The sequence below is a fragment of the Pagrus major genome, chromosome 2 (genome assembly GCF_040436345.1).
Source record: "Pagrus major chromosome 2, Pma_NU_1.0".
Classification (NCBI taxonomy): Eukaryota; Metazoa; Chordata; class Actinopteri; order Spariformes; family Sparidae; genus Pagrus; species Pagrus major.
Window position 1 is genome coordinate 10,235,610 of NC_133216.1, and position 60,001 is coordinate 10,295,610.

Genomic DNA, 60,001 nt, shown 5'->3' on the forward strand with positions numbered 1-60,001 from the left:
GTGCAGAAGCAGTCACATCAGCTGATCAGTGTCTTCAATCAAGATAATTTTCCTTTGAGGCTCCTTCGTACTGTTGCTACCTCACTAATCAACCTGGTGCTCAAGCAACAACTGAACCACAGAAAAATAACTGTAATCACTAACTTCTTAACTGAAGCATCTGCACTTTATTCAACAACGTGCTTATGTACGGTGCCTTCGTCTACGTTTAACTCTTCAACGCTTGGGGTAAGAATAGCAAACGCAAACTACTCCCTCACACTGCAGTGTAGTCTCACCATGACATCCATTTAGTGGCTGTTCTGCAGCTTTATCAAGAGATGGAGACTTTTCACACGGCTACTGACCCTGTGAAGACTTAGCCTTTTTCTTTCACACACACATTGTTAACCCATTAGCCACAGCCCAGAGCCACACAATTCACATTGCACATCTGCTAGGCCTGGGTTAAAGAACAGTCAACGCTCTCCAAGTCCATTGTTTACTTCAGCCCCGTGTTTAGTCGATTTTTAGGGGATAACGCCGCAAGCCCTTGGCTAAAGTTGGGGTAAGCCTGCTTTGCAATGTGCCAGGATTGTGGCAGTGAGAAAGCTCCTAAGCATGGGGCCAAGAAGGTTCGAAGAATGCTTTTAACCCTGGGCCAGGTGTGGTGTGAAAAGCCCTCAAGACGTCCTTAACAGAAATCCTTAAAGTGAACAGGAAAACATTGAAATTCAAACATTTACATTTACATTCTATTACAACTGGGCAAATTTAATTTTGTTGATGAAGATCGTGTAATTGGATACTTGAGTGTCACAATTAGCAGAGTTGTGAGGCCCGAAATGCAGAAGCAGAGGCAGTTTGGTGGAACAACAAAAAGTAAGCTTGCAGTCCAAATACAAAATCATAAAAAAAATCAAGAATCCAAACATCAAACGCAGGCAGAGAAAAGTCCAAAAAGCAAAGGCAGTCAAAACCCAGGCAACAAACAAAACGATTAAAACTAAACAAACCAGGGAAACACAAGAAACACAGGAGACAACATAGGTAGACACAAGTAGAACACAGGACCAGGGGCACAAAACAGATGAACCAACCAAGAGTGAGGGGAAAACACTGGCTTGAATACACTAATTAGACACAGGTGTATACAGAAAAAGGGCGAGGAAACAGACAAAGGGAGGAAGTGAAAAGTGAAACATGGCACATGAGGATATGAGCTAATAAAACAGGATATAACCGAACCGTGAATAACCAAACCATGAGACTGGGTTACGCTTAACTGACTCAATTTTATTTATATAGCCCAAAATCACAATCACATTGCCTCAATGGGCTTTACAATCTGTACAGTGAACGACATCCTCTCCTCTCCGGACAGACGTGCAGTAGATGTCACATGTGCAGAGAAGAACAACAAAATCACAGTTTACAAGTTGCATCGACAGAATATCCGATGCAAATTATAATACATGTAAAGTGTGTGGATCCAGGAGACGACTGAGCAGGCCGAGGCATCGCCAAGTGGTGCCCGAGCCACACGACCTCCTCTACACGGTGGTGACCTGGAAGAGCGCAGGCCACACAAGATAATTAGCAGTAAAACAGAGAAGATCAGTGAAGAGGCATCAAATGTTACAGAAATACAGATATAAGGAGATAGTGAAACAGAGGAGAGCAACGATCCAGTGGAGCCCAGGGTATGACGATCCATATGCATCAATATGTGATGCAGCAGGAGCCAGGAGAGGTAGATGGTCACCAGGGGGCCTGTGGTCCATCAGAAGGGAGCCTGAATGAAAAGAGAGGAGGAGGAGGAGGAGGAGGGTGAGGAGGAAGCTATAGAGAGTGAGAGAGCGACACAGCTTGCAGCTTGTGGGGACAGAAAAAAAAACAAAAGTTAGAGAAATGTTAATCAGAATAAACAGATCGCCTGTAGGATGGAAGTGCAGGCAGAGAGTGGATGAAGTATAATTCAGGGTGAATGGCAACACAAGAAACAGGCAAACGCAGACAGAACGCCAGGAACATGACAAAAACAACAGCAGGATCAGGGAAACTCAACAGATGACTTGACAAAGACTGAACTAAAGTCTGGACTTAAATACAAACTAAACCAATGAGGTGCAGGAGGAGGGAAGCGGAGAAACACAGGTGAGGCTTGTGAGTGGAGAAACACTAGGAACAGAGAAGGAGCTGATGGGCTGGAAAACACTGGGAACAGGGCTGGTTTAATTAGACAGATGCAAGACAGGTGTGCAGGGGAAATCAGGCTGTGAGGAGCACAAGAACATAGGAGGGAAACGGCGTATTGCTGCAGCTAAGTATTACTAGTTGATATTTTTAGAATCACTGATACCACTTTTATTATAAGATACGCTGCATTAGATCTATTTCCTGTAACTTAACGCTTAATACTTGTCTAGCAGCACAGTGCGATGCTTGCGTAAGAAAGACACCGTCATCCAGAAGGTCATGCATTTTTTCCCTCTGCAATACAAAACAAGTCAGTTACCTAGCAGCAATTTAACACTTCACATGACCTCCAGCTCTGCTCCAGGCAGCAGCTCCACTGAATCAACCTGATTGTTATTCCAAAACAGCAGACTGGGGTTTAATTTGTCCTGTGATCTGGCAGGTGATTTCTGGATGCCAGGCCAGCGATGAGGAATGCATTAAAATCTGAATAGATCAACAGTCCAGAGCAGCCCAGAGATAGAGAGAGTGGTATTTCATGCCTGATCTCCACACAAGAGGAATATAACCTCAGATAGTGTAAATAACACAACACACATTCTTAACCAGAGCACATTCCTGGGGCCGGCAAGGAGAGACAGAGATAAACTTTTGTACCTCTGGCAACACTTCTCCTACTAGCCTGGTTTAATATTACACATTGAAATTGGCCTCATTAAACATTCTGTGCTGTTGTTCGAATTCATTTTGATTTGAAATAATAATAATAATAATAAAAAGTGGCTGCAGCTTTATGTCAGTTATGAGACGTAATGTAGTTTATGTTTTGACCTTAGTTATCTGCAGCCGTGGTGACGCTGGAATAAACGATTTAGCTGTTTGCTGAAAGTCGAGGAAACTACCAAGGGGGTGCTCTGCGGGAAGATTAAAAATAGTCCTCGAAATTATTCTGGAGGGCACAGCGTTGGCTGGAAGCTCGGTCGCTCGGATGCGTACGAAAATCCTGCTGTATGAGCCGGCGACACACCCTCTGAATTCACATCTGGGTCACAAGAAATGATGAAGAATTTGGAAACCTGCTGAATACTTTTAGGGGGAAAAAAACAAACTGTAGATTGCATTTGAGAAGGCAATTACCTAAAATGCCCCCATGAAGACAGGGTCAGATGCTGAGGTCACATATCAGTGGTCGCAGCAGCATCAGATGTGACAGGCTCTGTCTCTTCATAGCAGAGCTCACATCTTTTACCGCCATCATTAACCAAAGTCATAAATATTTAACTGAGCTTAAGGATGGTTCAGAGGCTTTTCCACTCTCTGTGTTCAAGACGTTTAATATTATAATTAAAACAGAAGCTACACGAGGAGCATAATTTGTTTTGTTTGTTTTGTACCTGCAAGCAAGATGTCTAAAAAACAAGATTCCACTGCATATCCAGGTTAATTTTACAATTATGTCATTTAATTTCTTTGTAATCTAGGATAGTAAATACAGGAATCTTGTATAAAAGCTATCTAGCAAGAGTGTTGTCAGCTTAGTAGCTCATTAACACAAGATGTGTTCTTCTTGCAGCATTGTGAAAGACAAAATGAGAGTGAATAATTAAAGGAGAACCAAACGAATAAACAGTACGAGCCTTTAAGGTTTAGGTTTAATTCAGTCAAACACAAATCATCAGTGGGATAAATTGTCAAAGTAAGATTTGGCTCTTGATCCTTTGATCCACCTGGAAAGCACAGGCGGTGTAGCTGTGCAGAGTGTTTTGAATTAAACAGGAGGCGGGATTAAAAATGGGATGTTGAACCTCCGATAATGTTCAGCCAAGATAAGCCCACTATCCTGGAAGATTAATTTTTAACTTTGACGCGAGTCGGTGGAGTTGAGAAAGCATCTTTTGCTTTGGACTGTATAACTTTGCTCAGTGATAAGGAGCTGGAGGTTCCCATGCTAGAAAATAATTAAAATGTTCTCCTGCATACCCACTCCTCTGTGTCTCATAGTACTCAACGACTTTGCTCTCTCTGAAGGTGGCTCGGATGACTTTTTTACTGTGTGTCCTTCATGGTCCTCAAAGACTGTGGATATCTTCTCTGTCTTCAGGGTTGGTGTCTGACAGCACAGTGTCACTCAGCACAGTCACAGACTTTAGAGGGAACTTGACAGGCAGCTGATGTGCTGACATATGGGGCCGAATAATAAGACCAACCCTGCTATTATGCATCAATGAAACCCGATATTTCAAATAAATGTTTTGATGAATCTTTTTCAAATTCCAGTAGACGTAGATACTGAAAATATGATAAAATTGAGTGATAATCTAGGCCTACTTCTTCTATACCGCTACTGAAAGCTGCTACAGTGAGAGAACCAATAAAATGAGAGCCTCGACCTCCTTAAAGGTGCCCTGTAAAGTTATAGTTACATTCAGCGTCCCTCACCAAACACATTAAGACTGTCCTTGAGGTCTAAGAAGCAGGATGAATTCATGCCTTCCCTAATAATACATTACATTCAAGTTCACATGCTTGCTCTTCTGAGCACATCGCAGAGTTTCTTGGTGCATTACAGCCACCTGAGGATCAGTAGAATGGTGTAAAGCCAATGTCAGGACTGACGCCGTGTCCCATTTCCATATTACACTTTGACTTTAAGCAGGTTGTATTATGTAGTGCTTTATAAAATCACAAAAGAAAGTGTACTCACACTCAAAGCAGACAATACGCATACTAAATACATTTTTAGAGGAGGTACCCACAGCTGGAAAAAAGTTAAATAAATTGTGTGTGGTGGTGAAACATCTCCAGATATAACTAAAATGTTGTATTATGTTGGAGAGATGACTACTGAAGTTAGCATGCTAACCAGCTAGCCTCAGCCTGTCCTGGTCCGAAGCTCCTCTGCTAGCGGTATAAACATCAACACTTCCCCAGTTAGTTAAGACAGCTGCTAGCATGGCTGTAAACTCTTGTGTGCCATTATTTTGACTAACCCCACAGATGCATGTATTTTTCTTTTTACAGAATAAGCATATCAAATGTTATTTTTCCTAATTCATTATGTCTTTATCAAACAAATGAAAGTATTGTTGTGTGTGAAGGTTTTAACTTCCTATTGTTCCTCAGTCTTTCTCTTCTCTTCGCCTGTCACATCGCACAACATTCAGACAGCTGGAGAGAAAGCCAAGACTAGCCCTGCCATGCTAGATCTTCATAGCACATACTTACATAATCACCTATTAAAAGTTTTGTTATACTTGGCATTGCTTTTGTAGTCTCACCGAGGCTTACACACTCTCTGACACACAAATCCCAGTCTGTCATATCAGGATAAAAAAATTAACGTGCCTTATTCAACAAGCAGAGAAAAGACATACTTGATGGGCAGAGACAGTGAAAAGAGAGGACAAGAGAGACACAAGGCAGGGAAGACGACCCAAAGCAGAAGCGGGGACACGGAGAGACCGAGGGGAAGCTGAGATATGAGGTGCCATCCGATGGACTCAGCAAACACAAAGGCAAGAGCAGTGTTAGAGAAAATAACAAGTGACAGATACAAATCACTGGCGCTGCAGCACATGCTATCCGTGATTCCAACAGCCTGATTGATTTACCCAACATAAAGCCTAAAGGGCTTCGGGTTGTCACACTAGGGGATCTCAGTCTCTCAAACTAAGACTGAAAGCCGCATGCAGAATGAACACAAATGCCACATTCTGCTCGTCCCTCCCTGTTAACAGAGATGCATTTGAAGCTACAATTCACTCACCTTTTCTGATAATACGGTGAGATCAGTAAATCAGATATTAATAATCATATTCTCATTCCTTTAATCGGTAAAAGCTTGTTTGAGTCTAGTGTTGGCAGTGCACCCCCCCAGCTGGTTATTGCCCCCTGCCACACCCTGAAAAGGAGTCAGCTCAGTTACCTCTTTTCTACCAAAGGAGAATGTCATGATTTGAGTTTTTGGTTTTGTTATTTCCTGTTTTATTTTGAAGGACTATCCTCATGTGTCTTGTTTCATGTTCCGTTTCCTTCCTTTGTCTGTGTTTCCCTTTTCCCTTTTCACTTTTTGGATGCCAATGTAGGCATGCAAAGCCAGGAGCAACACTTGTGAAGAGTTGATGTAGTCCACCATCATTGTGATTAGAGATGCTCGGTGACATGGTAATGACTCTACGTTGGCTCTCATGCCCGTGGAAAAGCAGTCCCATTCTTAGAAGGTTCGCATGTTGAACCAACTCCAAACTAACACTAGCACCAGCCAAGAACAAGCACTTGGTTCGCTTTGGTTGAAAGGAGGTAAGTAATGGCCAGATGAACATGACAAAGAGCTCAAGAAGTCAACCTGGACTCCAAATTCCCTAGGACCCAATCCAATCGAGCATCCAGACATGCCGGAACAAGTCCGATCCATGGAGGGTACACCTCGCAAACCAACAGGACTCAAATGATCTGCTGCCAAAGGACTGGTGCCAGACACCACAGGACACTCCCAGAGGTCTTTTGTCCATGCTTTGATGGGTCAGAGACAATCAGTCTGGATTATGTTCAGTGACAACATTTTTTGAGTGGATAAACGTACTGTGCTCAACTCTTATTCAGGTGGTTGGGGTGCAGTGCAGGAAATTGCAAGACTCGCATTAAGACCAGTCTGAGGTAAAGTTCAGGCTATAAAAGCTAAATCAAGTAACAACATTTCCCCATTATTTTAATAGAAAATGTTGTTTGGTCAGCATTGCGTTTTTCCTTAAAACATATTTACTGCTATATAAACAGTACTTCTCAGAGGCAGGGCTGTTTTATACAGACATGCTTGACTACCTGCGTCATCCTCTCCAGGGTATCAGGTTTGGTTGAGCCTACTCTGAGCATGTTGAGACTGCAGTGCTGGCAGAAACTCTGTACATTTTGCTCTCTATTGTTCGGCTTGAACCCCCATTCAGACTGACGGATTACCTGAGGAGAGAGAATCCAAATACTTGTCTTTCTCGCTGTGATCTCACTGCTTGCCATGGATTTCACCATACTCTGTTGTTTTTCTGTGAAACCTATTTTGCCAAAAACACATACTGTTTGGAAAAAAAATGGGCTGCTCAGAGTCTCATACTCACTTCAACAATTTTGCTTTTACAGGGTTGAATAGAGGGATTCAGAGGAAATAGAGGGTTGGAACAACTTTCCGAGTGGGCAATGACACAAGCAAATTGTCTGAGTGAGTGTGTGTCTGTGTAACACTGTGCACCAAATGGATATATCTCCTGAGGGCTTTGTTTCTTTCATCAGATTTTCAATGAGAAGCAATCAGAGTGACACACTCGACTTTGTGGAAAAACTTTGTGTGTCCATCGAAGGGGCAAAAATGGGTGAACCAAACAATTTTCTGTCGTTATGAGGAAAGAGGAATTCACCAAATGCATTCTCACTGGAAGCTTAGTGCTGAAATCTTTGAGGGGAAAGACTGACAAAAATCTTTAAATCAACAAATCAACCAAAATGTAAATGCTATTTTAGTTATCTCCAGCTTTCAAGGCCCCACAAATCTTATGTGCAAGTATTTTTTCTATATCCGCAAAACAGGAAGCATACTTGCACTGATATATGCCATCACTCTGCTACAGATAGCTAGCTGAATGGGTTTTCTGCCTGACAGCTACTGAGGTCTGCATTTCATTTCAGATGGTTGCCAGAGCACTGACTGGTTAACCTTTACTGCTTCTGTGACATGTTAATGTTTTATATTCCCAAACACTATAATGCACATGTCTGGCTGAAGTGATGGAGACTGATTGGACTGATTTCACTTCTTCAAAGGAAACCTGCGCAGGCATTAAAATGCAAAAGGTGTTCATGAATAATCATAACTTCATACCTTCTGTCTGTTTACATATTATATCTGACAACACCGAGTTAGGCTGAAGGCAGGTTATGCTTATTTAGTATGCTTCCTGAAGTGGGAACTATTGGCACATATAATTATTCACTCAGTGAATCCAATGGAACGCAAAATTACATTTTAACTGAATGTGTAATTAAATTGTAAATGTCATCTATGTGAACCTCTTGTATCCACCTAGAGAACATTGCATTAAATAGTAACTCATAAAATGAACTCTGTACCATGTTACACCTTTACATAATATTGTGTTTTTTCCCACAGTCTCAACCTGAGATGCAATTTGTTAAACAGACCTCAACTAAATTAATTAGTAACCATTTGAGATGTTGAAATACTGAAGACAAGAGTGGTGACTTCTGTCCCCCAAGAGCATCAAAGATACTGTAAACAGAAAGGAGCGACGCTTCAGTGGAACAACCTTCATTAGCATCTGATCCTGCAGACATGAGGGACTACAGTGACAGGCTTTTCTGCTGCAGGTGGGTGCGCCACAGGGTTCCCCTGGCCCACAGAGAGGAGCTGTACCACATCCTGAGGATGACAGGGCCTCTGGTAAGGACTGGCTCTGTTTCATACCCTTGCTTCATCTGGTCTTTCTTTGTTGATGAAGACTGATAAAAGTGTTTTGTTTCAAATGTCAGGAAAGTTGACCCTGTGTCTGAGCTATAGAAGCAGAAACCAGTCAACCTGAAGCTGCCAGGTTTCAAACAGTGGCTGCAACCTGCCAAATTGATGAGCTTGTTTGCAAAAAGAGCCACGCTAATCAATTCCAAATTGTGTTTACTGCGATTTACCAACCCAACCGCCAGAAGTAACGTTTCTGCTAAACCACCTTTATGTTGCAACTTTCCGTCTGTTTAGGTAAAATTTTCTATTTCTCTCTTGCCACAATGCTGTGTTTATACTCTGCTTAGATTTAGGCACAATAACCACTTGGTTACGGTTCGTAAAACATCATGGTTTAGGTTAAAAATACTTGTTTTGGTCGTCACGATCACAGGTGGAGATGGTTCAATTTGCCATAAAAAATAGCTGGTTTTGTCGTAAACAAAAATAGCTAGAAAAGTCCCTAGGTGTCCCTACAAATCTGCACTGGTGTGACTCGAACAGCCTTGTTTGCTGTAATAATGCCACCTCCATCCTCTGCACCTCTTGACGTGTAGGTCAGCTAATAAGCATATAATGTGAACGTGATATGCCACATTAGGTACAAGTGTCAACCTTGGACGTATCTGTGGTTTGCAGAAACGTTAACTGCTAACATTTAATCCTGACGACCGGTAGCTGTATCAACTCTTTATGTTTGTCTTTCTAGCTTCTCTCTCGAATCCTCACTTACCTGCTTCCATTTGTGGTTACGATGTTCTGTGGGCGTCTGGGAAATGATGTGATGGCTGGGTATGGACTAGCTTCTGCTGTAAGTGGTCACCTGTATGCTCTACAGACTTGTGGATGCTCGAAAAATGATGGCTGGAGATGTAATTTCAAGGGAGAAAATACGATGTTTCGACTATAAACTCTGCATAGCTTTTATGGTTCTCTCTAAAACCCTGATGATTTAATCAATATATAGGACATTTACTGGTATGAGTCATAGAAATAGTGGTTACATCAGAATCCTTGAGAATATCACACTCATTCAAGTATGTTTCATATGCTTTTCAGACTATAAATGTCACCACTGCAGCAACAGGATGTGGTCTGGGACTGGCATGTGATACTTTGGTGTCTCAGGTATATAATATAATATCCCAGACTCCAGGTAAAAACTGTTTATTGCTCTCTGTTCTGTAATGATTAAGATCGTCTGTGCTGTCGTGCAGACATTTGGTGGTAAGAACCTGCTGCGGGTGGGAGTGATCCTTCAGCGGGGCATCATCATCCTGCTGTTGTTCTGCCTGCCCTGCTGGGGTCTCCTCATTAATGCTGAGGCTATCCTGTTGTGCATGGGACAGGACCCTAACGTGGCCAGGTAACTAACAGCACCAACTATGCAGTAATACTACTGCTATTACCACCAGTGATGTGTCCCTACATTAACAAACACGGCAACAAATGCCACTCTTGTCCCCACAGATTCACTGAACAGATTCAGCATAAACAGAGAATCTGGATTTCAAATATTGATGAAATGACTTTTATGAATTCTGTGTTAAGTCTATATTTCTATGGTAGTAGTAGTCACACACACTGTATTATTTAAAGGAGACATATTATGTTCATTTTCAGGTTCATAATTTTATTTTGGTTACTACTAAAATAGTTTTTAATGCTCAAGAAACCCATCCGTTTTCTCATACTGTCCAGTGCTGCAGTGTCTGAGATGCTCTGTTTTGGCTCCTGTCTCTTTAAGGACCCCTTTCCCAACTATCCAGCCTCCTCTGATTGGCCAGCTCACACACGCCTGAGCCAGAACCGCTCACCGCGTCTCCGGTCGGCTCTGTCATGTTTTCGACTTCAAGTTAGCTTCGCCTCTACCGTGAATATAGGCATAGGTTAAACAAACGTGTGACACGGTGACGCAGTGTGATGTAGCAGGACTACTGATGAGGCGTTTTAGGAGCAGCATATTTCTTCAAGGTTGCTCAGACTACACAATAACTTCTTCTCCTGAAAGGCAAACTTTTCTTGCCATGAATACATTTTCTAGTGGCATTGAAGTAAATGAGGTTGAACTTACTGACACTGAACAGCATATATTACCTTAAATTATCATTTTCTTGGCGCTGAATACAGCTTCTTGATTTCAGAATAGCCCAGCTGTATATTACAGCCTTCCTACCAGCTGTACCAGTGAGTTGTTCTCCCACCTTCATGTGCAAATTCAATTCATTGTCAGTGATGTCTAGAGAAACTGCTCCCTCGAACCTTAACATGAAGAGTTTTTTATCTATTTTTCTCTCATAGGCAATGTTTTTACACGGGCTTCAGGTGTCTTATCTGCAGAACCAGGTGCCCTTGTGTCCTGTACACAGCTCTTTTATATCCGGAAATCAAAACATGTCGTCTTCATTAACATAATTACATTTCTGATGGGAAAGGTATAAGTGGCACTCACTCACATCATCTGTTGTTTGTGTACTCAGGGTATAATACTGCCTCAGATGTACACTGCTGCCTTGGCAAACATTGCAAACGTGCTGACGAACTACATCTTTCTTTACTGGCTGGATCTGGGTGTTAGGTAGGTGTACTCACACTTCTCATTTTAATTCTGAATAAAACATTTCCACACTGATATCTGTGTGCTCGTCTTACAGTGGATCTGCTGCGGCCAATACTCTGTCACAGATTTACATCTGTGGTTTTATGTTTGCTTGGATTTGGTGGAAGAAGCTCCATGTAACAACATGGGGAGGTGAGGGATTTAATATTCATGGTTTCCTTATGTTTTCATGCATCACTCTGTCCACCCTCCATCTTTGTCACACTACATAAATGAGTTTCTCTCTCCCCCTGCAGGCTGGTCTGTAGAATCGCTGCAGGAGTGGGGCTCCTACATGAAACTGGCCATTCCCAGTGTGTTAATGACATGTTTCGAGTGGTGGGTTTATGAGTTTGGGGGATTTTTTGCAGGTAATCCAATTATGTTCATAATCATATTGAGCCTGTTCTGACACTGTAATAAAAGTCAAATTAACATTTTTTTCTCATTTAGTTAATGAAAATGTACATGTTTTATTTGTTTTAGGATAATACAGCTAACTAAGCTAACTGAAATATTTAAGGCAGCAGTTGAACTTACATTTTTAAATTGAACCAGCCCCAATGAACAGGGCAGAACTGTCTTAGTTGAGCCCATTGATTTTATCAAACCAGCATGTGTTACTGACTCTGAGTCGTGACTTCTTTCTTCTCTGTCTGTGATGATCAGGAATGCTGAGTGAAGATGAGCTGGCAGCCCAACATGCTGTGATAATGGTGGCTTTCATCACCTACATGGTACTTACTGAACTCTGCACACATCTCAGATTAGTTAAACATACTAAAATGAACTTTTGCTTATGAAAAAGTATATCCTGAATGTATTCTCAGTGTATTTTTATTTGTTAAATGATAAATCCATAGTTCCCTCTCGGTATCCAAGCTGCAGCGTGTGCCCGTGTTGGAAACGCCCTCGGTGCAGGAGACACCGCCAGGGCGATCCTCACCAGCAAGATGTCGCTCACTCTTGCAGGTCAGCTAGAAACATGTTGTGGTGGCCTATATTGAGAACATCATTACATGTTTGATTTTCTACTGTTTGACAGAGTTCACAGCTCCTCTCTTCTAGGTAGCTTTGCAATTGTTGAAGGTCTTGTGCTTGGCTCTACTAAGACAGTGATTGGCTACATGTTCACCTCTGATGAGTGAGTCTCTCCAGCTGCATTAACGTTTCGGTAACTTTATGCTGTAGACATTAAAAAGCACAACTGCTACATGCAAAGACACAATCTTAATGATCATTTCAGGAAGATCGTGGGTCTGGTTTCTCATCTGATGAATGCTTACTGTTTCCTTCAGTTCTTTGATGGTCTTGTGGTGAGTTTACAAGCAAAATCTATTTGCAGTATGATGCCAGAAGCAAGTCATTTATGTCAGTTATGAAATTTGTTTTTCCCCATGATAGTGTGTGTGCACAGGCATCTTCTTGGGCACAGGCAAACAGAAGATTCCAGCTGTGGCCAATTTCATTGGATACTACTGCATAGGACTTTCACTGAGTGTTACTCTAATGTTTGTCGCAAAACTGAGAGTTTTAGGTAATTGCATGAAATGGCCCTGTTTTTTTTACTTTCAGAGACATTATAAATGACACGCAGGAAGAGCAGGTTATTATAAATGAAGCCTGCTGTGCCCTCGACAGACTCATTTGTCTTCCTCTCCGCAGGTTTTTGGCTGGGACTGCTCATTTGTGTCGTCGTACAATCCACCTTCTACATCATTGTCATCTTCAAGCTGAACTGGAAGAGAATGACAGAGGAGGTGAGCTACTGGCTAATCTAACATTCAGGATCGTGCATGGAACCAGCTGTTCACGTACACTGACAGAACTGGTTTGTTTGAAGCGCTGAGACGAATCTGGCACATCTCAATAACTATCTGTTAAGTATACGAATACGGAGGAATTGGCAGTAACACTTTTGTTTGTTTGCAGGCTGTGAAACGAGCTCAGAAAAAGACGCACATGGCATTATTAAGCACAGCGGTTGACCAGACAGTAAGTAATGGAAATGTAAGTGGCCTGTTACTCTCATAACTAAATGACCTTTCATAGCGTGCTTCACACTGTTAGCAATGGATCATTCTATTTTGTTTTCTATGTAATTTGATGACTCTCCATATGACTAAAAGGAACAATTTACCCAAAAATGAATATTCAGTCATTACCTAATCCCCTCTATGAAGTCTACAAAACATTTCTGGATCTTCACAGCAAAATAGCGTTGCAGCATTCTCCTCCAAACAGTTAAAAGTAGATGGCGACTTGTTTTGAACTGTAAAAAAACAACAACCAATAAATGGCTCCATTCAGTTTGTACACATTCCAAGTCTAGAGAGGCCCTGAGATCCCAAACTGATTCGAAAAGACATTACTGACACCCTTTTGTTAATCTTCACTTTAGCTGCTAAGCTACAGAAAAAGTGCTAGTGCAGCCCCTGTGTGAAGTGGCTGCGCAAGCTCAAAAGTTTGAATAACGTCTTTTCAAATCAATCTGGGATTTTGCAGCTATCAGAGACTTTTTTTTCATATTCTTACGTAGTCCCCATCTACTTCAGTTGTTTAGGATAATGCTGCAACGCTGTTTTGTTTTGAGGCTTCAGAAATGTTTTGTGGACGACGAAATGAAAAAGAGTTTCCATTTTTGGCTGAAATGTTCCTATAAAGCCACATTACCTAGACAACAACATCACTGTTGTCAATACAAATCGTCATAAATGTCATAACAACGTTATGTGTTGAAAACTTGTACGTGGAAGTAAACATCTATGTAACGCTGTGATCCTACCCTCTCACTGAGGTTACACAGTACAGAAACAAATGATAGGGGGGCGGAGTGGCTGAGACAGAGACACCATTCACTCCGTTACAAGACACTGTACCATCAACATGATTTTAAAGCTGTTATTTTAAAAATAAAGTAATTGGAAATGTGTTTTCCCAAGTCAGTGGACGGCTACATGTCAGTGAGCGCCGAGGGCCATGAGACGCAGGGTGGACAGCAGCTGAAGGGAGGCCATCTCTCCATCACACAGCTCATCCTCAGGCGAGGCCTCACTATGTTTGCAGCAGTTGCTCTTCTAGCCCTGGGAACAAGCGTGCACTTCCTCGTGCCCTTGCCAGAGACTTCAGAGGCCAACTTTACTTCGGACTGGATCAATACTACATATAGTCCTGATCAAATTTTCTCCACTGTGCTGCTCCCAAATGAAGAGTCGGGGTAACCCTGAGAGCCTTGATAATGAAAGCATTGTTCGTGTTCAGTGTCGTAAAAAACATTGAATTTTAGACTCTCGTTCACTCATTATTGTTGGCAGAAAGTGAACAAATGGTGGCAGATTTGATGGAAAGTTTAAGTGAATGAATGATTCTTTTATTGTTTTATCATCAGCATTGTTTATCTCATCTGCACTGGTGTCATGTTGATCTGTAACTCTGCTCGATAAATGTTTTACTCAAGTGAAGAATAGTTTGCGGGCTCTTTAGAGCATTTATAAGTATAACTCAGAACTTTTATTGAATAAAGAAATGTGGTTTTGTGAGATAAACATTTCTGTGTATTTGTATTCAGTGGTTGTTTTCTTTGAGTACTAAATGCTTATATGCTAGAATTAAGCAGAGTTCAGGGTTCCAGCACCTTCTTAAACGTAAAATTCATGAACTTTTCAATGACTTTCCAGGCTCAATTCCCTCAAGTTTAAAGATCCAACACATCAACGGTTGAGACACAGATCAAGATTAATTACAATTATAACACTAACAGTTTTTGGAAAGAGACCTAGCAGGCTTTACAGAAGCTAACAGACAACAATTAAAGATGGAAACTGTGTCACACATACAGACAGCGCAACAAAATGTGAAGTAAAAGTATCTCAAAAGAACATCAATTTATATTTTTGCCCAAAATATATAAATACAAGCACTTTCAATGACTCATGTCTATTTATGTCTATTTTTGAATGCCTTGATTTCCCCCCTCAAATTCACAAACGTTCAAAGATTGAATTACGCTGAGCATGTAAAAACTCAATTAGGGCTTAAATTAGAGTTTAAGCAATGAACTCTGTGCAGCACATCAGTTTCACACTCTGTATTAGAACAAAGATGAAGGTGCTTCATGTAGTTTTGGGGAAGAAATTTTAATCAGAAGAGAAAGATCTTCACTGACTGAATTTTTTATGCCTAAACAAACTAAATAAACAAACTGTCTTTGTTTTCATGGCTGAATAAATCAATTTCATATGAAACAATTTCATACTGTTTTACTTTGTTTATATATGGCGGACCCTGCCACCTTTCTAGCTTCAAACAGTGTTCTGAGACCTTATTTTCCTCTGGGAACAGCTTGTTTATTTAGTTATGGAAAACATTAACATTTCTGAGTCTTATTATTACCTCATTAAATATTGTAAACATAAAAATTCAGAGTTTGAATTTCTTCTTGTTGTTGTTTTTCACAATCATGCTTGTTTCAGCTGGCCTTGGCTTAGTTCCAGGACAGCTGTGACCACAGTAAGTGTTCATCCTCCTCAACATCCCGGAGAGCAACTGAGATAAGTTCATGAGAGAAAAGAGAGACACTTAAGTAGAGAGGATCTGCATTGACATCTCATGCTGCAGACATGGAGGAGTACAGTGACAAGCTTTTCCGCTGTAGGTGGGTGCGCCACAGGGTTCCCCTGGCCCACAGAGAGGAGCTGTACCACATCCTGAGGATGACAGGGCCTCTGGTAAGGACTGGCTCTGTTTCATACCCTGCAAGGAATATTGTGGATTGAGGCTGTCCTTGCAGAAAAGCTGATTTATACAACAGAAGATTGATGACGCTCTTTCTTTGCCAAAGGAAAGGTTACGATGTCAGGAAACCAGACTTTAGATTCTGAGACTCAATAGACCTAACACAGTACACAGTATTTGGCAGGATTCAAACAGTGGCTGCAACTGGCCAAAGTGATGACAGTGTGGTAACGTATTTGCTGAGACAAAGTCTCAGTGTCATGATAATTAATTGCAACTTGTGTTTATTGTGATTTACAATATATATTATCTATGAGCTGGTAGCTGTATCAACTGCACCACTGTCGATGTTTGTCTTTCTAGCTGCTCTCTCGACTCCTCAATTACCTGCTTCCATTTGTGGTTACGATGTTCTGTGGCCGACTGGGAAATGAAGTGATGGCTGGTTATGGATTAGCTTGTGCTGTAAGTGGTCACCTGTATGCTGAAAATGAAATATGACAACTATATACACACCAGCACAGCATGAATAATTCTCTCACAATCAAGGGGGGAAAGGAATTGAATAATATATAGTACATTTACTTGTATGAGTCATAGAAATATTATAGACTCATTCACCTGTGTCTCTTTCATTTTAGGCCATTAATGTTACCACTGCTGCAACAGGATTTGGTCTGGCACTGGCATGTGATACTTTGGTGTCTCAGGTGTGAAGACATTTTTTTTGATATAATATAATCCATTAGAGATTTTTTAGATTAACTCTTGTCGTTTATCACTGCCCTCCTTTCTAAAATGTTAATTATGTCGTGCAGACATTTGGCGGTAAGAACCTGCAGCGGGTGGGAGTGATCCTTCAGCAGGGCATCATCATCCTGCTGATGTTCTGTCTGCCCTGCTGGGGTCTCCTCATTAACGCTCAGGCCATCCTGTTGTGCCTGGGCCAGAACCCCGAGGTGGCCAGGTAAATAAGCATGCAGTAATACCACCAGTGATGTGTCTTGACCAAAACAAACACCACCAATCTGGTCCCAGCAGATTTAGCACAAAGAGAGAAGCTGTATTGCAAATAGTGATCAGATGACCTTTACTGATTGTTGAAGTCTATATCAAATAATTTATATACATACATATATTTATTACAAAGTGGCAAGAATTGTAGTAACATCAACATTATGTTCAAGAACAACAGTGTTGTCTCATAATACCACTTTGTTCTGGCAAAAGGCGAAGTCTGATAGCATTTGTAGTATCAGCTGGGAAAAGTTTGCGAGGAGCGTGTTTGCTACATTTTACAACTTTCTGTAAAAACTCAAGAGAGGAAATACACTTACATTTATATTCCTGTACGGACTCTGAATTCACGTTTCATCTCCGGAGTCATAGTCCTGGTCAGAGTAAATCATCTGTAAATCGCCTCCATACTGTAACAAGATCAAACTACAGCCAAGGATGGTTAAAAAGGGCAGCAGTTGTTGCCTCCTATATTTTTGGCGCTCCCTTTGAATTCTGGCCATTTTCTGCAAATTATACCTTTAATGTGGCTTCATATAAAGGGTTTTGACACTCTGTGCTTTAGCTTTTGACTTGCAAGACGTACCTTCAGCAGATACTCACCAGCTTTATTACATGTTTGGTTTTGGGCAGGCAGACTAGAGAGGGGTTATCAGAGTGTATGTAAGCATTGCTGCCTGCTGCTGCTGCAGGGTACATGATTTGATAATTAATGTACACTGATCAGCCAGAACGTTAAAACCACTGACGAGTGAAGTGAATTACAATAATAATCTCATTACAATGCAAGGTTCTGCTGGGAAACCTTGGGTCCTGGCATTCATGTGGATGCTGCTTGATGCAAACCACCATCTCAGACACTGTTGCAAACCAAGTAATGAGTACATGGTAATGATGTTGCCTGAGGGCCATGTCCCCCACAGCAGGACAGTGTGCCCTGCCCCACTGCAAAAAACTGCACAGCAATGGCTCGAGGAATGTGACAAAGAGTTCAAGGCATTGACCTGCCCTCCAAATTGACCTGCTCCCAACACAGTCGAGAGTCCATGGGACATCCCTTAACAGGTCCGATTCATGGAGGCCCCACCTCGCAGCCTACAGAATTCAAAGAATCTGCCAGAAACAACAGGATGACCCCAGAGGTCTTGTGTCCATGCCTTGATGGGTCAGAGACAAGTCTGATCAGTCATTTGGCCTCCATTGATCGCACTTGTTCAGGGACGTCCCATGAATACTCGATTTGATTGGGATCTGGGAGTTTGGAGGCCAGGTCAACACCTTGAGCTATTTGTCATGTTCCTCGGGCCATTCCTGAGAAGTTTTCTGGTGTGGCAGGGAGCGTTGTCCTGCTGGGGAGGCCATTGCCATCAGGAAGCGCTGGTGCCATGAGGTTCTTGGTCTGCAATGGTGTTGGTGGGTGGTGCATATCAAGTAGCATCCACATGAATGCCAGTACCCAAAGTTTCTAAGGAAGAACATTTGATTGAGACGACATGATCATTGTTATTCACTTAACCTCAGTGAATAACAACGATCAGTGGTTTTAATGTTAGGGCTGATTGGTGTAAGACTGTGCAGTAAATGTGAGAGTGATAAAATAATGGCCTAACAAAGGCTAAAAAGCTTCTTCACTACAAGAGAATTTGCATAACTCAGAGTCACTTTGATTTATAGAAATATTGCTTAAGGCAGCTGGTACTAAAATGATATAAGATTAAGTTAATAAGTGTTTATTACCCTGTTTGTTTGTCTTTAATTTGAACTGAACACAGTGTCTTGATTTCAGAATAGCCCAGACGTATATTACAGCCTTCCTACCGGCTGTACCAGTGAGTTTTTCTCTCACTTTTATGTGTCACTTCTTCACATTTTTAGTTATTATGTTGTTTCTTCTGCACAATAAGCTGTTAATACATGAAAAAAACAGCTTATCAAACGATCTTTCTCTGCAGGTAATGTTTCTGCAGTATCTTCAAGTATCGTACCTGCAGAACCAGGTGCATTGCTGGCCTAAACCCAGGTCCAATTATCTGTGATGATCCCACTGTGTATCATCTTGTGAATTTTATAAACTTATGGGAGAGGTGGCAGTAATCACATCATCTGTTGTTTGTGTACTCAGGGTATAATACTGCCTCAGATGTACACTGCTGCCTTGGCAAACATTGCAAACGTGCTGACAAACTACATCTTTCTTTACTGGCTGGATCTGGGTGTTAGGTAGGTATACTCACATGTCTCAGTACAGCATTTTAAATCTGGATTAAACGGTTACACATGCTCATATGAACATGTCTGTGTGCATGTCTTACAGTGGATCTGCAGCAGCCAACACTCTCACTCACATCTACAGCTGTGCTTTTCTGTTTGCTTACATTCGGTGGAAGAGGCTCCATGAAACAACATGGGGAGGTGAGGGATAGTTATATTTAGGAGATGTTTGTTGCGACCTCGTGATCTCAGGGACCACTTTGTTCATTCTCTCTACATAAATGAGTTTCTCTCTCCCCCTGCAGGCTGGTCTGTAGAATCACTGCAGGAGTGGGGCTCCTTCATGAAGCTGGCCATTCCCAGTGTATTAATGAGGTGCTTTGAGTGGTGGGTTTATGAATTTGGTGGATTCTTTGCAGGTAATCTAAATATATGGTATCGGTAAGCCTTTTTATTTGATAAAACCATAGACAAAGTGTGAGTCATGAATGTTGTTTCTTCTCTGTCTGTGATGATCAGGAATGCTGAGTGAAGATGAGCTGGCAGCCCAACATGCTGTGATAATGGTGGCTTTCATCACCTACATGGTAGAGCTTCACATTCTTACTCCAGAAGTCTTCTCCAAACATTACAGAAGCCCCGAGGGGAAGTAAATACATTGTTTTCTCTTGTGTGTTTATGACTTGAGAACTGGTGGGAAAAAGGTTTTGCAGGGATAATCTTCGAAGTTCCTTAATTATTATTATTTTTTTCCATCTGTGAAAACATGTGGAAAAAAAATGTTGGCTTCATGTGAAAAGATCTTAGATAATCCTGGCAAAACTTCTTTTCTCTCTAGTTCTCAAGTCATAAACACACGAGAGAAAACAATTTAGATCAGACTTAATAAATAAATCACCAGATAAACAAAAATCTTCACTTGCCCCTCAAGGCTTCTGTAAAACATGTCTCAGATTAGCTAAAAAAAACAACTTTCACAAATTAAAGCTGCTATTTAGCTTTCAAACATTATCAGGAGCAAGCTCTTCATGCATTCTGAATATATTATAATCTTTTCCTATTTGTACATTTTTTTAATCCATAGTTCCCTTATGGTGTTCAAGCTGCAGCGTGTGCCCGTGTGGGTAACGCCCTCGGTGCAGGAGACACTGCCAGGGCGATCCTCACCAGCAAATTGTCGCTTACTGTTGCAGGTCAGTAAAAAAAAAGTTTTTTGGTATTGTAGATATTGTATTGCACACTAGTATCCTGCTTATGATCTATTTTTTGGAGTATCCTGGTTGTGTTTTATGCATATGCAGCAAGGGTGCCCAAACTTTTTCCTTTGGAGGGCATTTCCTGAATATGATCCAAAACCAGGATACTAATGCCCATGTAAACGCTCTCTTTGAGAAATCCCTGATTTGCTACCGTCCCTGGAGACTCCAAAAGATAATGTAGCATGTAAACACCATGCACTGGTTTCTGAATATTGTTTGTTGGTGCAGAACATATTGGCTAATGGAAACCAAGAAACATCTGAAGCAGATCAAAAATCCAAAAAGCCAGTTTTTTATGTTCTCTGCAAACACCACATCCCGAATATATGATCGAAAGACTCAAAGAAGATACTAGTGTGCATTTAAACACAGGCAGTAATTCATAGCTTCTCTTTCCCAGGTAGCTTGACAGTTGTTGAAGGTCTTGTCCTCGGCTCTACTAAATCAGTGATTGGCTTCATCTTCACCTCTGATAAGTGAGTCACTCACAATTTAATATCTTTGATTCTCTATGATATTTAAAGTTGTTGCTACATACAAATATTGCCTCAGGCTTAATTATTTAACTTTATTTCAGGAAGATTGTGGGTCTGGTCTCACACTTGATGACTGCTTACTGTTTCCTTCAGTTCTTTGATGGTTTTGTGGTGAGTCTTACATCAGTTTCTTCTTGTTAGCACAACAAATATATTTGCATTATTCAATCAAAAGCAATAGAATGATTTCCATCAAAGTCAATTAATTAGTTACCACATGGTGGTCAAGGGAGCAGGAGTGCATGATAATAAGAGATGTGTCTGTTTCATCCTAGTGTGTGTGCACGGGCATCTTCTTGGGCACGGGCAAACAGAAGATTCCAGCTGTGGCCAATTTCATTGGATACTACGGCATAGGACTTTCACTGGGTGTTACTTTAATGTTTGGTGCCAAACTGAGAGTTTTAGGTAATTGCGTGAAGGGACATTCTTTGTTTTTGTTTAGTTTTAATGTGAAGCTGTGGCATTGACAGACTGAGTGATTGGTCTTTTTCTCGGCAGGTTTTTGGCTGGGACTGCTCGTTTGTGTCATTATACAATCCACTTTCTACATCATTGTCATTTTTAAGCTCAACTGGGAGAGAATTACAGAGGAGGTAAGCTGGATTCTCTTCAGAATCAGTAACTGAGCTTTCAAAAAAGTCTTGTTGCATGCAGGAATTTGAGAAATTGGAAGTTGGTTGTTTCTCCTTGATTGCAGGCTGTGGAACGAGCGCAGAGAAACACCAACATGCCATTATTAAGCACAGCTGCCCTGTCAGATGCTGCCAGCCAGACCGAAAGTAATGGGAGTGTAAGCTGCCTGCTAAACCTAACATCAGCAACAATTCATCTAAAAGTCTTTTTATAGAAATGTATATTCTTCTATCGTGTTTTTGCACTGTTTGCTTTCCATATGACTAACAAATCTTTTTCCCAAGTCAGCGGACGGCTACATGTCAGTGACCACCGAGTTCCATGATGGGAACCCAGAGATGCAGGGTGGACATGGGGTCCAGCAGCTGAAGGGTGGCCGTCTCTCCACCACACAGCTCATCCTCAGGCGAGGCCTCACTATGTTTGCAGCAGTTAGTCTTCTGGCCGTGGGAGCAAGCGTGCACTTCCTCGTGCCCCAGCCAGAGGCTCAGCCTTCAGAGGCCAACTTTACTTCGGACTGGATCAATACTACATATTCTCCTGAACAAATGTTCTCCACTGCGCTGGTCCCAAATGAAGAGACAGATTGACCTTGACGGTCCGAGATAACCACAATGTTTCTGTTTAATGTACTGAATACAAATGTTGTCAAACTCTCTTGAGTTTGACAGAATGTGGTTGAGAGTAAATCATTGGCAGATTCACTGTAAAATCTTAGAGTTACATTTTGAATTGAGATGAATCCATCATAGATCATTTTCACTTTCATTTGTACTTTCTGTTCACCTGCTCTTGTTCCCTTTGTCTGCATGTCCTGCCGTGACATCCTGCCATGCATCTGCATCACACAGAGCACTGGCAGATAGAGAGATACTTCACTGAATACAATCGACTTTTTTTCATGTTCATGTGACCAAGTTCGTGATCAACAGGTTTATAATGATTCCAACAGCCAGGACAAATAGCATGACAGCCAGAGCCAGGCCCCTACGCAGCACCAGTTCCCTGTCGGAGAGCTGCTTCTTCGCTGGATTTTCTGCTGATCCACGCTCAGTCTCAGCCAGGTCAAGGGTGTCTGTTTGGTCGAGTGAGTACCCTTCATCATCTGGTTGGGGACCTGGACATACATATGCAAATGTGACTAATGTTTTTAATGGAAAATATTAAATTGTGACCTCAAAATTAAAATATTCTAGCTGATATTTTTGTCGACAATGAGTTGTTCACATTTAGCTATTCTTTGACAAGTTATTCACATGTTGTATAAGTGTACTTTCAGTTTGATGCATTAATAAAGACCTGAAGTGAGACCATGACTTGGGTTCTGTTTGAGAAGTGAGAAAGTCCCACTGACACTGAGTTAAAGAAGTTATACTCTCATTATGAAAAATAAGGAAGAGCTTCAGAGTGATACTGACCTTTTCACACACTTTCATCAATCCAAAAACAAAAGTCCAGGCGTTATCTACTCAGCCTCATGTCGATGTACAGTGAAGTTTAGCAGTCTACAAAACAATTCTGATGCAACACAGTGAAACAGCATTGCAACATTCTCTTAAACAAATGATTGATATGGGGACTAGTTTTGAAACGTTAAAGAACAACCAGAAAAACAAAAACAAAAAATGGCTCCAAACTACTTGTCCAGTGTAATCTACTTCTCTGGATGCCCTGAGATCCAAATCAATTTGAAAAACAATTATTTACACTCTCGATGCACAGTTGAGCTCAGATTTCAGCTTAAAAACATGAGTAAATAACATATCTTCAAATCAGTATGGGATCTCAGGGCTTCCGGAAATTTGGATTAAGCTGGACGAGCTTGGAGCCATTTTCTGTTTTTATCTGTTGTTTAATTAGTCTTTAAAACAAGTCCCCATCTGCTTCAGTTGTTTAGGAGTGTTATGACCCTGAGTCATTATTATGTTTGTATTTGCTGCTGATCTGTCCTCATTGTTGTGTGTGAGCAGTCTCTCTCTGAGTGTGTGTGTGTTTCTGATTGTGAACAGGTTGGACCTGCTGATTGGCTTGCTCAGCTTGATTGCTGACACAGGATTGGTCAGAGGGAGGAGAGGAGCCCTTTTTGAATCGCCGGCTGACTGCAATCTCTCTCTCCACCAATCTTCCACTCCCTGAGATTCTGCCTTTTGTTTATATTTTTGATCTGTGGCAGAAAGTTAGGGGTAAGCAGATTATTTTGTTTGTTGTGTTGGCCTTGTTCCCCCTCTGAAGAAAAATAAATGCTACTCTGAACGTGACTCCTCTGTGACACTGGCTTTCTTGGCAGTGGAAAAAATGGGAAGACACAAATCATGTTATGTCTTGGGTTCCCCTAGACCAGGGGCGTAACAAGGAGAATGCTGCAATGTTTTATTTTCTATTGCTGCAGAAATGTTTTGTGGATGACGACGATTCACCCAATCTTCCATTGACATGATGCTGAGTAGATAATGCCTGGAATTACATTTTTGGATGAACTTTTCCTTTTAAAAGATGCTCCATGTATCATTTTTCATATTCACTATTAAACTACATTTTTTATCATTTAAACTGGCTCCTGCAAAAGAATGTATCATGTTTTTCATCTGTGGCATTATAAATTGCCTTAGTTGCTGCACAAACTCTCTTACTTGTGTCTTTGGAGACCCCGTGCACTCCTGCTCTGATTTGAGCCTGGAAGAAAAACAAAATGTGACCATGTATCCATAAAGAAGTTCCCTTATACCATTTAGAATAGGAATATTTACCTCTGAATACTAACCTCATCTGTCACTGTCTTCCAGTTTAATCTAGTCACATAGAAAATCAGAAATGTGCACTGCAGAAACACACAGGTAATCAGGCCTGTCCACAGACCTGAGGGAAATGGAGAGTTCTACATCTTACTTTAAGAATAGCGAGACTGTAGTGTTGATGCTGTAGTGGATCTGTAACTAAAATAAGTGGTAAAAAAACATCTCTGCTGTAAATCTTACCCATGATCCCTAATTTGGCTGCAAACATCAGCGACACTCCGATAGGAATACCAATTCCATAATATCCCACAATGTTGCAAACAGCTCCAACTGTCTGTTTACCTGTTCCTCTAATAACGCCACCCAAGGCAACCTAGTCACACAAAGAGACAAAGACTTGGTTAGACTTGACCAAAACAAGCACGTTTCAGAGATGCAATAATACACGGGTGTGTCACGGGATCTTAATGGCAGAGGTACTCACTCCTGCTGCCTCTAGGAGGATGAATAGGGCATAAAGAGTGATGACATCAGCAACTCTTTCCCTGATTTGTCTGAAAGAGGAGGGACTCAAAATGTACTGTTTGACACTGAGAGAAATGACACTTTCATTCGATTTTTGTGTTACGTTTGAGTACTGTAACATAATGGCCAGTCAGTACTGGCAGTACTAATGGCAATACTGACTGGCCATTAAGTATGTAATGCATCTCAGCATGACTGAGCTCAGCTGTCAGATCATTTACCTTGAGTTAATATGTAACAGATTATGTAGCAAAGTTCACTGTTTACTGTGTAGGACTGGCAATGACTGACTTAATGGCAAAAGGTCATTTAAGACGCCTGTTATCTCTCTGAGACTTGACACTGACTCTCTCTGACCATCGGAAAAGAAAACATATGTTAGACTTATACTCACTCATCATATGTAAAGACATAAGAGATATGGTCTTTCAGGCTTCCAATGGCAATCGACAAGCATACAGAGGCCGACACTGTGGTAAAAAGTAACACACTTAATTATCCATCTTTATGTTTTACTGTAAATGCACTGACATACACTACATTTCACAAAAAGAATGACCGGTCTATTGTTGGCCAATGAGTGGCTCTGCAGGAGCAGTTCGAGAACTTGAAGGAACAGTTTACCCAAAAATGAAAAGTCAGTCATTACCTACTCATCCCCATACCAATGGAAAGTCGGGTGAAGTTTTGTAGTCTACAAAACATTAATGGAGCTTCACAGCAAAACAGTGTTGTGCAGTGTTCTCCTAAACAACTGTAGTAGTGTATTAACCATCAGCAAAGCCAGGTTGACCACGGGATCATTTCTGTTTATTCGCTAGCCAGCAATGGCACACAAGAAGAGTGTGACCATGACCTGGATGACTGAGAACCTTCATCAGCATCTCACTATTCTTCCTCTTCTTTTCCCCTCTACTCTCTTTAATATCTCCATGAAATAAAGTACATTTCCCATCCAGCTCCTGCCAGCATTCAACATGGAGTAACGAGACATAAATACAGACAACAGAGGTCTCCTCATCCACAAGGTTTAAAAGTAATCTCAGAGCCCCCCTCCTGTCGGTAAACAGGTCTGGATCAGGGGAGAATTCGATGCGGGAGCCCCATAGTGGCGGAAATTACATACTCTACTTTTAAGCCGAAATCTTAACTGTAGTTGCTATGCTAAATGTGTTAGCATGCAAGGGTGTAAATAAAGTCTTTTCAAATTAATTTAGGATCTTGGAGACTTGGATTTCGCTCTAATATATAGATCCATTTGATATTTTTTGGTTGTTTTTTCTAAAAGGTCCCCAGCTCCTTCAGTTGTTTGGAAGATGCTGCAATGCTGTTTTGTTATGTAGCTCCAGAAATGTATTGTAGACGGCGAAACTTGACCCAACTTTTCCATCGTCATGGGGGTGAACAGATTATTTGTGAGATATTAACATAAAGCTTTACAATAGTGTTTAAGAGCAAACTGACTTGCACAGAATGTTGACAGTTTAGCAGACAGCTTGGCCTGCTCAGTGTCTCCAGCTCCCAAGGCATTTCCAACTTTTACTGTTCCTGCTATACTAAAACCCAAAGGAAACTGACAACAAAAGCACAAAATTAACATACAGTACATTGTATGATTAATTTCATACTATAACAATTTCATGTATATTCAATTTCTGGTAGAGGAAAGATTATTTCACAGGGGGGAAGTTACCATGCATGCAATAGTTCCCATCTGGTATACAACTGACTGAGCTCCAAGTTCCACCTCACTGATTAGACCTGTCAAAAACAGGCATTAGATTTCAGACCAACCTCAATTCATGCAAATGCTTTGAAAACATAAAGTGGCTAAGTTGACATTACCTGCCAGAAAACCTCCGATCTCATATATCCACCACTCAACGCATAACATGACCATGCTGGGGATGGCCAAGTGAATGAATGAGCTCCAGTCCTGCAGGCACTCTTTAGACCAGCCTGTGTGGGCAGTCAGTGAATTAATAAATCATTCAGCTATCAACTATGTTTAAGTGATGCTTACACAGTGTAACATGCACAATAACTTATAGGTCAAAAATAAGTCATAAGTGGACAATCATTCCCCTTAAATAAACATTTATAAAAATAAACAGGTTTCTGTTAGTCAATTGGTTTAGCTGTGAACCTCATGACATACATGTTTATTAAATCCTTTAGCAACCATATACTAATATTAGTTACCTAATTAACATGCAAACCCTTAAAAAATGTTAACAAGAGACATTTGTCAACAGTTACTTAATGCTTATTATTGTATCATTTAACTGTTAATTAATACTTATTGCCATATTAGTTAAGGTTACTATCATCATTAAAAATTATAATAATGTAAAAATAAATACCTTAGTTAATATGAACACCTTTGGTAATAGTATTAGTCATACAGTATTAGTTAACTGCTAATTAAGTGTTACTGGATGCTTATTATTGCATTAACTAATATTCATTAATGTGCACTTACTGTGAATTGACATTTATTATTTTAAAACTTTGCTTAATCTTTTCAAAAACTGAGTTTCTTGAACAACTTCATTAAAGCAACATTATGTAGAAATTGGCATTTTGTGCGATTTGACGCCTCCCACAGTTTCTGAGTGCAACACCACTGTTGTAAATACAAATCCCAGGTCTGTAACAGTTTGTCAGATGTAATGTAGGTGCTAACTACAAACAAAACTCATTACATCATAACAATGTTATGTGTTGAAAACTTGAAGTAAACATGTATGTAACGCTTTGATACTACCCTCTCACTGAAGTTACATAGTGCAGAAACAAGTGATAGGGGCGCAGAGTGGCTGAGACAGAGACACCATTCACCCTGTTACAAGACACTGTACCATGAACATGATTTTGAGCCTGTCATTTTAAGGTTAAAAAGTTACATAATGTTGCTTTAAACCACAAGCATCCCTCTCTGACTTTTCACTGTAACTCATTAACACATGCTAAGGGAACATTTGGAGACTGATTATATAGTATGCAGGGTCACTATCTTCAAATGCAAATGTTGTACTCACCTCCCCATGTGGCCTTATGAAGACCTTTCCAAAGGATATAAGCGTAGAGAATTCCTGCCATGCAGAACTCGGAAAGGCCGTTGGCAACTGCAGAACCTCTGTAAAGACAATATAAGTGGACAATACTGGTTATGTAATAACAGCAATAAAGATGTTACTAAAAGAATCATATGGAGTCAGATAGGCAATACTCACGCTACTCCCAGATTTAACTGGTAAAGCAAAATGTAGTTGATAAGTGCGTTAAGAATATTAACCACAACGCCTGTGATTACCTGAGGCCATATGATGCCCTGAAAGAGAAGTGCCACATGTTATTCTTATTGGACATTGGCAAGGTTAGAACATAAAGATGGCTGGTTTCCCACCAATGTGTCATCGTCCCATCAGCAGACAAAGACGTATGATTTATACACATTTTCACAATGTGTAATTCTGCCGCTGGGGGTCTCTCAATCAAAACAAAGCAAAAGACATTTGCTGAATGTTGTGTGTGGAAAGCGCAGAGCTGGCAACACCCATAGTCACAATCGATTCTGATCTGATCCGGAGCCGAGGAGAACTCAAAGATTACTTTTTAATTTTTGGGATTAAAAAGTGTCCATTTATCAACCTGACTGCAGCAGTTTGGTGACTGTGGTTACAATTTTACACGAAAACTTCCTTACTAATGATTTCTTTGGATTAATATTTTAACCTCTGATTTAACGCATATAATACACAAAGTATTCTTCCACTTGTAACCACATTTGGCTTTTTACTAATTTATACTCGATACCATCTTGTTTACACAGCAGATATATTGTGTATGTTCAGCATGACCATTAAGATTAATTGTGTAGCTTGATGTAGCTCGCACTTTGTTCTCTTTCAAGGACAGGTAATAGAATGCAAAGTAAGATAACTAACTGCGCCATGTTATACAAACTCGACAATACTACCCTGTTTAAAAGCTCTGTTACAACTGTGATCGGTTCTTCTCCTAGAGATGAGTCTATATGTGTATGTCTTGAGAGACTGACCTGAATTCAAACACACAGATACACACACCGTTGAGGCATACTGTTGCTCATTAGCTAATGGCTAATGTACAGTAATATAATCTGGCTGTTTGGGGTGAATATACACTCACATGAGTAGTAGCTTTATACCAAAGGTCTAGTGGTTTTAGACATTTCAATACTGAAATGTTACATATTATATCTTTAACCAATGGTTGACACCTGGTAAGGAGCCAATATGGGTTTCAAACATTGCACTTTTTCTAAAGTTTAACAGATCTAAAGGGAATCACTTGATGGCATAGTGGAGGTTTATGGTTTCACACACATGTATTATAAGTTCATTGCCATCTTAATTCGGACAGTATACAGTGTATTCACATTAAGATGCAAAGGCTGACTGAATATTCCTTTATATTTGATCCACTGTACTTTTGTGGATAACAGGAAGCAAATCACAGGCTATGGACTTACCTGGTTTTGCAGGTATCTTGCGAGTAATGAATACATGAATGCAGCCTAGAAAGAGCCAAAAAGACATTATTAAAAATGAATATATTCAGACACAACAGACATAAATTTGTATTTTTTTTTCAGAACCTGTTATTACTCAGAATGACCTATCTCAGCATGTACTGGACAAAGTGTAGCAAGTAAAACATCCGTTTTATGTTGAGGTTTGAAATACTCACAGGAAGCGCTGGCATAAAGATCTTCACGTACAGCTGAGCCAACCTAGAGAGGGAATTTCCATCAATATCAACAAGAGTGATACTGGTTTTATCAGCAATAATGAAAAATAAAAACAACTAAAGCATGAGAAGAAGTAAATTTTGACACAGCTGACCTGGCCACCGCTGGTTCCTGTTTGACAGCCAGCAGAATGGGTTCTGTGTTAATGAGGATCGCCCAGCAGGGAAAACATGCCAGTAACAAAATGAGGACCGCCCGCTGCAGAACGACCCCAACTCCGAGGAGGTTATTGCTCCCAAAGGTCTGAAACCAGAGTATTTTCTTATTTGTCATCATCTTTATTATTATTTCTTTTTTAAAAGACAACGCTGACAGGTTCATACCTGAGAAACTAGAGTATCACATGCTGCTGCCAAGCCAATTCCAACAGATATACCTGTAACATTAATAACCTGAGGATGACACAAACATTGGTGGATCATGATCTGTTGCCTAACTGGTAATTTTCCCTGTAAGAACATCAATATACATTACTTACTGCTAAGGCCAAAGACACTCCTGCCAGCTCGATCCGCCCGAGATGGCCACAGAAAACAGTACTAATTAAACTCAGTCCAAAAATCAAGAGCTGGGACAACATCTGATGGAAAAAAGCACAAATGAATGGAAAGTCACTGAGACAAAAAAAAGATATTGAATAGTTGATTAGTAACTTCCAGTAGCTACTGATTACTTAACAGATTAATATTTGTGCATGTAAACATATGCAGAGCTTAGGCTATAAAATATGTTTTGTTCGGCAAATGGTTACGGCATTTCTCTCAATCGATTAATTGAGAAAACAATCAGGAGATGGTAACAGAACTTGGCATCGCTGACTCTACTCTAACCTGGTTCACATCATACCTGACAAATCGCACCTTTCAGGTCAGGTGGAATGGCTCCTTCTCCAATACCTGCTTTTTGGAAACTGGTGTCCCTCAAGGCTCAGTACTAGGACCACTTCTGTTTTCACTATACACTAGATCACTAGGCTCTGCAATCACATCACATGGATTCTCTTACCACTGTTATGCAGACAACACCCAACTGTTCCTTTCTTTCCCCCATCCGCCGACACTCACGTTGCAACGCACATCTCGGAATGTCTGGCATGTCCGCTTGAACAACTGCGCATCACCTCAAGCTCAACCTTCATAAAACTGAACTCGTATTCCGATTCAAGACGATGGTACTGGCCTTCAAGGCCATCAACAAAACTGCACCCAACCTTCTCCAAACACTGGTCAGACCACATACCCCAGCATGAGCACTTCACTCCACTACATCAGCTGGCCGGCTGGTACCACCATTGCTGAGAGCAAACAAAGGTTGCTCAGTGAAGTCATGACTCTTCTCTGTTCTGGTGCCTCAGTGGTAGAACGAACTCCTGACCAAATTCAGGACAGCAGAGTCACTCGCCATCTTCTGCAAAAGACTCAAGACTCACTTGTTCAGACTTCAACTCGACCCCGCATAGCGTGACTCCCTCTCACCTACCAACCCCCCCACCACCACCAAAAAACAAAAACCGTATATGCACTTGTATGTTCTTACCAATAGCACTTAAATCATAGCACTTAGGTTCTTAATGTATCCTTGATAAATAACAGCTGCTATGCTCAGATGATTTTTTTTTCATTCTTACTTTATCAAAGGTGATATGTTGTGGTTTCTTTCTTGTGACAAATGTACTTACTGTAAGTCACTTTGGACAAAAGCGTCTGCTAAATGCCCTAAATGTAAATGTAAATGTAACACTTTTATACTTTTAAAATACTTATTACGAGTATAGAATCTTATGATACGACCAGTGTTGTAAAAAGTATCCAAAAGTCATACTAACCCTAACCCTGGTAAAAGTGAAAGTCACCCACACAAATAGTATTTAAGTTAAAGTCTTTAAGTATCTGATATTAAATGTACTTAAGTATCACAGGTACAAGTAAAAGTAAATTATACATATATGTACATGTATGTATATACTGTATAGGGGTTGGAGGAGTTAGTGATTATTATTGATTATCGGCCTGGAAGATGATCAGAATCAGTGTTTCAGCTGATTGCTGTTAAATAAAATAATTTAGAAAAGCAAAGTAACTAAAGTTGTTAAATAGCCTGAATGTAATGGAGTAAAAAGTACTGTAGTGGAGTGGAAGTATAAAGTAGCAGAAATTGTATGTAATATAGTTAGTAGAGTAAAAAGTAAGCTGAAGTACAAGACTTTAAAATGATAATTGAACTTTCTGAGCTCATTGATCGGTACTGACAGGACACTGACAGGACATCAGACCCAGGCTACTTACCGCTGGTCCGGCCAGTTTACACAACTCTTTAATTTCTGTCTTGAAACCGACAGGGATCATCATGCGGATCCGCCTTATAACAAAACATTCACTCCATGAAGAAGAAGAAGGAGGATGTGAGCCCTGTCCGCTGCTCTCCATGATTCAACACTTCCTGCTCAGTTCACCGCTGTATGCAGCTGTCAGGGAGGCTTCAGGTCGGTCCAGGACCTCAGTCTGTGTGATTGATGAAAGCTACGGAGCCCAGCTCATTTCATATGAGTCACGTGGAGGGAGGAGACACCTGAGGAAGTCAGTGAGAGTCACACTGATGCAGACCACTCACAGACAGATTGATGGATGGACGTCTGGACACTGCGGTCAAGCCCGCCTCCACTCCGAAAACCCCCCAGTAGATATTACTGTAACGTAGCGCAAGAACAGAATTCAAAATAAAAGCACCGAACTATGAACGCAATTTCACATTTATTCAGTCAGTCAGTTAGTCTGTTAATGAATTGATTGGTCGATTAGTTTATTAAATAATTAATTGAGCATTTAGGGGATTCATTCATTGATTATTTATTCACTTAATTCATTTTACCATCGTAATTCTGATCACACTGAAGCCTTAGAAGATGGAGGCCTTGGCATTTCAATTGTGTGAATAATTAGTCCAACGTAAAAATGAACACGATGTCAGGAGCGTCTGATGAGGAATTTCAAAATTAAAGCCCACTATTTCCTTATGAATTCAGATTTACGTTAAAGGAAAACAACCTGTTTCCACTGAATAATTTCACTTCAGACTGATAGTGCTCCATCTCAGTGTCACTCAGATAATACCAGGAAGTTCTGGTGTGGAATTTCAAAATTAAAGCCCTCTAAAAAGACTGACTGACTGAATAAATGTGAAATTGCAAATTGCGTTCATAGGTCGGTGCTTTTATTTTTGAATTCTGTTCTTGCACTGCATTACCGTAATATCTACTATACACAGGCACCACAAAATATCTGAGGGAGGGCTTGACCGCAGTAGTATCTTCAAGTATCGTACCTGCAGAACCAGGATCATTGCTGGCGTAAACCCAGGTCCAATTATCTGTGATGATCCCACTGTGTATCATCTTGTGAATTTTATAAACTTATGGGAGAGGTGGCAGTAATCACATCATCTGTTGTTTGTGTACTCAGGGTATAATACTGCCTCAGATGTACACTGCTGCCTTGGCAAACATTGCAAACGTGCTGACAAACTACATCTTTCTTTACTGGCTGGATCTGGGTGTTAGGTAGGTATACTCACATGTCTCTGTACAGCATTTTAAATCTGGATTAAACGGTTCCACATACTCATATGAACATGTCTGTGTGCATGTCTTACAGTGGATCTGCAGCAGCCAACACGCTCACTCACATTTACAGCTGTGCTTTTCTGTTTGCTTACATTCGGTGGAAGAGGCTCCATGAAACAACATGGGGAGGTGAGGGACAGTTATATTTAGGAGATGTTTGTTGCGACCTCGTGATCTCAGGGACCACTTTGTTCATTCTCTCTACATAAATGAGTTTCTCTCTCCCCCTGCAGGCTGGTCTGTAGAATCGCTGCAGGACTGGGGCTCCTTCATGAAACTGGCCATTCCCAGTGTATTAATGAGGTGCTTTGAGTGGTGGGTTTATAAATTTGGTGGATTCTTTGCAGGTACATGTCTCAGATTAGCTAAAAAAACAACTTTCACAAATTAAAGCTGCTATTTAGCTTTCAAACATTATCAGGAGCAAGCTCTTCATGCATTCTGAATATATTCTAATCTTTTCCTATTTGTACATTTTTTTAATCCATAGTTCCCTTATGGTGTTCAAGCTGCAGCGTGTGCCCGTGTGGGTAACGCCCTCGGTGCAGGAGACACTGCCAGGGCGATCCTCACCAAGTTGTCGCTTACTGTTGCAGGTCAGTAAAAAAAAAAGTTTTTTGGTATTGTAGATATTGTATTGCACACTAGTATCCTGCTTCTGATCTAATTTTTGGAGTATCCTGGTTGTGTTTTGTGCATATGCAGCAAGGGTGCCCAAACTTTTTCCCTTGGAGGGCATTTCCTGAATATGATCCAAAACCAGGATACTAATGCCCATGTAAATGCTCTCTTTGAGAAATCCCTGATATGCTACCGTCCCTGGAGACTCCAAAAGATAATGTAGCATGTAAACACCATGCACTGGTTTCTGAATATTGTTTGTTGGTGCAGAACATATTGGCTAATGGAAACCAAGAAACATCTGAAGCAGATCAAAAATCCAAAAAGCCAGTTTTTTATGTTCTCTGCAAACACCACATCCCGAATATATGATCGAAAGACTCAAAGAAGATACTAGTGTGCATTTAAACACAGGCAGTAATTCATAGCTTCTCTTTCCCAGGTAGCTTGACAGTTGTTGAAGGTCTTGTCCTCGGCTCTACTAAATCAGTGATTGGCTTCATCTTCACCTCTGATAAGTGAGTCACTCACAATTTAATATCTTTGATTCTCTATGATATTTAAAGTTGTTGCTACATACAAATATTGCCTCAGGCTTAATTATTTAACTTTATTTCAGGAAGATTGTGGGTCTGGTCTCACACTTGATGACTGCTTACTGTTTCCTTCAGTTCTTTGATGGTTTTGTGGTGAGTCTTACATCAGTTTCTTCTTGTTAGCACAACAAATATATTTGCATTATTCAATCAAAAGCAATAGAATGATTTCCATCAAAGTCAATTAATTAGTTACCACATGGTGGTCAAGGGAGCAGGAGTGCATGATAATAAGAGATGTGTCTGTTTCATCCTAGTGTGTGTGCACGGGCATCTTCTTGGGCACGGGCAAACAGAAGATTCCAGCTGTGGCCAATTTCATTGGATACTACGGCATAGGACTTTCACTGGGCGTTACTTTAATGTTTGGTGCCAAACTGAGAGTTTTAGGTAATTGCGTGAAGGGACACTCTTTGTTTTTGTTTAGTTTTAATGTGAAGCTGTGGCATTGACAGACTGACTGATTGGTCTTTTTCTCGGCAGGTTTTTGGCTGGGACTGCTCGTTTGTGTCATTATACAATCCACTTTCTACATCATTGTCATTTTTAAGCTCAACTGGGAGAGAATTACAGAGGAGGTAAGCTGGATTCTCTTCAGAATCAGTAACTGAGCTTTCAAAAGAGACTTGTTGCACGCAGGAATTTGAGAAATTGGAAGTTGGTTGTTTCTCCTTGATTGCAGGCTGTGGAACGAGCGCAGAGAAACACCAACATGCCATTATTAAGCACAGCTGCCCTGTCAGATGCTGCCAGCCAGACCGAAAGTAATGGGAGTGTAAGCTGCCTGCTAAACCTAACATCAGCAACAATTCATCTAAAAGTCTTTTTATAGAAATGTATATTCTTCTATCGTGTTTTTGCACTGTTTGCTTTCCATATGACTAACAAATCTTTTTCCCAAGTCAGCGGACGGCTACATGTCAGTGACCACCGAGTTCCATGATGGGAACCCAGAGATGCAGGGTGGACATGGGGTCCAGCAGCTGAAGGGTGGCCGTCTCTCCACCACACAGCTCATCCTCAGGCGAGGCCTCACTATGTTTGCAGCAGTTAGTCTTCTGGCCGTGGGAGCAAGCGTGCACTTCCTTGTGCCCCAGCCAGAGATTTAGCCTTCAGAGGCCAACTTTACTTCGGACTGGATCAATACTACATATTCTCCTGAACAAATGTTCTCCACTGCGCTGGTCCCAAATGAAGAGACAGATTGACCTTGACGGTCCGAGATAACCACAATGTTTCTGTTTAATGTACTGAATACAAATGTTGTCAAACTCTCTTGAGTTTGACAGAATGTGGTTGAGAGTAAATCATTGGCAGATTCACTGTAAAATCTTAGAGTTACATTTTGCATTGAGATGAATCCACTGATCATAGATCATTTTCACTTTCTGTACTTTCTGTTCACCTGCTCTTGTTCCCTTTGTCTGCATGTCCTGCCGTGACATCCTGCCATGCATCTGCATCACACAGAGCACTGGCAGATAGGGAGATACTTCACTGAATACAATCGACTTTTTTTCATGTTCATGTGACCAAGTTCGTGATCAACAGGTTTATAATGATTCCAACAGCCAGGACAAATAGCATGACAGCCAGAGCCAGGCCCCTACGCAGCACCAGTTCCCTGTCGGAGAGCTGCTTCTTCGCTGGATTTTCTGCTGATCCATGCTCAGTTTCAGCCAGGTCAAGGGTGTCTGTTTGGTCGAGTGAGTACCCTTCATCATCTGGTTGGGGACCTGGACATACATATGCAAATATGACTAATGTTTTTAATGGAAAATATTAAATTGTGACCTCAAAATTAAAATATTCTAGCTGATATTTTTGTCGACAATGAGTTGTTCACATTTAGCTATTCTTTGACAAGTTATTCACATGTTGTATAAGTGTACTTTCAGTTTGATGCATTAATAAAGACCTGAAGTGAGACCATGACTTGGGTTCTGTTTGAGAAGTGAGAAAGTCCCACTGACACTGAGTTAAAGAAGTTATACTCTCATTATGAAAAATAAGGAAGGCTTCAGAGTGATACTGACCTTTTCACACACTTTCATCAATCCAAAAACAAAAGTCCAGGCGTTATCTACTCAGCCTCATGTCGATGTACAGTGAAGTTTAGCAGTCTACAAAACAATTCTGATGCAACACAGTGAAACAGCATTGCAACATTCTCTTAAACAAATGATTGATATGGGGACTAGTTTTGAAACGTTAAAGAACAACCAGAAAAACAAAAACAAAAAATGGCTCCAAACTACTTGTCCAGTGTAATCTACTTCTCTGGATGCCCTGAGATCCAAATCAATTTGAAAAACAATTATTTACACTCTCGATGCACAGTTGAGCTCATACACCCACCTCAGACAAGGTGCGCTCAGCAGCTACAGATTCGATACAGATTTCAGCTTAAAAACATGAGTAAATAACATATCTTCAAATCAGTATGGGATCTCAGGGCTTCCGGAAATTTGGATTAAGCTGGACGAGCTTGGAGCCATTTTCTGTTGTTATCTGTTGTTTAATCAGTCTTTAAAACAAGTCCCCATCTGCTTCAGTTGTTTAGGAGTGTTATGACCCTGAGTCATTATTATGTTTGTATTTGCTGCTGATCTGTCCTCATTGTTGTGTGTGAGCAGTCTCTCTCTGAGTGTGTGTGTGTTTCTGATTGTGAACAGGTTGGACCTGCTGATTGGCTTGCTCAGCTTGATTGCTGACACAGGATTGGTCAGAGGGAGGAGAGGAGCCCTTTTTGAATCGCCGGCTGACTGCAATCTCCCTCTCCACCAATCTTCCACTCCCTGAGATTCTGCCTTTTGTTTATATTTTTGATCTGTGGCAGGAAGTTAGGGGTAAGCAGATTATTTTGTTTGTTGTGTTGGCCTTGTTCCCCCTCTGAAGAAAAATAAATGCTACTTTGAACGTGACTCCTCTGTGACACTGGCTTTCTTGGCAGTGGAAAAAATGGGGAGACACAAATCATGTTATGTCTTGGGTTCCCCTAGACCAGGGGCGTAACAAGGAGAATGCTGCAATGTTTTATTTTCTATTGCTGCAGAAATGTTTTGTGGATGACGACGATTCACCCAATCTTCCATTGACATGATGCTGAGTAGATAATGCCTGGAATTTTTGGATGAACTTTTCCTTTTAAAAGATGCTCCATGTATCATTTTTCATATTCACTATTAAACTACATTTTTTATCATTTAAACTGGCTCCTGCGAAAGAATGTATCATGTTTTTCATCTGTGGCATTATAAATTGCCTTAGTTGCTGCACAAACTCTCTTACTTGTGTCTTTGGAGACCCCATGCACTCCTGCTCTGATTTGAGCCTGGAAGAAAAACAAAATGTGACCATGTATCCATAAAGAAGTTCCCTTATACCATTTAGAATAGGAATATTTACCTCTGAATACTAACCTCATCTGTCACTGTCTTCCAGTTTAATCTAGTCACATAGAAAATCAGAAATGTGCACTGCAGAAACACACAGGTAAACAGGCCTGTCCACAGACCTGAGGGAAATGCAGAGTTCTACATCTTACTTTAAGAATAGCGAGTACTGTAGTGTTGATGCCGTGGTGGATCTGTAACTAAAATAAGTGGTAAAAAACCATCTCTGCTGTAAATCTTACCCATGATCCCTAATTTGGCTGCAAACATCAGCGACACTCCGATAGGAAAACCAATTCCATAATATCCCACAATGTTGCAAACAGCTCCGACTGTCTGTTTACCTGCTCCTCTTATAATGCCACCCAAGGCAACCTAGTCACACAAAGAGACAAAGACTTGGTTAGACTTGACCAAAACAAGCATGTTTCAGAGATGCAATAATACATGGGTGTGTCACGGGATCTTAATGGCAGAGGTACTCACTCCTGCTGCCTCTAGGAGGACGAATGGAGCATAAAGAGTGATGACATCTGCAACTCTTTCCCTGATTTGTCTGAAAGAGGAGGGACTCAAAATGTACTGTTTGACACTGAGAGAAATGACACTTTCATTCGATTTTTGTGTTACGTTTGAGTACTGTAACATAATGGCCAGTCAGTACTGGCAGTACTAATGGCAATACTGACTGGCCATTAAGTATGTAATGCATCTCAGCATGACTGAGCTCAGCTGTCAGATCATTTACCTTGAGTTAATATGTAACAGATTATGTAGCAAAGTTCACTGTTTACTGTGTAGGACAGGCAATGACTAACATAATGGCGAAAGGTCATTTAAGACGCCTGTTATCTCTCTGAGACTTGACACTGACTCTCTCTGACCATGGGAAAAGAAAACATATGTTAGACTTATACTCACTCATCATATGTAAAGACATAAGAGATATGGTCTTTCAGGCTTCCAATTGCAATCGACAAGCATACAGAGGCCGACACTGTGGTAAAAAGTAACACACTTAATTATCCATCTTTATGTTTTACTGTAAATGCGCTGACATACACTATATTTCACAAAAAGAATGACCGGTCTATTGTTGGCCAATGAGTGGCTCTGCAGGAGCAGTTCGAGAACTTGAAGTTTTTACCCAAAAATGAAAAGTCAGTCATTACCTACTCATCCCCATACCAATGGAGAGTCGGGTGAAGTTTTGTAGTCTACAAAACATTAATGGAGCTTCACAGCAAAACAGTGTTGTGCAGTGTTCTCCTAAACAACTGTAGTAGTGTATTAACCATCAGCAAAGCCAGGTTGACCACGGGATCATTTCTGTTTATTCGCTAGCCAGCAATGGCACACAAGAAGAGTGTGACCATGACCTGGATGACTGAGAACCTTCATCAACATCTCACTATTCTTCCTCTTCTTTTCCCCTCTACTCTCTTTAATATCTCCATGAAATAAAGTACATTTCCCATCCAGCTCCTGCCAGCATTCAACATGGAGTAACGAGACATAAATACAGACAACAGAGGTCTCCTCATCCACAAGGTTTAAAAGTAATCTCAGAGCTCCCCTCCTGTCGGTAAACAGGTCTGGATCAGGGGAGAATTCGATGCGGGAGCCCCATAGTGGCGGAAATTACATACTCTACTTTTAAGCCGAAATCTTAACTGTAGTTGCTATGCTAAATGTGTTAGCACGCTCCGTCAAGGGTGTAAATAAAGTCTTTTCAAATTAATTTAGGATCTTGGAGACTTGGATTTCGCTCTAATATATAGATCCATTTGATATTTTTTGGTTGTTTTTTCTAAAAGGTCCCCAGCTCCTTCAGTTGTTTGGAAGATGCTGCAATGCTGTTTTGTTATGTAGCTCCAGAAATGTATTGTAGACGGCGAAACTTGACCCAACTTTTCCATCGTCATGGGGGTGAACAGATTATTTGTGAGATATTAACATAAAGCTTTACAATAGTGTTTAAGAGCAAACTGACCTGCACAGAATGTTGACAGTTTAGCAGACAGCTTGGCCTGCTCAGTGTCTCCAGCTCCCAAGGCATTTCCAACTTTTACTGTTCCTGCTATACTAAAACCCAAAGGAAACTAACAACAAAAGCACAAAATTAACATACTGTACATTGTATGATTAATTTCATACTATAACAATTTCATGTATATTCAATTTCTGGTAGAGGAAAGATTATTTCACAGGAGGGAAGTTACCATGAATGCAATAGATCCCATCTGGTATACAATTGACTGAGCTCCAAGTTCCACCTCACTGATTAGACCTGTCAAAAACAGGCGTTAGATTTCAGACCAACCTCAATTCGTGCAAATGCTTTGAAAACATAAAGTGGCTAAGTTGACATTACCTGCCAGAAAACCTCCGATCTCATATATCCACCACTCAACGCATAACATGACCATGCTGGGGATGGCCAAGTGAATGAATGAGCTCCAGTCCTGCAGGCACTCTTTAGACCAGCCTGTGTGGGCAATCAGTGAGTCAATAAATCATTCAGCAATCAAATATGTTTAAGTGATGCTTACACAGTGTAACATGCACAATAATTTATAGGTCATACTCATATACATATAATGGAATGTCTTCAACCCTCTACATGGACCCTCAGACCATGGACAGTGTCCACTGATCTCAACCTTTACCAAAAATAAGTCATAAGTGGACAATCACTCCCCTTAAATAAACATTTATAAAAATAAACAGTTTCTGTTATTCAATTGGTTTAGCTGTGAACCTCATGACATACATGTTTATTAAATCCTTTAGCAACCATATACTAATATTAGTTATCTAATTAACATGCAAACCCTTAAAAAATGTTGTTTTTTTTTAATTTGCTTATTACTGCATTAACTAATGTTCATTAATGTGCACTTACTGTAAATTGATAGACATTTATTATTTTAAAACTTTGCTTAATCTTTTCAAAAACTGAGTTTCTTGAACAACTTCATTAAAGCAACATTATGTAGAAATTGGCATTTTGTGCGATTTGACGCCTCCCACAGTTTCTGAGTGCAACACCACTGTCGTAAATACAAATCCCAGGTCTGTCACAGTTTGTCAGATGTAATGTAGGTGCTAACTACAAACAAAACTCATTACATCATAACAATGTTATGTGTTGAAAACTTGAAGTAAACATGTATGTAACGCTTTGATACTACCCTCTCACTGAAGTTACATAGTGCAGAAACAAGTGATAGGGGCGCGGAGTGGCTGAGACAGAGACACCATTCACCCTGTTACAAGACACTGTACCATGAACATGATTTTGAGCCTGTCATTTTAAGGTTAAAAAGTTACATAATGTTGCTTTAAACCACAAGCGTCCCTCTCTGACTTTTCACTGTAACTCATTAACACATGCTAAGGGAACATTTGGAGACTGATTATATAGTATGCAGGGTCACTATCTTCAAATGCAAATGTTGTACTCACCTCCCCATGTGGCCTTATGAAGACCTTTCCAAAGGATATAAGCGTAGAGAATTCCTGCCATGCAGAACTCGGAAAGGCCGTTGGCAACTGCAGAACCTCTGTAAAGACAATATAAGTGGGCAATACTGGTTATGTAATAAAAGCAATAAAGATGTTACTAAAAGAATCATATGGAGTCAGATAGGCAATACTCACGCTACTCCCAGATTTAACTGGTAAAGGAAAATGTAGTTGATAAGTGCGTTAAGAATATTAACCACAACGCCTGTGATTACCTGAGGCCATATGATGCCCTGAAAGAGAAGTGCCACATGTTATTCTTATTGGACATTGGCAAGGTTAGAACATAAAGATGGCTGGCTTCCCACCAATGTGTCATCGTCCCATCAGCAGACAAAGACATATGATTTATACACATTTTCACAATGTGTAATTCTGGGGGTCTCTCAATCAAAACAAAGCAAAAGACCTTTGCTGAATGTTGTGTGTGGAAAGCACAGAGCTGGCAACACCCATAGTCACAATCGATTCTGATCTGATCCAGAGCCGAGGAGAACTCAAAGATTACTTTTTAATTTTTGGGATTAAAAAGTGTCCATTTATCAACCTGACTGCAGCAGTTTGGTGACTGTGGTTACAATTTTACACGAAAACTTCCTTACTAATGATTTCTTTGGATTAATATTTTAACCTCTGATTTAACGCATATAATACGCAAAGTATTCTTCCACTTGTAACCACATTTGGCTTTTTACTAATTTACACTTGATACCATCTTGTTTACACAGCAGATATATTGTGTATGTTCAGCATGACCATTAAGATTAATTGTGTAGCTTGATGTAGCTCGCACTTTGTTCTCTTTCAAGGACAGGTAATAGAATGCAAAGTAAGATAACTAACTGCGCCATGTTATACAAACTCGACAATACTACCCTGTTTAAAAACTCTGTTACAACTGTGATCGGTTCCTCTCCTAGAGCTGAGTCTATATGTGTATGTCTTGAGAGACTGACCTGAATTCAAACACACAGATGCACACACCGTTGAGGCATACTGTTGCTCATTAGCTAATGGCTAATGTACAGTAATATAATCTGGCTGTTTGGGGTGAATATACACTCACATGAGTAGTAGCTTTATACCAAAGGTCTAGTGGTTTTAGACATTTCAATACTGAAATGTTACATATTATATCTTTAACCAATGGTTGACACCTGGTAAGGAGCCAATATGGGTTTCAAACATTGCACTTTTTCTAAAGTTTAACAGATCTAAAGGGAATCACTTGATGGCATAGTGGAGGTTTATGGTTTCACACACATGTATTATAAGTTCATTGCCATCTTAATTCGGACAGTATACAGTGTATTCACATTAAGATGCAAAGGCTGACTGAATATTCCTTTATATTTGATCCACTGTACTTTTGTGGATAACAGGAAGCAAATCACAGGCTATGGACTTACCTGGTTTTGCAGGTATCTTGCGAGTAATGAATACATGAATGCAGCCTAGAAAGAGCCAAAAAGACATTATTAAAAATGAATATATTCAGACACAACAGACATCAATTTGTATTTTTTTTTCAGAACCTGTTATTACTCAGAATAACCTATCTCAGCATGTACTGGACAAAGTGTAGCAAGTAAAACATCCGTTTTATGTTGAGGTTTGAAATACTCACAGGAAGCGCTGGCATAAAGATCTTCACATACAGCTGAGCCAACCTAGAGAGGGAATTTCCATCAATATCAACAAGAGTGATACTGGTTTTATCAGCAATAATGAAAAATAAAAACAACTAAAGCATGAGAAGAAGTAAATTTTGACACAGCTGACCTGGCCACCGCTGGTTCCTGTTTGACAGCCAGCAGAATGGGTTCTGTGTTAATGAGGATCGCCCAGCAGGGAAAACATGCCAGTAACAAAATGAGGACCGCCCGCTGCAGAACGACCCCAACTCCGAGGAGGTTATTGCTCCCAAAGGTCTGAAACCAGAGTATTTTCTTATTTGTCATCATCTTTATTATTATTTCTTTTTTAAAAGACAACGCTGACAGGTTCATACCTGAGAAACTAGAGTATCACATGCTGCTGCCAAGCCAATTCCAACAGATATACCTGTAACATTAATAACCTGAGGATGACACAAACATTGGTGGATTATGATCTGTTGCCTAACTGGTAATTTTCCCTAATATACATTACTTACTGCTATGGCCAAAGACACTCCTGCCAGCTCGATCCGCCCCAGATGGCCACAGAAAACAGTACTAATTAAACTCAGTCCAAAAATCAAGAGCTGGGACAACATCTGATGGAAAAAAGCACAAATGAATGGAAAGTCACTGAGACAAAAAAAAGATATTGAATAGTTGATTAGTAACTTCCAGTAGCTACTGATTACTTAACAGATTAATATTTTTGCATGTAAACATATGCAGAGCTTAGGCTATAAAATATGTTTTGTTCGGCAAATGGTTACGGCATTTCTCTCAATCGATTAATTGAGAAAACAATCAGGAGATGGTAACAGAACTTGACATCGCTGACTCTGCTCTAACCTGGTTCACATCATACCTGACAAATCGCACCTTTCAGGTCAGGTGGAATGGCTCCTTCTCCAATACCTGCTTTTTGGAAACTGGTGTCCCTCAAGGCTCAGTACTAGGACCACTTCTGTTTTCACTATACACTAGATCACTAGGCTCTGCAATCACATCACATGGATTCTCTTACCACTGTTATGCAGACAACACCCAACAGTTCCTTTCTTTCCCCCATCCGCCGACACTCACGTTGCAACGCACATCTCGGAATGTCTGGCATCTCCGCTTGAACATCTGCGCATCACCTCAAGCTCAACCTTCATAAAACTGAACTCGTATTCCGATTCAAGACGATGGTACTGGCCTTCAAGGCCATCAACAAAACTGCACCCAACCTTCTCCAAACACTGGTCAGACCACATACCCCAGCGTGAGCACTTCACTCCACTACATCAGCTGGCCGGCTGGTACCACCATTGCTGAGAGCAAACAAAGGTTACTCAGTGAAGTCAAGACTCTTCTCTGTTCTGGTGCCTCAGTGGTAGAACAAACTCCTGACCAATTTCACGACAGCAGAATCACTCGCCATCTTCCGCAAAAGACTCAAGACTCACTTGTTCAGACTTCAACTCGACCCCGCATAGCGTGACTTCCTCTCACCTACCAACCCCCCCACCACCACCAAAAAACAAAAACCGTATATGCACTTGTATGTTCTTACCCATAGCACTTAAATCATAGCACTTAGGTTCTTAATGTATCCTTGATAAATAACAGCTGCTATGCTCAGATGATTTTTTTTTCATTCTTACTTTATCAAAGGTGATATGTTGTGGTTTCTTTCTTGTGACAAATGTACTTACTGTAAGTCGCTTTGGACAAAAGCGTCTGCTAAATGCCCTAAATGTAAATGTAAATGTAACACTTTTATACTTTTAAAATACTTATTATGAGTATAGAATATTATGATACGACCAGTGTTGTAAAAAGTATCCAAAAGTCATACTAACCCTAACCCTGGTAAAAGTGAAAGTCACCCACACAAATAGTATTTAAGTTAAAGTCTTTAAGTATCTGATATTAAATGTACTTAAGTATCACAGGTACAAGTAAAAGTAAATTATACATATATGTACATGTATGTATATACTGTATAGGGGTTGGAGGAGTTAGTGATTATTATTGATTATCGGCCTGGAAGATGATCAGAATCAGTGTTTCAGCTGATTGCTGTTAAATAAAATTATTTAGAAAAGCAAAGTAACTAAAGTTGTTAAATAGCCTGAATGTAATGGAGTAAAAAGTACTGGAGTGGAGTGGAAGTATAAAGTAGCAGAAATTGTATGTAATATAGTTAGTAGAGTAAAAAGTAAGCTGAAGTACAAGACTTTCACTTGCCACAGTGTGATATTAATAGACGACTTTTGGCCTACTTACAGTCAGTATCTGACCAAGCCAACTTCCTCCACTGGCAAGATTCAGTAATTCACCAAATTAGTTTTAAAATGATAATTGAACTTTCTGAGCTCATTGATCAGTACTGACAGGACACTGACAGGACATCAGACCCAGGCTACTTACCACTGGTCCGGCCAGTTTACACAACTCTTTAATTTCTGTCTTGAAACCGACAGGGATCATCATGCGGATCCGCCTTATAACAAAACATTCACTCCATGAAGAAGAAGGAGGATGTGAGCCCTGTCCGCTGCTCTCCATGATTCAACACTTCCTGCTCAGTTCACCGCTGTATGCAGCTGTCAGGGAGGTTTCAGGTCGGTCCAGGACCTCAGTCTGTGTGATTGATGAAAGCTACGGAGCCCAGCTCATTTCATATGAGTCACGTGGAGGGAGGAGACACCTGAGGAAGTCAGTGAGAGTCACACTGATGCAGACCACTCACAGACAGATTGATGGATGGACGTCTGGACACTGCGGTCAAGCCCGCCTCCACTCCGAAAACCCCCCAGTAGATATTACTGTAACGTAGCGCAAGAACAGAATTCAAAATAAAAGCACCGAACTATGAACGCAATTTCACATTTATTCAGTCAGTCAGTTAGTCTGTTAACGAATTGATGAATTAATTGGTCGATTAGTTAATTAAATAATTAATTGAGCATTTAAGGGATTCATTCATTGATTATTTATTTACTTAATTCATTTTACCATCGTAATTCTGATCACATTGAAGCCTTAGAAGATGGAGGCCATGGCATTTCAATTGTGTTAATAATTAGTCCAACGTAAGAATAAACACGATGTCAGGAGCGTCTGATGAGGAATTTCAAAATTAAAGCCCACTATTTCCTTATGAATTCAGATTTACGTTAAAGGAAAACAACCTGTTTCCACAGAATAATTTCACTTCAGACTGATAGTGCTCCATCTCAGTGTCACTCAGATAATACCAGGAAGTTCTGGTGTGGAATTTCAAAATTGAAGCCCTCTAAAAAGACTGACTGACTGAATAAATGTGAAATTGCAAATTGCGTTCATAGGTCGGTGCTTTTATTTTTGAATTCTGTTCTTGCACTGCATTACCGTAATATCTACTATATACAGGCACCACAAAATAACTGAGGGAGGGCTTGACCGCAGTAGTATTTTCAAGTGTCGTACCTGCAGAACCAGGTGCATTGCTGGCCTAAACCCAGGTCCAATTATCTGTGATGATCCCACTGTATATCATCTTGTGAATTTTATAAACTTATGGGAGAGGTGGCAGTAATCACATCATCTGTTGTTTGTGTACTCAGGGTATAATACTGCCTCAGATGTACACTGCTGCCTTGGCAAACATTGCAAACGTGCTGACAAACTACATCTTTCTTTACTGGCTGGATCTGGGTGTTAGGTAGGTGTACTCACATGTCTCAGTACAGCATTTTAAATCTGGATTAAACGGTTACACACGCTCATATGAACATGTCTGTGTGCATGTCTTACAGTGGATCTGCAGCAGCCAACACTCTCACTCACATTTGCAGCTGTGCTTTTCTGTTTGCTTACATTCGGTGGAAGAGGCTCCATGAAACAACATGGGGAGGTGAGGGACAGTTATATTTAGGAGATGTTTGTTGCGACCTCGTGATCTCAGGGACCACTTTGTTCATTCTCTCTACATAAATGAGTTTCTCTCTCCCCCTGCAGGCTGGTCTGTAGAATCGCTGCAGGAGTGGGGCTCCTTCATGAAGCTGGCCATTCCCAGTGTATTAATGAGGTGCTTTGAGTGGTGGGTTTATGAATTTGGTGGATTCTTTGCAGGTAATCTAAATATATGATATTGGTAAGCATTTTATTTGATAAAACCATAGACAAAGTGTGAGTCATGAAAGTTGTTTCTACTATGGTAATCAGGAATGCTGAGTGAAGATGAGTTGGAAGCCCAACATGCTGTGATAATGGTGGCTTTCATCACCTACATGGTAGAGCCTCACATTCTTACTCCTGAAGTCTTCTCCAAACATTACAGAAGCCCCGAGGGGGAAGTAAATACATTGTTTTTCTGGTGATCCATTTTCTAAGTCTGACCTAAATTGTTTTCTGTCGTGTGTTTATGACTTGAGAACTGGTGGGAAAAAAGCTTTTGCAGGGATAATCTTCTAAGTTCCTTATTTATCTGTGAAAACACGTGTAATAAAAAATGTTGGCTTAATGTGATTTTTTTTCCAGGTGATCTTTTTTTGAGGAGAAAAAATCATGTATGTGAGTCTGGGTGAAATACATTTTTTTATTTGACATTCTTGGTTTTTGCTTTAATGTGAAGTCGGCTGTGGCATTGACAGACTGACTGATTGGTCTTTTTCTCGTCAGGTTTTTGGCTGGGACTGTTCGTTTGTGTCATTATACAATCCACTTTCTACAGCATTGTCATTAAGCTATTAAGCTCAACTGAGAGAGAATTACAGAGGAGGTAAGCTGGATTCTCTTCAGAATCAGTAACTGAGCTTTCAAAAGAGACTTGTTGCACGCAGGAATTTGAGAAATTGGAAGTTGGTTGTTTCTGTTTGATTGCAGGCTGTGGAACGAGCACAGAGAAACACCAACATGCCATTATTAAGCACAGCTGCCCTGTCAGATGCTGCCAGCCAGACCGAAAGTAATGGGAGTGTAAGCTGCCTGTTAAACCTAACATTAGCAACAATTTATCTAAATGTCTTTTTATAGAAATGTATAGTCTGCTGCCTGCTGCCGAGATGCTGCTGCTCCAGCAGACTACATGTCAGTGATCACCGAGTTCCATGATGGAAAACCCGGAGACGCGGGGTGGACATGGGGTCCAGCAGCTGAAGGGTGGCCATCTCTCCACCACACAGCTCATCCTCAGGTGAGGCCTCACTATGTTTGCAGCAGTTACTCTTCTAGCTGTGGGAGCAAGCATGACTGGATCAATACTACATATTCTCCTGAACAAATGTTCTCCACTGCACTGGTCCCAAATGAAGAGACAGATCAGAATCAGAATCAGAATGAGAATTCCTTTATTTGTTCCGCAAATGAGGAAATTTCTTTGTCACAGCAGCCAAAGGACAGTATTACACTAAACAATAATAAAAAGTAAAAAATAAACAATATAATAAGAAGATAAGAAATAGAATTAACTGTAACTGTAACAATATGAAATGGTATTTATAATATGAACAGTGTAAGTACAAACAGTTTGGTATTGTTATATACAAATAATAAATAATAAATATGGGTATTAAAAATTGTCCAATTAGTGCAAACCAAAATGTATGTGGATATGTGTAGAGTTTTTTTTTTTGTTTGTTTGTCTGTTTTTTTATTTTTATTGCACAGTGCACATGTGAGGTCTACAGGGAGCAGTGCTGGTTGTACAGTCTAACAGCAGCAGGAAGGAAGGACCTGCGATACCTCTCCTTCACACACTTTTTTTTCAGATTGACCTTGACGGTCTGAGATAACCACAATGTTTCTGTTTAATGTACTGAATACAAACGTTGTCAAACTCTCTTGAGTTTGACAGAATGTGGTTGAGAGCAAATCATTGGCAGATATAATGTAAAATCTTAAGAGTTACATTTTGCATTGAGATGAATCCACTGATCATAGATCATTTTCACTTTCTGTACTTCACCTAATACAACAGACTTTTTTTCATGTTCATACGACCAAGTTCGTGATCAACAGGTTTATAATGATTCCAACAGCCAGGACAAATAGCATGACAGCCAGAGCCAGGCCCCTACGCAGCACCAGTTCCCTGTCGGAGAGCTGCTTCTTCGCTGGATTTTCTGCTGATCCACGCTCAGTCTCAGCCAGGTCAAGGGTGTCTGTTCGGTCGAGTGAGTACCCTTCATCATCTGGTTGGGGACCTGGACATACATATGCAAATGTGACTAATGTTTTCAATGGAAAATATTAAATTGTGACGTCAGAATTAAAAGATCTTCATCTTCATCTTCATCCGCTTTGTCCGGGGTCGGGTCGCGGTGGCAGCAGGCTCAGTAGGGAGCTCCAGACCTCCTTCTCCCCAGCGACACTTTCCAGCTCCTCCGGAAGGATCCCGAGGCATTCCCAGGCCAGATGAGATATGTAGTCTCTCCAGCGAGTTCTGGGTCTGCCCCGGGGTCTCCTCCCAGTTGGACGTGCCCGGAAAAACTCCATGGGGAGGCGGCCAGGAGGCATCCTGATCAGATGCCTGAACCACCTCAACTGGCTACTCTCGACGCGAAGGAGCAGCGGCTCTACTCCGAGCTCCCTCCGGATGTCTGAGCTCCTCACCCTATTCCTAAGGCTGAGCCCAGCCACCCTACGGAGGAAACTCATTTCAGCCGCTTGTATCCGCGATCTTGTTCTTTCGGTCACTACCCAAAGCTCGTGGCCATAGGTGAGGGTTGGAACATAGATGGACCGGTAAATCGAGAGCTTCGCCTTGCGGCTCAGCTCCCTCTTCACCACGACGGCCCGGTACAACGCCCGCAATGCAGACGCTGCACCAAGCCGTCTGTCCACCTAATGCTCCATTCTCCCATCACTCGTGAACAAAACCCCGAGATACTTAAACTCCTTCGCTTGGGTCAGGAGCTCACTCCCCAACCGGAGGGGGCAATCCACCGTTTTCCAGCAGAGAACCATGGCCTCAGACTTAGAGGTGCTGACCCTAATCCCGACTGCTTCACACTTGGCTGCGAACCGCCCCAATGCCTGCTGGAGGTCACAGGCTGAGGAAGTCAACAGAACTACGTCATCTGCAAAAGCAAAGACGCAATTCTGAGGTCCCCATACCGGACACTCTCCTCACCACGGCTGCGCCTTGAGATCCTGTCCATGAATATCACAAACAGGATCGGAGACAAGGGGCAGCCCTGGCGGAGTCCAACACCCACTGGAAACGTATTCGACTTTGTGCCGAGTATACGGACACAACTCTCACTTTGGTCGTACAAGGACCAGATAGCTCGTACCAACGGCCCCGGTACCCTATACTCCCTCAGTACCCCCCACAGTACTCCCCAGGGGACCCGGTCGTAGGCCTTCTCCAAGTCCACAAAACACATGAAGACTGGATGGGCAAACTCCCATGACCCCCCCAGCAAGCCTGCAAGGGTAAAGAGCTGATCTACTGTTCCGCGGCCAGGGCGGAATCCTCATTGTTCCTCCTGAATCAGAGGTTCGACGATCGGATGGACCCTCCTTTCTAGCACCCTGGAATAAACTTTCCCAGGGAGGCTGAGCAGTGTGATACCCCGATAATTGGAACACACCCTCCGGTCCCCCTTTTTGAAAATGGGGACCACCACCCTGGTCTGCCACTCCAAAGGTACCGTCCCTGACCTCCACACAACACTGAAAAGACGTGTCAGCCATGACAGTCCAACAATGTCCAGAGCCTTCAGCATGAGGCGACCCTCTCGTCCCTCGGGGAGAACTCCAACACAGCGGCGCTCAGCCGGGAGCTTGTGAGTATCCCCACACCTGCCTGGCGCCTCTCACCCTGGGCAACTCCGGAAAAGGAGAGAGTCCAGCCCCTCTCAAGGAGTTTGGTTCCAGAACTGGTGCTGTGCGTGGAGGTGAGCCCAACTATATCTAGTTGGTACCGCTCTACCTCCCGCACCAGCTCCGGTTCCTTCCCCACCAGAGAGGTGACTGCCCCTGTGGACTCACCACCCGCAGGGGAGAGTGATGGGGTCGGGTGCTATGTACATCGGGCAGCGGGCGAAGGGGGGGACCTGGGCATCCTGACCCCCGGCTTCGCAGACTAGCTCTTGGTACGTGGAAAAATGAAAAGATTCTAGCTGATATATTTGTCGACAATGAGTTATTCATATTAAGCTATTCTTTGACAAGTTATTCACATGCTGTGTAGGTGTACTTTCAGTTTGATGAAGTGAGACCATGACTTGAGTTCTGTTTGAGAAGTGAGAAAGTCCCACTGACACTGAGTTAAAGAAGTTGTACTCTCATTCTGAAAAATAAGGAAGAGTTTCAGAGTGATACTGACCTTTTCACATACTTTCATCAATCCAAAAATATAAAATCCAGGTGTAATCTACTCAGCCACATGTCGATGTTCAGTGAAGTTTAGTAGTCTACAAAACAATTCTGAAGCAAAACAGCATTGCAGCATTCTCTTAAACAAATGATTGATATGGGGACTTGTTTTGAAACGTAAAAAACAACCAGAAAAACAAAAAATGGCTCCAAACAGCTTGTCCAGCATAATCTACTTCTCTGGATGCCCTGAGATCCAAATCCAATTTGAAAAACTATTATTTACACTCTTGATGCACAGTTGAGCTCATACACCCACCTCAGACGAGGTGCACACTAAAAACTTAGCTTAGCAGCTACAGATTCGATACAGATCAGTATGGGATCTCAGGGCTTCCGGAAATTTGGATTAAGCTGGATGAGCTGTATGGAGCCATTTTCTCTTTTTATCTGTTGTTTAATTAGGTTTTAAAACAAGTCCCCATCTACTTCAGTTGTTTAGGAGAATGCTGCAATGTTTTCTTTTCTGTTGTTTCAGAAATGTTTTGTGGACAACAAAACTTCACCCAACTTTCCATCGACATGAGGCTGAGTAGATAATGCCTGGAATTTCATTTTTTGGGTGAACTTTTCCTTTAAAAGATGCTTCATGTATCTTTTTTAAGCAATATCAATGTACCACTATTAAAATACATTTCTTATCATTTAAACTGGCTCCTACGAAAGAATGTATCATGTTTTTCATCTGTGGCAGTAGAAATTGCTTTAGTTGCTGCACAAACTCTCTTACTTGTGTCTTTGGAGACCCCGTGCACTCCTGCTCTGATTTGAGCCTGGAAGAAAAACAAAATGTGACCATATATCCATAAAGAAGTTCCCTTATACCATTTAGAATAGGAATATTTACCTCTGAATACTAACCTCATCTGTCACTGTCTTCCAGTTTAATCTTGTCACATAGAAAATCAGAAATGTGCACTGCAGAAACACACAGGTAATCAGGCCTGTCCACAGACCTGAGGGAAATGGAGAGTTCTACATCTTACTTTAAGAATAGCGAGTACTGTAGTGTTGATGCTGTGGTGGATCTGTAACTAAAATAAGTGGTAAAAAAACATCTCTGCTGTAAATCTTACCCTTGATCCCTAATTTGGCTGCAAACATCAGCGACACTCCGATAGGAATACCAATTCCATAATATCCCACAATGTTGCAAACAGCTCCGACTTTCTGTTTACCTGTTCCTCTAATAACGCCACCCAAGGCAACCTAGTCACACAAAGAGACAAAGACTTGGTTAGACTTGACCAAAACAAGCACGTTTCAGAGATGCAATAGTACACGGGTGTGTCACAGGATCTTAATGGCAGAGGTACTCACTGCTGCCGCCTCTAGGAGGACGAATGGAGCATAAAGAGTGATGACATCAGCAACTCTTTCCCTGATTTGTCTGAAAGAGGAGGGACTCAAAATGTACTGTTTGACACTGAGAGAAATGACACTTTCATTCGATTTTTGTGTTACGTTTGAGTACTGTAACATAATGGCCAGTCAGTAAATTGCCATTGAGTACGTAATGCATCTAAGTTCACTTTTTACTGTGTAGGACTGGCAATGACTGACTTAATGGCAAAAGGTCATTTAAGATGCCTGTTATCTCTCTGAGACTTGACACTGACTCTCTCTGACCATCGGAAAAGAAAACATATGTTAGACTTATACTCACTCATCATATGTAAAGACATAAGAGATATGGTCCTTCAGGCTTCCAATTGCAATCGACAAGCATACAGAGGCCGACACTGTGGTAAAAAGTAACACACTTAATTATCCATCTTTATGTTTTACTGTAAATGCGCTGACATACATTACATTTCACAAAAAGAATGACCGGTCTATTGTTGGCCAATGAGTGGCTCTGCAGGAGCAGTTCGAGAACTTGAAGGAACAGTTTACCCAAAAATGAAAAGTCAGTCATTACCTACTCATCCCCATACCAATGGAAAGTCGGGTGAAGTTTTGTAGTCTACAAAACATTAATGGAGCTTCACAGCAAAACAGTGTTGTGCAGTGTTCTCCTAAACAACTGTAGTAGTGTATTAACCATCAGCAAAGCCAGGTTGACCACGGGATCATTTCTGTTTATTCGCTAGCCAGCAATGGCACACAAGAAGAGTGTGACCATGACCTGGATGACTGAGAACCTTCATCAACATCTCACTATTCTTCCTCTTCTTTTCCCCTCTACTCTCTTTAATATCTCCATGAAATAAAGTACATTTCCCATCCAGCTCCTGCCAGCATTCAACATGGAGTAACGAGACATAAATACAGACAACAGAGGTCTCCTCATCCACAAGGTTTAAAAGTAATCTCAGAGCTCCCCTCCTGTCGGTAAACAGGTCTGGATCAGGGGAGAATTTGATGCGGGAGCCCCATAGTGGCGGAAATTACATACTCTACTTTTAAGCCGAAATCTTAACTGTAGTTGCTATGCTAAATGTGTTAGCACGCTCCGTCAAGGGTGTAAATAAAGTCTTTTCAAATTAATTTAGGATCTTGGAGACTTGGATTTCGCTCTAATATATAGATCCATTTGATATTTTTTGGTTGTTTTTTCTAAAAGGTCCCCAGCTCCTTCAGTTGTTTGGAAGATGCTGCAATGCTGTTTTGTTATGTAGCTCCAGAAATGTATTGTAGACGGCGAAACTTGACCCAACTTTTCCATCGTCATGGGGGTGAACAGATTATTTGTGAGATATTAACATAAAGCTTTACAATAGTGTTTAAGAGCAAACTGACCTGCACAGAATGTTGACAGTTTAGCAGACAGCTTGGCCTGCTCAGTGTCTCCAGCTCCCAAGGCATTTCCAACTTTTACTGTTCCTGCTATACTAAAACCCAAAGGAAACTAACAACAAAAGCACAAAATTAACATACTGTACATTGTATGATTAATTTCATACTATAACAATTTCATGTATATTCAATTTCTGGTAGAGGAAAGATTATTTCACAGGAGGGAAGTTACCATGTATGCAATAGATCCCATCTGGTATACAACTGACTGAGCTCCAAGTTCCACCTCACTGATTAGACCTGTCAAAAACAGGCGTTAGATTTCAGACCAACCTCAATTCATACAAATGCTTTGAAAACATAAAGTGGCTAAGTTGACATTACCTGCCAGAAAACCTCCGATCTCATACATCCACCACTCAACGCATAACATGACCATGCTGGGGATGGCCAAGTGAATGAATGAGCTCCAGCCCTGCAGGCACTCTTTAGACCAGCCTGTGTGGGCAATCAGTGAATTAATAAATCATTCAGCTATCAACTATGTTTAAGTGATGCTTACACAGTGTAACATGCACAATAATTTATAGGTCATACTCATATACATATAATGGAATGTCTTCAACCCTCTACATGGACCCTCAGACCATGGACAGTGTCCACTGATCTCAACCTTTACCAAAAATAAGTCATAAGTGGACAATCATTCCCCTTAAATAAACATTTATAAAAATAAACAGTTTCTGTTAGTCAATTGGTTTAGCTGTGAACCTCTTGACAAACTTAATTATTAATTATCATGCTGTGCGGGGTCGAGGTGAAGTCTGAACAAGTGAGTCTTGAGTCTTTTGCGGAATATGGCGAGTGACTCAGCTATCCTGACAGTGGTCGGGAGTTCGTTCCACCACTGAGGCATCATAACAGAGAAGAGTTGCATATTTGCTGAGCGACCTTTGTTTGCTCTCAGTGATGGCGGTACCAGCCGGCCAGCGAATGTAGTAGAGCGAAGTGCTCGCGCTGGGGCGTGTGGTCTGACCAGTGTTTCGAGGTAGATGGGTGCGGTTCTGTTGACGGCCTTGAAGGCCAGCACCATCGTCTTGAATCAGATGTGGGCTGCAACAGGAAGCCAGTGGAGGTCAGGGAGGAGGGGGGTCACATGGGAGAATTTGGATATATTTAAAACGAGGCGTGCTGCTGCATTCTGGATACGTTGCAAAGGTTTAGTTGCGGAGGCTGGGAGTCCAGCCAAGAGTGAGTTGCAGTAGTCCAGGCAGGAGATGACCAGTGTTTGGACCAGGAGTTGCATTGTGTCCTTTGTGAGGAAAGACCGGATCCTGCAGATGTTGTACAGGGCAAATCTGCAGGATCGGGCCACCGGGGTGATGTTGGGGGTGCAGGATAGTCCATCGTCGAGGATTACGCCCAGGTTCCTCACAGTCGATGAAGGCAATACTGTGACATCCTCGACAGTGAATGACAGGTCCATGTGAGGGCAGTTTTTCCCCGGGATGAAGAGGAGTTCAGTCTTACTAAGGTTGAGCTTGAGGTGATGCGCAGTTGTCCAAGCAGAGATGCCTGCCAGACATTCCGAGATGCGCAACGTGGGTGTCGGAGGATGGGGAAAAGAGAGGAACAGTTGGGTACTGTCAGCATAACAGTGGTAAGAGAATCCATGTGATGTGATTGCAGAGCCTAGTGATCTAGTGTATAGCGAAAACAGAAGTGGACCTAGTACTGAGCCTTGAGGGACACCAGTTTTCAGAAAGCAGGGTTTGGACAAGGAGCCATTCCACCTGACCTGAAAGGTGCGATTTGTCAGGTATGATGCGAACCAAGTTAGAGCAGAGTCAGCGATGCCAAGTTCGACCAGAGTGGAGAGGAGGATTTGGTTGACCGTGTTATGTGACAACGTTATGTGTTGAAAACTTGTACGTTGAAGTAAACATGTATGTAACGCTGTGATCCTACCCTCTCACTGAAGTTACATAGTGCATAAACAAGTGATAGGGGGGTGGAGTGGCTGAGACAGAGACACCATTCACTCTATTACAAGACACTGTACCATCAACATGATTTTAAGGGGAACATTTGGAGACTGATTATTTAGTATGCAGGGTCACTATCTTCAAATGCAAATGTTGTACTCACCTCCCCATGTGGCCTTATGAAGACCTTTCCAAAGGATATAAGCGTAGAGAATTCCTGCCATGCAGAACTCGGAAAGGCCGTTGGCAGCTGCAGAACCTCTGTAAAGACAATATAAGTGGGCAATACTGGTTATGTAATAACAGCAATAAAGATGTTACTAAAAGAATCATGTGGAGTCAGATAGGCAATACTCACGCTACTCCCAGATTTAACTGGTAAAGGAAAATGTAGTTGATAAGTGCGTTAAGAATATTAACCACAATGCCTGTGATTACCTGAGGCCATATGATGCCCTGAAAGAGAAGTGCCACATGTTATTCTTATTGGACATTGGCAAGGTTAGAACATAAAGATGGCTGGTTTCCCACCAATGTGTCATCGTCCCATCAGCAGACAAAGACGTATGATTTATACACATTTTCCCAATATGTAATTCTGCCGCTGGGGGTCTCTCAATCAAAACAAAGCAAAAGACATTTGCTGAGTGTTGTAATGCTGAAGATTACTTTTTAACTTTTGCGATTAAAAAGTCACTTTATCTTAACTTCCACTTGTAACCACATTTGACTTTTTACTAATACAGTACTGCTCAATATCATCTTGTTTACACAGCAGATACAGTATATTGTGTAAGTTCAACATGACCATTAAGATTAATTGTGTAGCGTGATGTAGCTCGCGCTTGTCTAAAATAAGTTTGTTTTCTTTCATGGACAGCTAATAGAATGCAGAGTAAGATAATTAACTGCGCCATGTTATACAAACTAGACAATACTCCCCTGTTTAAAAACTCTGTGACAACTGCGATGGGTTCTTCTCCTAGAGATGAGTCTATATGTGTATGTCTTGAGAGACTGACCTGAATTCAAACACACAGATACACACAACGTTGAGGCATACTGTTGCTCATTAGCTAATGGCTAATGTACAGTAATATAATCTGGCTGTTTGGGCTGAATATACACTCACGTGAGTAGTAGCTTTATACCAAAGGTCTAGTGGTTTTAGACATTTCAATACTGAAATGTTACATATTATATCTTTAACCAATGGTTGACAACTTCAGACCTGGTAAGGAGCCAATATGGGTTTCAAACATTGCACTTTTTCTAAAGTTTAACAGATCTAAAGGGAATCACTTGATGGCATAGTGGAGGTTTATGGTTTCACACACATGTATTATAAGTTCATTGCCATCTTAATTCGGACAGTATACAGTGTATTCACATTAAGATGCAAAGGCTGACTGAATATTCCTTTATATTTGATCCACTGTACTCTTGTGGATAACAGGAAGCAAATCACAGGCTATGGACTTACCTGGTTTTGCAGGTATCTTGCGAGTAATGCATACATGAATACAGCCTAGAAAGAGCCAAAAAGACATTATTAAAAATGAATATATTCAGACACAACAGACATCAATTTGTATTTTTTTTTTCAGAACCTGTTATTACTCAGAATAACCTATCTCAGCATGTACTGGACAAAGTGTAGCAAGTAAAACATCCGTTTTATGTTGAGGTTTGAAATACTCACAGGAAGCGCTGGCATAAAGATCTTCACATACAGCTGAGCCAACCTAGAGAGGGAATTTCCATCAATATCAACAAGAGTGATACTGGTTTTATCAGCAATAATGAAAAATAAAAACAACTAAAGCATGAGAAGAAGTGAATTTTGACACAGCTGACCTGGCCACTGCTGGTTCCTGTTTGACAGCCAGCAGAATGGGTTCTGTGTTAATGAGGATCGCCCAGCAGGGAAAACATGCCAGTAACAAAATGAGGACCGCCCGCTGCAGAACGACCCCAACTCCGAGGAGGTTATTGCTCCCAAAGGTCTGAAACCAGAGTATTTTCTTATTTGTCATCATCTTTATTATTATTTCTTTTTTAAAAGACAACGCTGACAGGTTCATACCTGAGAAACTAGAGTATCACATGCTGCTGCCAAGCCCATTCCAACAGATATACCTGTAACATTAATAACCTGAGGATGACACAAACATTGGTGGATTATGTTCTGTTGCCTAACTGGTAATTTTCCCTGTAAGAACATCAATATACATTACTTACTGCTATGGCCAAAGACACTCCTGCCAGCTCGATCCGCCCGAGATGGCCACAGAAAACAGTACTAATTAAACTCAGTCCAAAAATCAAGAGCTGGGACATCATCTGATGGAAAAAAGCACAAATTAATGGAAAGTCACTGAGACAAAAAAAAGATATTGAATAGTTGATTAGTAACTTCCAGTAGTAAGTACTTTTACTCAAGTATCGTACTTAAGAACAATTTTTTTAAGAAAAGTCATTCAGGACTTTTAAACTACTTATTACGAGTATAGAATCTTATGATACAACCAGTGTTGTAAAAAGTATCCAAAAGTCATACTAACCCTAACCCTGGTAAAAGTGAAAGTCACCCACACAAATAGTATTTAAGTTAAAGTCTTTAAGTATCCGATGTTAAATGTACTTAAGTATCACAGGTACAAGTAAAAGTAAATTATACATATATGTACATGTATGTATATACTGTATAGGGGGTGGAGGAGTTAGTGATTATTATTGATGATCAGAATAAGACCCAGGCTACTTACCACTGGTCCGGCCAGTTTACACAACTCTTTAATTTTTGTCTTGAAACCAACAGGGATCATCATGCGGATCCGCCTTATAACAAAACATTCACTCCATGAAGAAGAAGAAGGAGGATGTGAGCTCTGTCCGCTGCTCTCCATGATTCAACAGGAACACTTCCTGCTCAGTTCACCGCTGTATGCAGCTGTCAGGGAGGCTTCAGGTCGGTCCAGGACCTCAGTCTGTGTGATTGATAAAAGCTAAGGAGCCCAGCTCATTTCATATGAGTCACGTGGAGGGAGGAGACACCTGAGGAAGTCAGTGAGAGTCACACTGATGCAGACCACTCACAGACAGATGGATGGATGATGAAACCAAACTACTCGCTAAACAGCAGTATTATTATGTTGTTGTACAGTTATTCGTTGTGTATTTGTGGATGTTTTTTAGTAGGTTGTACTATCTTGAAGTGGTAAAATATGGATACACCAATGAAGAAAAGATAAAAGAAGAAAACGAAGCTTGGTGAATGAATATTCCCATGGTAAATCATACTTACAAAAAGCCATAATTATGAAATAAAAGTCAAAACTTTTTAAGTCTTAAAAAGTAGAATCCAGTTAATATGATACTTCTTTGCCCATTATCACATTTTAGGAGGGTTTAGAATTAGACTGATTGAGAGGAGGAGAATTTTAATGTATGTTAAGCATCTGCTAAATTAATAAATTAATCTGAAATCGCGGGTTTCTTTTAAGTGATTGCGTGGTTTTTAGGACTACCTGAGTCTCCAGTCAGAATTTGCATCCACAAACTGTCAGGTTAATGTAAATAAAGGATTTGCATTCACACAGGTGCAGTCCCAAAGACAAACACTATAACTGTAACCGTAAGTCATAATTATGAGATTAAAAGTCTTGATTACAAGATAAAGTCAGAATTAAGAGATAATAGTCAGAATTAAGAGATAAAAGTCAGAATTAAGAGATACAAAAATCAGAATTAAGAGGTAAAAAGTCATAATTATGAGATA

At 40.9% G+C, this 60,001-nt stretch overlaps 6 protein-coding genes across 6 annotated transcripts; 3 read left to right on the top strand and 3 right to left on the bottom strand.

Annotated features, from left to right (window-relative positions):
* Window positions 1–8,518: 8,518 nt before the first annotated feature.
* LOC141012500 (multidrug and toxin extrusion protein 1-like) lies at window positions 8,519–14,500 on the top strand. The gene is made up of 17 exons (XM_073486004.1): window positions 8,519–8,626; window positions 9,390–9,491; window positions 9,740–9,808; window positions 9,898–10,046; window positions 10,825–10,867; window positions 10,982–11,026; window positions 11,161–11,258; window positions 11,335–11,432; window positions 11,537–11,650; window positions 11,949–12,016; window positions 12,143–12,251; window positions 12,348–12,423; window positions 12,526–12,595; window positions 12,684–12,816; window positions 12,945–13,039; window positions 13,212–13,289; window positions 14,222–14,500. The coding sequence occupies exons 1-17, from the start codon at window positions 8,519–8,521 to the stop codon at window positions 14,498–14,500; spliced, it is 1,734 nt and encodes a 577-aa protein (XP_073342105.1).
* Window positions 14,501–15,877: 1,377 nt separating this feature from the next.
* LOC141008174 (multidrug and toxin extrusion protein 1-like) lies at window positions 15,878–22,287 on the top strand. Its single transcript, XM_073480425.1, has 17 exons — window positions 15,878–16,006; window positions 16,377–16,478; window positions 16,655–16,723; window positions 16,832–16,980; window positions 18,817–18,859; window positions 18,983–19,027; window positions 19,153–19,250; window positions 19,345–19,442; window positions 19,547–19,660; window positions 19,761–19,828; window positions 20,326–20,434; window positions 20,901–20,976; window positions 21,078–21,147; window positions 21,312–21,444; window positions 21,538–21,632; window positions 21,737–21,829; window positions 21,957–22,287. The coding sequence occupies exons 1-17, from the start codon at window positions 15,899–15,901 to the stop codon at window positions 22,260–22,262; spliced, it is 1,776 nt and encodes a 591-aa protein (XP_073336526.1). The 5' UTR covers window positions 15,878–15,898; the 3' UTR covers window positions 22,263–22,287.
* LOC141008153 (multidrug and toxin extrusion protein 1-like) lies at window positions 22,279–32,320 on the bottom strand. Its single transcript, XM_073480403.1, has 17 exons — window positions 32,013–32,320; window positions 30,206–30,307; window positions 30,051–30,119; window positions 29,822–29,970; window positions 29,667–29,709; window positions 29,449–29,493; window positions 28,169–28,266; window positions 27,974–28,071; window positions 26,778–26,891; window positions 26,626–26,693; window positions 26,397–26,505; window positions 25,327–25,402; window positions 24,892–24,961; window positions 24,648–24,780; window positions 24,434–24,528; window positions 24,303–24,345; window positions 22,279–22,789 (listed from the first exon to the last, which is right to left on the bottom strand). Exons 1-17 carry the CDS (start codon window positions 32,151–32,153, stop codon window positions 22,578–22,580), a joined length of 1,665 nt encoding a protein of 554 aa, XP_073336504.1. The 5' UTR covers window positions 32,154–32,320; the 3' UTR covers window positions 22,279–22,577.
* Window positions 32,321–33,198: 878 nt separating this feature from the next.
* On the top strand, window positions 33,199–35,803 carry LOC141008185 (multidrug and toxin extrusion protein 1-like). The gene is made up of 10 exons (XM_073480436.1): window positions 33,199–33,283; window positions 33,378–33,475; window positions 33,580–33,693; window positions 33,837–33,942; window positions 34,410–34,485; window positions 34,587–34,656; window positions 34,821–34,953; window positions 35,047–35,141; window positions 35,246–35,338; window positions 35,466–35,803. Exons 6-10 carry the CDS (start codon window positions 34,615–34,617, stop codon window positions 35,670–35,672), a joined length of 570 nt encoding a protein of 189 aa, XP_073336537.1. The 5' UTR covers window positions 33,199–33,283; window positions 33,378–33,475; window positions 33,580–33,693; window positions 33,837–33,942; window positions 34,410–34,485; window positions 34,587–34,614; the 3' UTR covers window positions 35,673–35,803.
* On the bottom strand, window positions 35,788–45,842 carry LOC141008164 (multidrug and toxin extrusion protein 1-like). The gene is made up of 17 exons (XM_073480414.1): window positions 45,560–45,842; window positions 43,642–43,743; window positions 43,498–43,566; window positions 43,269–43,417; window positions 43,114–43,156; window positions 42,896–42,940; window positions 41,622–41,719; window positions 41,427–41,524; window positions 40,333–40,446; window positions 40,181–40,248; window positions 39,952–40,060; window positions 38,880–38,955; window positions 38,445–38,514; window positions 38,201–38,333; window positions 37,986–38,080; window positions 37,855–37,897; window positions 35,788–36,299 (listed from the first exon to the last, which is right to left on the bottom strand). Exons 1-17 carry the CDS (start codon window positions 45,695–45,697, stop codon window positions 36,088–36,090), a joined length of 1,662 nt encoding a protein of 553 aa, XP_073336515.1. The 5' UTR covers window positions 45,698–45,842; the 3' UTR covers window positions 35,788–36,087.
* Window positions 45,843–48,631: 2,789 nt separating this feature from the next.
* Window positions 48,632–59,048, bottom strand: LOC140992284 (multidrug and toxin extrusion protein 1-like). The gene is made up of 17 exons (XM_073462592.1): window positions 58,989–59,048; window positions 58,462–58,563; window positions 58,307–58,375; window positions 58,078–58,226; window positions 57,923–57,965; window positions 57,704–57,748; window positions 56,579–56,676; window positions 56,384–56,481; window positions 54,620–54,733; window positions 54,468–54,535; window positions 54,239–54,347; window positions 53,163–53,238; window positions 52,817–52,886; window positions 52,573–52,705; window positions 52,358–52,452; window positions 52,227–52,269; window positions 48,632–49,317 (listed from the first exon to the last, which is right to left on the bottom strand). The coding sequence occupies exons 1-17, from the start codon at window positions 59,046–59,048 to the stop codon at window positions 49,106–49,108; spliced, it is 1,584 nt and encodes a 527-aa protein (XP_073318693.1). The 3' UTR covers window positions 48,632–49,105.
* Between the last annotated feature and the right edge of the window lie 953 nt (window positions 59,049–60,001).

Coding starts and splice junctions, on each gene's coding strand:
- LOC141008185 (XM_073480436.1), top strand. CDS start 34,615: ATGACTGCTTACTGTTTCCTTCAGTTCTTTGATGGTTTTGTG. Junction 34,954..35,046: donor TGCCAAACTGAGAGTTTTAG/GTAATTGCGTGA, acceptor TTTTCTCGGCAG/GTTTTTGGCTGGGACTGCTC. Junction 35,142..35,245: donor GGGAGAGAATTACAGAGGAG/GTAAGCTGGATT, acceptor CCTTGATTGCAG/GCTGTGGAACGAGCGCAGAG.
- LOC141008153 (XM_073480403.1), bottom strand. CDS start 32,153: ATGGAGAGCAGCGGACAGGGCTCACATCCTCCTTCTTCTTCTTCATGG. Junction 26,694..26,777: donor GATCGGAGGTTTTCTGGCAG/GTAATGTCAACT, acceptor TGTTTTTGACAG/GTCTAATCAGTGAGGTGGAA. Junction 22,790..24,302: donor CGGGGTCTCCAAAGACACAA/GTAAGAGAGTTT, acceptor ATGTATGTCCAG/GTCCCCAACCAGATGATGAA.
- LOC141008174 (XM_073480425.1), top strand. CDS start 15,899: ATGGAGGAGTACAGTGACAAGCTTTTCCGCTGTAGGTGGGTGCGCCAC. Junction 16,724..16,831: donor GTGATACTTTGGTGTCTCAG/GTGTGAAGACAT, acceptor TATGTCGTGCAG/ACATTTGGCGGTAAGAACCT. Junction 21,445..21,537: donor TGCCAAACTGAGAGTTTTAG/GTAATTGCGTGA, acceptor TTTTCTCGGCAG/GTTTTTGGCTGGGACTGCTC.
- LOC141008164 (XM_073480414.1), bottom strand. CDS start 45,697: ATGGAGAGCAGCGGACAGGGCTCACATCCTCCTTCTTCTTCATGGAGT. Junction 43,744..45,559: donor GTAAACTGGCCGGACCAGTG/GTAAGTAGCCTG, acceptor TTTTTCCATCAG/ATGTTGTCCCAGCTCTTGAT. Junction 43,157..43,268: donor CAGGAACCAGCGGTGGCCAG/GTCAGCTGTGTC, acceptor TTCCCTCTCTAG/GTTGGCTCAGCTGTATGTGA.
- LOC141012500 (XM_073486004.1), top strand. CDS start 8,519: ATGAGGGACTACAGTGACAGGCTTTTCTGCTGCAGGTGGGTGCGCCAC. Junction 9,809..9,897: donor GTGATACTTTGGTGTCTCAG/GTATATAATATA, acceptor GCTGTCGTGCAG/ACATTTGGTGGTAAGAACCT. Junction 10,047..10,824: donor CAGGACCCTAACGTGGCCAG/GTAACTAACAGC, acceptor TCTTGATTTCAG/AATAGCCCAGCTGTATATTA.
- LOC140992284 (XM_073462592.1), bottom strand. CDS start 59,048: ATGATCCCTGTTGGTTTCAAGACAAAAATTAAAGAGTTGTGTAAACTG. Junction 58,376..58,461: donor GAGTGTCTTTGGCCATAGCA/GTAAGTAATGTA, acceptor TGTCATCCTCAG/GTTATTAATGTTACAGGTAT. Junction 54,348..54,467: donor TGGGATCTATTGCATACATG/GTAACTTCCCTC, acceptor TTTTGTTGTTAG/TTTCCTTTGGGTTTTAGTAT.